General features: G+C 44.5%; 1 protein-coding gene across 1 annotated transcript; it reads right to left on the minus strand.

Moving 5' to 3' along the window:
• Window positions 1-12,864: 12,864 nt before the first annotated feature.
• On the minus strand, window positions 12,865-45,284 carry RND3 (Rho family GTPase 3). Its single transcript, XM_088472252.1, has 5 exons — window positions 44,929-45,284; window positions 44,321-44,408; window positions 19,001-19,110; window positions 16,309-16,443; window positions 12,865-14,648 (listed from the first exon to the last, which is right to left on the minus strand). The coding sequence occupies exons 1-5, from the start codon at window positions 45,199-45,201 to the stop codon at window positions 14,397-14,399; spliced, it is 858 nt and encodes a 285-aa protein (XP_088328378.1). The 5' UTR covers window positions 45,202-45,284; the 3' UTR covers window positions 12,865-14,396.
• Between the last annotated feature and the right edge of the window lie 26,805 nt (window positions 45,285-72,089).

Raw genomic sequence — 72,089 nt, forward strand, 5'->3', positions numbered from 1 at the left:
TGAACTCGATTATCATCATAACACTGGGAAAGGACTGCACCCACGGCCTCTGATGATGCATCCACTTCCAGAAATGGCCTATCCAGATCTGGTTGTCGTAAGACTGGAGCTGAAATAAATGCCTGTTTTAAAAGTTGTAAGGCAGTCTCTGCCTCAGGTGACCATAGGGCAGGGTTAGCGTCTTTTTGGGTCAATAATGATGAAAATCCTTTAATAAAATGTCTATAGTAGTTGGCGAACCCAAGCAATCTCTGGATGGCTTTCAAAGTTTGAGGACGGAACCAATCCAAAATCGCCTGCACCTTCTTGGGGTCCATTTCTAGACTGGAGCCAGAGATGACATAACCAAGGAATGGCACACTGGGAACCCCAAAGACACATTTCTCCAGTTTGCAGTAAAGGTGGTTCTTTCTCAGATGGGACAATACTTCCTTCACATGTTCGTGATGCTTTGTTACAGAAGATGAAAACATCAATATATCGTCCAGGTAAACTACAACCGAGACGTACACAGGTCCCGGAAAATCTCATTAACAAAGCCATGATACATGGCAGGGGCATTGCATAACCCAAAGGGCATCACAAGTTATTCAAAGTGTCCATCTCTAGTATTAAAGGAGGTCTTCCATTCATTGCCAGCACGAATGCGGATGAGATTGTAAGCCCCTCTCAGATCCAGCTTTGAGAATATGATGGACCCTTTAACTCTGTCAAACAACTCTGTGATCAGGGGAAGAGGATATATCGATTCTTAATCGTTACATCATTGAGGCCCCGGTAATCTATACAAGGTCTTAGGCCTCCACCTTTCTTGCCAACAAAAATGAAGCCAGCTCCAGCGGGAGAGGTGGAAGGATGAATAAACCCCTTCGCTAGGTTGTCCTGGATGTACTCAGACATGGCCTGAGTCTCAGGCACGGAGAGAGGATAGGTGCGACCACGGGGTGGCATCTTGTCAGACAGCAGCTCGATAGGACAGTCCCATTCTCTGTGGGGAGGTAAGACGTTCGACCTGTTGCTCGGAAAAAACATCAGAGAACATCTGGTACTCCTTGGGAATAGCTGGAGATGTTAACGAAGCTGTCTTTCTTACAGGTCATATTTTGGGAAGACAGGATTTCTGACAGTCAGTTCCCCATGAAAGAATTTGCATTGAACACCAGTCTATCTTGGGATTATGCTGGCGTAACCAGGGTAGTCCTGACATGATTTCTTGAGAAGCCTCTGGTATCACTAAGAACTTTAAAGACTCGGAGTGGAGTGCCCCAACATGAACTAATACTGGTTGTGTTTCCTTGGTGACCACTCCTTTAGCTAGAGGACGTCCATCTACAGTAGTCAGGGAAATTGCGTGCTTGAGAGATGAACAAGGAATCTGTAGTTTATCAACTAGGTTGGAAGTCATGAAGTTTCCGGCTGCTCCAGAGTCTAGTAAAGCAGAGACGAAGACAGGGTTGGGCTTGCAATCCAAAGCTAAGGAAATCTTGAAATCTTTAGTATTTGGGGACAGGCACATAACTCCTAACTTGATGTCCCCTTGATTGCTTCCCGACTTGTGGGAGCAGGAGGACACCAGGAGACCCGAATCTCCGCAGTACAGACAGAGGTTTTTTAGCATCCTTCTCTGATGTTCCTCTTTGGAGAGATGGGTTTGGTTCACCTGCATAGGCTCCTCATCTATAGGAGAATGGGGTGGACAGGTAGGCAAGGGAGGCATAAATGACCTTTGCCGTTCAGTTCTGTGCTTTTCAGCCTGATGTTCTCTGAAGTGTAGGTCAATTTTGTTGCAGAGTGAGATCATATCATATAAATTAGTGGGAAGCTCACGGGTAATCAGATCATCTTTTAATCGGTCGGAAAGGCCATGCCAAAAGGCTGAGGTGAGGGCTTCCTCATTCCAATTAAGCTCTCATGCCAAGATTTGAAACTGTACAGCATATTGGCTGACAGGACGGGTTCCTTGTCTCAGGGTCATGATGCTGGATGATGCTGACACTGTGCATCCAGGTTCATTGAAAATCCTCCAGAATGAAGATACAAAGTCTGTATAGTTGTCCAGCAGCGAGTCTGAACGTTCCCAGAGTGGGGAGGCCCAATCCAAAGCCGAGCTGGACAACAAAGACACGATGTATGCCACTTTAGTTCTAGCGGTGGGGAAGTTATCAGGCTGTAATGTAAAGTGTATATCACACTGATTTAAAAAACCACAACAGAGCTTAGGATTGCCGTCAAATTTGTTTGGCATGGGGAGATGTAGACGAGGGGATACCCTGGTCCCTGTATTACCAGGCACAGGAGCAGGTGTAGTTGCTGATACCAAAGGGGTGATTAACGAGGTTTGCATATTATCTTGGCGATTATACATCTCCTGTAGGAACTGAGCCATTTGATGTTGCAGAACTTCCAGGTTTTCTAAACGCCCAGCAATACAGCAAAATAAATCCACTAGAGACTCCTGTCCGTGGCCGGATCCATGGGGCCAGTGCAAACTGTGAGGTTCTGATTTTGTTGTGGACCCAGGGTGGTGATAGGAGCAGACACAGAAGCAGACTTAAATGAAAAAGTGGAGTTTTTAATAAGTGGCTTAGAAGACATGGGGATGGCAAATGAAAAAGTCCAGGTATAGCACTAAAGTGCACTTGATAACTGTAGTGGGGGTTAATGGGAGAATGTCCAGATAGTGACAGGCAGAGGCACAGTTACTCTCTCTCAGCCGCAGCTGAGAAACACTTTGCACTGGCAAAGGAAGGAAGGCTCTGGACCTTCCTAAATACTCAGTGCCGCTCTGTGACTGGCTGGAATGAGCACATGACCTACCAGGATTAGATAGGTGGAATCACATGGCCGCAGGCTAGATGGTGGCACCCATGCCAACAGAACGGAAACACCGCCAGACCTCACCAGGCCTAGTGACAATGTGCCCGCATAGAACCACGTGCAGCCAATGCCCCTCGCCAAACACCAGCACCGCTGCCAGAAACCCCCCGCCATAACGATCTCACAGGTAATACCGGGTGACTACCATGCCGAGAAACCCTGGCCGTGACACCTACACAGAGATTACACCTGATCTGTGTCTCTCCCCCAATACTACACTGGAGTCCCTAAACAAGGATTACACCTGATCTGTGTCCCTGCTCCATTACTACACTGGAATCCCTACACAGAGATTACACCTGATCTGTGTCTCTGCTCCATTACTACACTGGAGTCCCTACACAGAGATTACACCTGATCTGTGTCTCTCCTCCATTACTACACTGGAGTCCCTAAACAAGGATTACACCTGATCTGTGTCTCTGCTCCATTACTACACTGGAGTCCCTACACAGAGATTACACCTGATCTGTGTCTCTGCTCCATTACTACACTGGAGTCCCTACACAGAGATTACACCTGATCTGTGTCTCACCTCCATTACTACACTGGAGTCCCTACACAGAGATTACACCTGATCTGTGTCTCACCTCCATTACTACACTGGAGTCCCTACACAGAGATTACACCTGATCTGAGTCTCTTCTCCATTACTACACTGGAATCCCTACACAGAGATTACACTTGATCTGTGTCTCTGGTCCATTACTACACTGGAGTCCCTAAACAAGGATTACACCTGATCTGTGTCTCTCCTCCATTACTACACTGGAGTCCCTACATAGAGATTACACCTGAGCTGTGTCTCTGCTCCAATACTACACTGGAGTCCCTATACAGAGATTACACCTGATCTGTGTCTCTGCTACATTACTACACTGGAGTCCCTACACAGAGATTACACCTGATCTGTGTCTCTGCTCCATTACTACACTGGAGTCCTTACACAGAGATTACGCCTGATATGTGTCCCTGCTCCATTACTACACTGGAGTCTTACACAGAGATTACACCTGATCTGTGTCCCTGCTCCATTACTACACTGGAGTCCCAAACAAGGATTACACCTGATCTGTGTCTCTGCTCGATTACTACACTGGAGTCCCTACACAGAGATTACGCCTGATCTGTGTCCCTGCTCCATTACTACACTGGAGTCCCTACACAGAGATTACACCTGATCTGTGTCCCTGCTCCATTGCTACACTGGAGTCCCTACACAGAGATTACACCTGATCTGTGTCCCTGCTCCATTGCTACACTGGAGTCCCTACACAGAGATTACACTTGATCTGTGTCTCTCCTCCATTATACACTGGAGTCCCTACACAGAGATTACACTTGATCTGAGTCTCTTCTCCATTACTACACTGGAATCCCTACACAGAGATTACACCTGATCTGAGTCTCTCCTCCATTACTACACTGGAGTCCTTACACAGAGATTACACCTGATCTGAGTCTCTCCTCCATTACTACACTGGAGTCCCTACACATAGATTACACCTGATCTGTGTGAGCCTCCCTCTCTCCTCTGTTAAGCTGTCAAGAACAAAATGAAAGGGAGAGATAATGAAATGGCTCCTGTGTATATAGGCTGCAAAGTAGAAACCTGTAAAATATTAGAACATTTTGTTCATTTAAAAAAGCAAATAATAATGATTGATTTTATTGAAATACCACATGGCAGCCATTATAATGGGTAGGTAGATCCTCCCATCTAGTTTATGTTGAGACAGGATAGATAAAAATGCCTCCAGAAGACATATAATGCGACTCCTCCTCTTCCCGTTATTCATATTCCAAGCCATCTCTGAAAAATATATTTCACCTTAAAACAAAATCGGTGGGATGCAGCTCCATATACGGAGTTTTAGTAAACTGCACATGCGCACGAGGGACATTACGCATTATTGTGTGCCATCCTAAATCGGATAGATGTTGGTCAGATTTCTCCTTGCAAGAAACAGACATTTCTGGATGGACACATTGCGGTCGCAAGCCAGTAAATTGTGTCATGGGAGTGTCGTGGGCATGTAGCTAGAGTCAGGCTAATCTGAAGTGTGCACTCAGTGAAAGGAAGCCTGTGTCTGATGGAACTCTTGCACCCAGCATAGGGCAGATGCAAGCGCCGATAATAATGAAGACGGTTGCAGCTGTGGAAGAAATACTGTGGGCAGTGCAGCTTCCCGCTTGAAGCAATTCAGATATTCGCATTAAAACAAGGTAGTAAAATCTGCATCCAAATCAGAATCAGGACCAATATAGCCATATAATAATGAACAGAGAGGGTATGGAGTGCTATTGGAGAAAGAGCACTATGTACTGAAAACACAATTATTATTATATATCTATCCTGCTGCCTTGCAGACATAGGCGTCTTTATAATGGGTGCAAGGTAATAGGTAATTATACTTACCTCTCCGCCGATTCTCAAAGTGCTGCTCCGCAGCGCCGGACCGGCACTGTAGAGCAGCAAACACTCACTGGGAAAATGGCGGCGGCCATTTTCCCAGTGATCTGCGCATGCGCAGAAAAGATGTCACCCTGGAAGTAGGCGCGGGCGCCATTTTCCAGGAGACCCGCGCATGAGCTGAAGATTCTGGCATGAAGCCAGAATCTACAGCGCTCAGTGCCACTGAGCCCCCGTCAGAGAGGAGGGGGCCCAAACGGAGGCTGCACACGGGACCCCTCCTCTCTTAAAACGCCCCTGCTTGCAGCCCTACAGTATTACAGAACCCTGAGCTCTTCTTACTCAAGATGTTGTCACTACCTGTGTTTTGTGGGCTTTATTTCTGGCATCTTACATCTTTCTTGTATACGGTACCTGTACGATTCCTTCTCTAATCCATCTGGTAATAGCTTTATTGGAAGGGGTATGACCTGCCGTACGTCCTACTGGAATAACGAAAAAACTGTTCTGTATTCCTAAAACCTTCTGTCATGGATAAATATACTGTATAGTGATTGCTGTCTCTTGATCTAGCGAATGCAGGTTTCTTTCCTTTTCATCCATCAGTTGTAGGCAAAAGGAAGGTAACACAGCTTTCTGGTTAATATGAAATATTACGATATACAGTGTCTCACTGCGCTATGTATAGCGGCTCAATCTAAGAAAACACCTATGGGGAATAAATGAGCGCTAGATAAAAATAGTGGCACCTGAAAAGAAGAAATTAGTTAATTAATGCTTATAGCTCCTTTCGGACAATTTTAGGTGGAGTCCGCTCTATAAGACTACTGATGCCCGTGATGTACATTGTCCCTATCTTCCCCTAAATCACCCTTTCTTGTTCCTTCGGTAACATTGGTAGATTGAATTTCCAATGCGGATGGTATCCGGTTGGAGAAATAGGTCCGGACTGTGGTGGAAGCAGGTGATCGAGAGTCTGGCAGTGACTCTCGCTCCACATGTCTTGCTGGCACCTGGCTGGAACCAGCAGTGAGTGATGACATCAGTTGGGCAGCAGCGGGCCGTCTGAGTGGTCATGCGGCCGGGTTTCCAGATGTACGGGTTCTTCCACCTTTAAGCCTCCAATGCGTTTCATACAGGTACGCAATTTTTCAAGGATAACAACTCTTTATGTAGCGCTCATTTATTCCCCATAATATGAAATATTGATACTGTTGGCAAGAAATATTGATTGGCTCTTAGAACCAATTTTTCCTCATAGATTTAAAAAGGGTTCCTTCCACTCAAGTGCTTGTAATAGTGCAGCCATTAACACTTCCGTGTCATCCACCTCAGAGAGACTTCCTGTATTGGTACAAATGGTGCAGCCATCAGAGCATTAAGCACTAGACTAGAGGTCACACAGAGGCCCTTATAGAGGGGTGAATTCTCCTCACCACTTGCAAGATGCGAATGATCAATTTTTACCAGCACTAATACTTATACCTTGAGAATGGATAAGGCAAGACCTTTGCTGAATCATCATGCAGAAAGACAAGGATGCGTTTAGCGGCTGCTTTGCTTAGGTTGGTCTTAGATTCACACCATGTGATAAATATATCCAAACTCTGAAATACATAAGATTTTTTATTTCTTGCCTTCAGTGTATTATTGATCACTGACTAGGATATATCTTTATTTCTGAGCAGTTCCCATTTGTCTTACAAGACATTGAATGTAGTTGCTCTACACTTGAGTGAAAATCTAGACCCTGAAGCAATAAGTCTGGTGAAGACGTAGAGAACGTGGTTTATCTTCAAGCATCTCTCAGCCTTCTGGGACCTACAGAGGTCATTGCCCAAATGTAAGAATTTGCTATCACCTATACTTTATCTTTTTCCATATTTCCTAGCATGCTATGGCAAGCCGCAGGTTAGATGACACATCCATGTCACTGTATACATTCCATCTGACCCTGGAAATTTGTGTCGGGAGAAGAATGTATTTGTCTGTCAACAACAGGAAGGCTTCCTGATGTCTAGAGACCATTCATCTGTAACAATTGCCTTCATCTTACACCCATTGCATTCTCCTTGCTGCTACACTGAATGGTGAAAGTGACTTTAGGTTTCTTTTGCCAAGGATATTCGCTTTGCGTCTGGTGCCTCAATGGTGATTCTCTGTATGAAAGCCATCACTGTCCTGTTGTCTGAGTATAATCGGTGATGCTTTCCCAGTAATGATGAAAACATTGAATAACTGTCCATACTGTTCTTAATTCCATTACTGTACATGTGTGATGTTTCTTCTCTTCCTGTGAGCATGTACCTTTACCTGCTTTTGTCAGTGGACAAGAACCCAAGTCTGTAGAACTGGATTTATAATCAATAGAAGTTGACTCTTCACAAGCCAGTCATGTTTCTATAATAAAGTTATTACTTATATCGTCGTGGCAGTGACAAGAAGTAATGACCTTCCTATCATCAAAATATGGCCATATATTGACCCCCATTTTCTTAATTCAGCCTCTAACATCACCAGCACTTTTGTAAGAGTTTATGGAGATGTTGTCGGGTCAAAAGTCAGTCCAGAGCCTGAGAAACTTCCTTTGGTGAACTGCCAATGGGACATGAAACTAAGGGGTCTATGTACTAAGCAGTGTTAGGAGACAGAGTGAAAAGTGATAAGAAAGTGATAAGGTGCCAGCCAATCAGCTCCAAACTGTCATTTTTCAAACACAGCCTGTGAGATGACAGTTGGGGGCTGATTGGCTGGCACCTTATCACTCATCACTTTTCACTCTGTCTCCTAACAGAGAGATTCCATGCGAAACGGACTAGCATGGACACATTTGTTGAGTAACCTCAGGTCAGAATACAGCAAAATACTCCTGAGGATTTGTTGACAAGAACAGTGTGCAATAAAAGCCTGTGCACTCCTGATCTGAAGTAGCTGGGGCAATTGCTAGGACAAAGCATCAAACTCTGCAGAGTTTGATGGAGTAATGGACTGTACAAAAACATTTCCCTTTGGATACAGATTGAACTATATCCTGTATTAGTTATGTTATTCAAAACCCACTGATCATTGATATCTTGCACATTCTGCCTTTTCTATGGTCTTCCTAGCTTATCGCTTCTTGAATTTGAATTTCTGACCGATGAAGATGGTGAACATACTTAAACCTTTGCTCATGTGGTAAAATATTTTACTTTACTCCAGAAAACTATAGTATTGTGGAGTCTAATTTACCTTCAAATGGAAGATTATTTAAGATATTTTTAAGACTGAGCATCTGCTGCACAGGGGTGTAACTAGAGAGCCTTCCCAGCCACTGCTGCAGATGCCAGACAGACTTTGCTGAAGAAGCCATGTTGTACCTTCTCCTGGACATTCATATGGAGTCTCTCCTCATAATCTGAGTGCTCTGAGAAATGAGGCCATGGCAATACCGGACTTCAATGTGGTTTCTGGGCATATAAGAAGCTTTTGAAGTAATTTTCCATCTTTCAATTCATGGGGTCCCTGAGAAGACCCCCCATCTTCAAAAAATAATTATATTTCTGGCTGACAAGCTAGCCATGACTGCATCAATTTTTGGTACCTAATTCAAATTCTTCTTCAAAAGGAAATGGATACAGGTGTTCTACTAGCGCTGTTTAGCATTAGACTGATGCTTTTCAACCTCTGCCCGTTCCTTAAGGATTACATACTATAGTACACCAGATTAAATTCTGGAGCCCCAAAGAATCCCAATCTGTTTTTACATAACCATTTTCAATACCTTGACTTGTCTATGTTCTTCCTCTTTTAACTCTTTGATTAACATAGACCCTCATGGGGCTACATTACTGACAAGTTTGAGCACTGTTTAAATTCATTACAGGTGTTAGAGGAATCTGATATTTATTAATGATATTTAGCGCTGGTTTGCAGCTTCCAGGTTTTCTTTTTTTCATACCCCCGTCCAAAATGTGTGCAGACCTGTATTTAACAACTAGCGGTATTTTGAACTTACCACTCATTGCCTTCCTTTGATTTCTACCTCCTGTTATCTAGCGCTGACAAGCGCTAGAGCCCCGGCCATCAATTCACTTTGCACCTCCATTTCTGCCCCTTCCCTCCCTCTCTACTTCCTAGTCTCCGCCCCATCCCCGATTTTCATGTTTTATTTATTTTGAATAACTGTTTAGTGTTGTTTATGGGTCCGTGGTACAGACCGTAGGGCAACACCACCTCCTCCCTTCCACTCTCCTGCATCAGCTTGCAGACCCCCCCACCCTTTTTCCTTCGTGTAGCATCAAAAGACGGCGTCCCCCTCGCCCCCAGATCAGAAGAGGCAGCAGACTGTGCCGTGCGGCACCCCCTTCTTCCCTCCCTCTTTCCCACGGTAGCAGCAGCCGGCAGCTCCCCCCTCACCCAGAGGAGGCAGCTGCTGGCACCCCCTTCCTCCCTCCCTCCCGCAGCAGAAGCTGGTGGCCCCTCCTCGTCCCCAGGGCACAGCAAACTGCACTTCCCTCCCACAGCAGCAGAAGGCAGCGTCTCCCCCAGTGCACAGCAGATGGTGGCACCCCCTTCCTCCTGCAGCAGCACCCGTGGCTCCTACCTCTCCCCCAGGTCATAGCAGGAGACAGCCGGTGCCCGGTGGCAGCCCCTTCCTCCCTCACTCCTGCAATAGCAGCAGCCGGTGCCCCCCCATGGAGCCAATTCGTTCGTCAGCGCTGCTGATCTAAGAAAAAAACAGTGCTGCCAGGTTCACTAACATTACCACTGGCCGATCAACAAGAACATTAATAAATTCAAGATAATTGAAGGTAAAAAAAAAGCTGCAAGCAGTAAACTAAAATATCTCTACACCCTAGACTGGTTTGTAAATGAAGCCCCTAATTAGCAACAAAAAAACTTTATTCCTCCATGTTATAAGTTTTTAAACTGTTCTGGAAGAGGACTAATTCCTCTAGTCAGATAACAGCGCTATGTATAAAAGATACCTTCTCATTTGCAGTAAAGGGGTTATTACAAGCTGCACAGGTTTTAAGCTGCTCTGACTTTACAGAGGCTCTACAACAGCACTGAAAAAAAAAAAAAAAAATCTTATACACATATATATATTTTCCCTCTAAAGCTGGGCATATATTTCTATGTTCCTCCCCTGTGAAGGAACAGGGGAAAATATCAGGCGGTCAGCATACACTGCCAGATGCGGCAGGCCAATTATCGGATCTATCAAACATGCTGGATGATTTTGCATGTCCAAACAACTACTGATAATTGAACAGTGTATTGCCGCGATTTATCAGCCTGATCAGATGATTATCGGCTGATCAGTGTATGCCCAGCATAAGACGAACTAGTATAACAGTGCAGATTAAAAGTACTAACGTAGGGTCTCGCTCCAAGAGAGGGCTTTTCAGCTGTTTAGGGATGTACTCATACTCCATATTGATGCTACTTTGTTTGCAACTCCTAGCAGTGTGTCTTTAGGTACAGAAGCAGTTAGAGCGTATCCTTTTTTTCTGCCACGTTCCTTATCTAGCATTTTTTTTATGAATTAATGTATGCACAGAACACTGGCATCTATCCAAATGCATGCTATTGGATATTTTACCGTCAGATGTGAACCGGGAGGTAGCACACTGGTGCACGCCCAAGTAGCCAGCCCAGTCCACAGCTCATTCCTGGGGACTAGCAGAATATGGTAAATCCCTGCACTACAGAAAAGAAATGCTACCTGACCTACCTAACTAGAAGCTGGAAAAGACCCAGGGCAGAGGGACAGCTTATTATATGCCATCCAGGGGAGCTTTTAATAAGCCTCTCCCTACCTAAACCATTGTAATATTAGGTTGTCATGGAGGATTGAAGAAGAAATAAAATGGTAGTAGTGAGAAAGCAGCAGGACAACGCACCAATTTCATTTACCATACCCCCATATAGCACATAGGTAATATCCCGATCACCTGAAACCAGCCAGCCCACTCTGCTGCAGGTCTTAGTCCACCTATAGCATTTCAGGAATATTCTTCAACAGAGGTCAACTGACAAGATACAGAGCTTCACCTAGACATTAAGGGGTCTATTTACAAAGCTGTGTTAGGGGGATCAAGTGAATGGTGATAAGGTACCAGCCAATCAGCTCCTAACTGACATTTTTCAAACACAGCCTGTGACATGGCAGTTAGGAGCAGATTGGCTGGTACATTATCACCGTTCACTTTATCTCCTAATAGCTTAGTAAATAGACCCCAAAAGGAGTAAACTGCCTATATTATGAGGAACATGTAAGATTAAGAGGGTATGTAAAAGAGGATAACCCCCTTTAAAGCTATTAACCTGGATCTGTCCTTTACACACAGCAGAGGTAGCAATTGGTGTAAGCCAGGAATGGGGAACCTCAGGCCCAGGGCCGTATAAGGCCCGCGGAATCATTTGGTCTGGCCCTCTGAGCTTTTCTCAGCTAGCCTCATCTGGATAGCAGGGTGCATAGAATGGCACACTGCACCCAGAATCTATGCAGCAGTCCCGCCTGGAGCGTCCTTAGGACGCTTCAGATGGTCACACCACTGCCCTTACAGCTCCCCAGAGCATCCTGACGTCACACGGAGGGGGCGTGGCCTGCACCCGGCCCGCAAATATCTCTATCTCAAAATGGCCCTTGACAAAAAAAAAAAAAAAGGAAGGATTCCCCACCCCTGGTGTAAGCAAACAATGGTAAATTTACTAAAGTGAGAGTTTTTAGAAGTGAGTTTTAGAAGAGATGGTGCCCATGGCAACCAATCAGATTCTGCTTATCATTTAACTAGCACCTTCTAGAAGATAATAGCTAGAATCTGGTTGCTATTGGCAACATCTCTTCTAAAACTCACTTCTAAAACCTCTAACTTTAGTAAATTTACCCCGAAAACTTTTTCTAGCTTGGTAAACTGTAAATTAACATTTTCTTAAATAATTAACAAAAAAAAAAAAAAACACATCTACTTATATTTTACACATTAATACAAAATATTTCAAGATGCAAGAAAAGTAACTAATACTCCACGAGCAATAGATCATGTGCTGGGATTCTCCAGAATGTGTGTGTGGCTAATAAAGCTGTAACAATATAGAGGTTTCCAATAATATGTTAGCATGAACTTAAAATGACTGTCAAGTAAAAATACTAGTGTAAATGTTGTCCAGATACAAATACTATTCCAAAAGTGCACATATTTAGATAACAAATTTGTTGGCAACACCGACATTCATGAGAATGTAGTCTATCAATCCACTAAAATTCGGTAACAGTGTTGGTTCATAGTAAACCAGCTGCATCCTTGGTTCTTAACACCAGTCCTCAAGTTCCATGACCTCAAGGTCATGTTATTTGGATTGCTTTAATATGCACAGGTGAGTTAATCTATTTTGTTCTCCCACCTGCTGCCTCAGATGGAAATCCTCAAAACATGACCTGTTGGGAAAACTGGATATTGAGGTTGAGAACCCCTGTCTTGGTTTATTGGTAAGCGACCTGCTAAGGCCACAAAATGACTGCCTCAATTGACATGTAGTCTAGCTCATTATATATTTCACAAATAAATTAAAGACAGGAGACTGAATAACTTTAATGAAGCCTTTATTATTTAAAAAGGAAAAGTGTAATAAATACAGCAGAAACATTTACAAATCAAACATACAAGATGACAGACATTGAAAAAACTAACACTGTCCAGCTGTTAGACAGTTATATTTTATCTGGTTGGTACAATATTTAAATACAGAGAAAGCATTGGCTAACTATTTTGTTGTAATACTGCCCAAAGCACATAGCCGAGTTACTGGAAGCGTACTGCTGTGGTTATAATATTGGAACTTGTGGCATATTACAGGAATGGAATTCGTTCTTGGACATTCCAGCCGAGGTGGAGGGCCTTTCCTCTCCGAAATGTTAGAAGACGAATGTAATTGTGCCAAAAGGTTGCTTAGTGCTGTTGTACAGATGTGGCAGAGTGGTTGTCTACACATGAAACAAAGTGTTTAAATTGTCACAACACAGACACATGCTTCAAATAACGAAGCCGTTAATGGAGAGAATGCTTGCATTCAACAAGCAAGAGGCGGTAAGATATGTACTAGCTGAAATTTTGCTTATATGACCAGACCTTCCAGTTGAATGCTCCAAAAAATTGTCATCTACATCCGGTGCAAAAAAAAAAAAAGGACTTGAATTCAACCCCTTCTTAGTAGAATGCTCAGAAGGTCATAGCTGGCAGAGGTTAGATGAAAGGTTCCGGCACATTTGCAGTTAACAACTATGTAAAGAATAATAAGAAGAAAAAAAACTAAAAATAAAAAAGTATTCACAAGGCAGACCATGAGATTGGACACTCACTGCTGATAAACTGACGAATAAATGTCTGGCGCCTTCAAAACTTAATATTTTTCATTTTTAGGATGGAGTTAACTGAATGTCTAATGAGTTTCATAGCCTGGATTATTCCCAGTTTAAAATACCAGCTAAACATATCTTCAAAAACAAAACAAAACCTAAACAAACAAACAAAAAAAAACTATCACATTAAAAAGCTAGGTCATTGAAAAAACGTACCATGGACAACCTGGCCTATGTATCTGTGCAATATTGTTATACAAAGAGGAAAGCCAGGAAGATCTTTCCAAAAGACTTTTTGCTGTAGAACATTACAATCGATCATTGTGGTCCTCTTGTATAGAACGCGCAGGGTTATTTGATCAAAGGGTCATTTTCTCCAGAGTGCAAACTAACCATAGCCAAAGTGAGTACTTAAGATTGCTTTGAACTTTTTGGCTAAAGAATGTGGATAAAGACAAGGAACGGAAATTTGGGACTGATTTTTTTTTTTTTTTGAGAAACGAAGACACATTTTCCCCCATCTGTCTACACATTGCAATCGCTTCTTATTTTTCAACATAGCTTTCTCCAAAAAGAGCTTCCGCTGAAATATCCAACTTTCTTTCTTCTGTGCGGTCAGCATGCTGCATCCATATCTACCAAATCGATTGTGAAGAAAATCCTTAACAGCTCTGGTTTCCCAACAGTATTTACCATTTTTGGCAGTGCCCTTCATGGAGTATTCACCAGATCTTCATATGATTCTGCCATTAAAATCCCTCACATTATACTGCAGCTCTTGGCTTTGTCCTTTCTCAAGTCTGTGGCTACTGTGGTCAGTTCTGGTCTGCTAGGCATGTGTGAAATTCTTTTTGTGGTTCTCTGCGTTTTATTCCGTTTGAGATTTTTGTTAGATTTATTGACGCATGCCAGAGTGGCCACGTGGAAAATGTCCCTTACGCTGTTCTCGGATTGTAAGGCTGAGCATTCTATGTATGTGGCTGCTCCTATCTGCTTGGCCATATTTGCACCCTGTGAAATAAAATAAATGATAATGAGAAACAGAAATATTTGCGAGGCAATAAAAGAGCAATATCTCAGTCTCAATCAATCCATTTACAATAATCAGTTTTCATATCTCAGATCAATCTTAAGTATAAAAATTATTTTTATTTTCGTAAACCTTATTTCGATCAAAATAGACATACATGATGGAGGTATAGCAAGGCCAAGCTGTGGCACAATATACATGTTGCCCTTATGTAATATGAATCTGTTTCAAAAATAAAATTATTGTCTCTATTCAAACATTCTGAACTGTGCTAATGGAGAAAGGTTTAAAAACAAAATAATAAAAACATATGACAAACGGAAGAATGTATTATCTGCAGAAGTGATGTGCAATCCTGTAACAAGGCTCTGGAGCGCCCTGTGCCAGCCTCAGCCCTTATGCACATGATGTTACACAGAGGGCGGAGCCTGCTAGCACTAGGAAGTGCAGCACTGCCTCGGAGGATGTTCCAAGCCGCTGTACAGACGGCAAGGTGCATGCCTGGATCACTACAACACTGGCTGCAGGGTGTCATTGCAGGCACCCTGATAGCCAGAGGCAAAGGCCATGGGGCAGCGACTGTGCTCCCCAGAGCCCTGCACTCTGTGCAGCAGCACCGCTCACACACCCTAGTTACGGCCCTGGTGGATATCTGGATATCTATCAAGGGTCCTAGCAGGAGTAAAGGAATGAACTGTAGTTGACAGGGTGTAAAACAGGGCTGAGCTAGTGGGCCAAAGGCTGCCTGTTGTCCATGACCACTCTACAGAGAAATTAGAAAACAGCAAGGAATTATGTGACCATATAGAAGCACTAGGCCACAGAAAACTCCTTCATGGACTTATACATTTCTTATTTTGCAGATCCGCACAACCAGACGTGTTTTTATTTCATTGACAATAAGACGTTCCATCGTGGAACACACCTTTTTCCTTCTCTGACAATAAGACGTTCCATCGTGGAACACACCAGGCGCGTTTCTCCTTATTAACAATAAGGCGTTCCATCTGTGAACTTTTTTTAAAATTATTTTTAAAGAGTCATGTGACATGACTTCTCTACAAATAAAAGTTGTATTCTGCAACAGTGACATCACTACTCACCGAACAGAACATATTATACAGGACATTATTCATACATTCACGCAGCTTGTGTAATAGATGGCTACTTCCTATTATAGCCTTAGACCTACTTTTTGTTTCGGTTTAAACAATATAATGCTAAGTAAACAACTAGAATTAAAGAACATGTATATAGTGTCAGTCATTTTACTTATATAACTCGTCCGTTACATAACATGGACACAGAACATTCCGAGCTCCTTGGTCATGTTCCAGAACTCTTCTGATTCACTCATAGCTGAACACTTGAGTACATACAAATGATAATTACTCAGTGCATGCTTCTAAAAGGCCTTCATCAGGCTTTGATTGTAATTCTGACTTATGTGAAGCCCTGATGGATTTAGATAACACATTGTGATACATCTTAAGTACTACATACAGACAGAGCCCTGTAATTAGTTCAGATTGTATTATCTATAATTAGCTATCTGGTGGGAACATTTCGCCCCAATGAATTCAAATGGGATTAAATCAGCAATAGATTTTATTACAATTTCATAAGGCTTTGTCTATATACCTGATCATATGATACTGGTGTTTGCCTGTGATTGGACAATTCCACTAGCGTTGTGAGGTCTGTACGTAAATCCGACTTGCAGCCAACCAATAGCATTTTAGTATTGGGGCAAAACTCCTGAATTTCGCCTTTCCACTGCAAAAAAAGATTAAAATATTAGTGTAATACAATTTATACAGGATGGACATTCTTATTAAAATACGCAGGGATTTACTTCCTTAAAACTATGAAACATACAATATATACAATAAACCATCTGTACAGATGTGTCCACATACATCTATCCACCGCACGCTACAAGTCGCGCCACACAACACGGGAGCTCTGTATGAAGTGGTAGTGCCGAGCGTCTTTTGACCTTCACACGCATCTTATTCGTACATCAATGCGAATAGATATAATTTTAATCAGAAGCTGCCTGTGCTATGCAGCATGCCTATGTTGTGTGTGTGACTGCGGGTGCATACTAAACGCTACGTTACAGTGTTACAGCCTGTAACGCTACGTTACAGTGTTACAGCCTGTAACGCTACGTTACAGTGTTACAGCGTGTAACGCTACGTTACAGTGTTACACTGTAACGTAGCGTTTCGCATGCAGATACACCCGCACTCGCTCACAGAACATAGGCATGCTGCATATCATTTTAATCAGCAGCAGCTGCTTGTGCTATCTATTAAATCGCTGTGCGAATAATGTGCATTGAAGGTAAAAAGGTCGCACAAAAGAAGTTCGGCAATACAAAATCACGCTACGGCATGGCACGACTAGAAGGGCTGTTTAACGCGCAAGGAGGCTAGATGTATGAAGACACATCTGTACATCATAGAGCCATATGTACTGTACACGGAGACACTGCCTGAAAATCCTCGTGTCCCAAATAACAAACTATTTTGTTAACTCCACTCAGAGCCAGCAAGAGGGAGGATACTAATTACCAGGCCCATGGCTTGTTTAAGGGCCCAGGGCCAGCTGTGCAGGGGCGAAAAAGTCCCACTCCTTGGTGTACAACACCAATATTTATAATATATCTATTAACAGTTTCGTATATAGCGCAGTAAATTCCTTCATGCTTTACAATTTGAATCAACATTAACATTAAAAGACATACATAAAAGACATACATAAGGGTAAGAGGGCCCTGATCGCTAGCTTACAATCTATAGGGAAATAGGTGTTGATACACAAGGAGAGGTGCTACATATTGCAAATTGGTCCAGCCTGATTGGATTATACAGCCCACCAAGAATATCTGCAATCACATATCCAATCCAATAGTTTTCATTCATTTTTTGGGGGCGGGCATAGCCACATCACAATGATTTGGCCATGCCTCTCCAGCATTACAATCTATGGCCCTGACTGATAGAATAAAGTCATAGCTGAACCAACTCTATTTATTTATTAGTTGTTTATGCAGTGCTTTATAGAGAATATTTAAATCACAATCAATCATTCACATCAGTCCCTGCACCAGTGAAGTGTACAACCTATATTCCCTACTAATGGCCTGATCCAGAGATGTACGCAATGGTAGCGTTCCCGCTAGGCTGTTTTAGCAGGACTCCCTGCCCTCCTTCTAGAGGGCAAAAAGCACCCTGCCCTCCAGAAGGAGGGCAAAAAGTGCCCTGCCCTCACAGCCTGCGGGTGCCATATTCACCCGCAAGTCGCAGTGTCCTGCGGGTGGGGAAATGTGCAGTGACCCGGTCACCGCCGGCATCTATTCTCCCTGTCTGTAGCGCTTGGGGGCTGCCTGGAAGTGCCGGGCATGCCCCCAAGAGTGACGAAAAGGGGACGCGTCTTATAGACACATCCCCTTTTTGGAAGCGCGTGCACGGAAGTGCCCTCTCTAGCTCCGGCGCCCTGCTTGCCGCCGGAGCTAGATTGAACACTACAATGGTGAATTTTGTTTTTACACTATTGCGCATATGTCACAGTCACACTGCACATGCACAGCATTATCTTGTGATTCCGCACGCACAGAGAACCCATTCGCATAGTGAGTGCCAGGTAGTCAGCGTTTGGGGGAGCTAGCAGGGAGGCGGTTAGAAAAACGTAGGTGTGTCAGACGGTTTAAACACTGTTACATGGGTGTGCACATATTAGCTATTGGCGATCACATACATGTCAGGAGACCCGCTGTATTTGAGAGAGGTCAGACCTGCCACAAGGGCTGCACGGCTGGTCATTGTGCGTCGATGTTACTGATATTTACGCTTGTACACGATGTCGGCCGCAGATAAGAAGGCAGCAGTGGGCGTCTCTATGCTCGGATAAGCTTGAGAACTATTAGTATATTTTCGCAGCTGTGGTCTGTGCGAAATTACCGCTACGATCGTATTAGCGGCTATCTCTGAATAAGGCCCTAAACACACACAAAACACACACAGAACCCGGTTAATCATTATCTCAATGCAGAAGGAAAAAGGAAAGAGTCCCACTACAAATATGCACTTAAAAAAAGCAAGAAGTATTTTACCCTCCAGCCTCATTAAACACATTACAACAACAACAAAAAAAAGAAAAAGGTTTCTTTATCTTAAAATTGAATTACACCATTTGGTGAATTCCATGTGCAACTGAATGGAAACGAGCAATTAATGTGTTGGACATTTGGAATTGCAAATAAAGGATCTTGGTTTCAGCTCAGCAAATCACTGACAGCTCATATGCATAGAAAAGGCAAAGTTACCTTCTTAAGAACGCTATCAAGTGTCTCAGGACGGCTGATGTCAAAACATATTAGGACGGCATCGGAATCTGGGTAGGAGAGTGGACGGACATTGTCATAATAAGGAGAACCTGCAAAGGTAAAGATCATCCATGTTAAAATTACATTGTAAGAGACATTAAATACATATGAATAATGATTATCCATCCCTATGATTCCAAGCAAACCAAAATTCAAATATAATATTCTTCAAAATAAAGCCAGAATAGTGGGTGAAAAAAAATAAAAATAAATAAAAACTTGCAGCTAAACTGAACAGTTTAAATTTACCACTCAGATAAAGAATTGAATTGCAAGCCATAAGCATATCAAGAAAAGAACACCAGTGAGTATAACAGTGAGTACAGCTGTATCTCATGTAACATCAATAAACCAATCCACTGGTTAAGAAACAGGGCTGTTCATAGACTCAGGACATCCACTGGTGTGCAGGGACGCTGAAAGGGGGGAGGGGGAGCGGGTACTCTTTACCCAGGCCTGTTGGAGGGGCCCGCGTCCTGCAGCACGACCCCCCCCCCCCCCCCCCCCCCGATGCGGTACTTCGAGCAGGGAGAGAGAGAGGACTGACTTCTGCTGCAGCAGCCGCCTATCTTCTCAGCCCTGCATACACACTGCTGTCATGAGCTGGGATAGGGAGAGAGGCTGCCAGGAACTTGGGCATGGGGGGGGCGGGGAGTTCTAGGGAGTGATCCTGGACAGCCGGGGGGGGGGGGGGGTTTGGTAAGTGTTAGCTTTAGGGTTCCGGGGGGGGGGGGTAGACTGGGAGACCGGGGAGTTGGCACCCCCCCTGGGATTTTAGGGTTAGGGTTAGGCACCCCCCAGGGGGACTTAGGTTTAGGCGGCGGGGAAGGGGGCGATTAGGGTTAGGCATACTGAGTCCATCTAGCCACACCCCCTCCCAGTACCAGGGCCCGGCAGAGCTGTCGGTGGCCCTGCTGGTGTGTACAGTAACTCTGCTACATCATGCATTCTGTACACACATTTTCAAAAATATCCACATAAAAGCTTCATTCTCTAACCAGAAGGCTTACAATCACCTTTAAGGCTGATGCTTTCTTTAGCTTTTTAGCTTACTGCTCTGATTTAGCTATGCAGAATATTGTGTATAGAGCAATAAAAAGTGTATATTTCAGATTAAACTCGACCATCAAATTATGAGGCTTGTGTTTAGGGTAAATGAAAGCACACAAAGCTACACTCTCTCGGCATGCATGGAAATAAGTTATAAAAGTGAATAAACAGTACCAACCACATCACGAATGACTGTAGACTGTCACTATTGCCAGTCATCCCCAAAAAACATAATGCTGACCTTTTAGGGGGGGGTTTGGGGGTGAGGGTACGTGGCACCGTGAATCACGCCATGAAACCTATGAACCTCTTTCTTTGTGGAAGTGAGGGGATTTAATAGCCTGGCTTACACCCAAGGGAATACGTGAGAGCTTCCTGAAATTCGTGGGGACACATACATTCTGGGGAGAGTAGGCAAGTATGCTATATGGTAGGGTTGGGCAACAAGCGGCCTCCCAGCTTTTGTAGAACTACACATCCCAGCATGCCCTGCCACAGTTTTGCCATTTGGCCATGCTAAACGGTTGTAAGGCATGCTGGGATTTGTAGTGCAACAACAGCTGGAGGGTCACTTATTGCCACCCCTGCTATATGGGGTAGTAAAAGAGATTTTACTAAAGAAAGAGGCAATTTCAGTATAATGATTCTTTAAGAGCATTCCTCTTCAAATAAGTATCCCAAATATCAGAATCCTTACAACTATAATGCACTTTTTACTTTGCACAGGAAGGAAGCAGATTTTTAATATGTAAGATTGGAGTAGGCATTAAGTTATTTGAAGGTGCATGGAAATAAGACGTCTGCTCATACAAAAGAGCTGTAAGTGATGTGTCCTTGAAATGTGATTTTATGGAGACACAGAACATGAATCGGCTTCAGGAAAGTGTAAATAGAAGACTAATGATCTCACCCTGGAACATTCCAGACATACTTGTTATGTATGTTTCAAATTACTTTAAACAAACGAGGCAGAAGATTATTTTTGGATTCAAAACTATTATTTTAAGACCACTATACGCAGGCAGCAATAGGGGTGCTGCAAACACTCAAGACTAGGATTCATTTTACTCTGTAGTGAAGGTTCTCCTGTACGTGCAGAAACTTGCTGTACAGGCGGAATGAAAGCAGCCTCGGCACGACGCACTTCTGCATATTTATATTAACATTTCTGTATACTTTATGAGAGGCTTGGACAAATGGTGACTATCTAGCTGCTGCAAATCTACAAGCCACAGTAGTATTCTGTAAAACAGTGCAATAATTGTTGTTAGTATGTACACACACCCCCCCCCAAAAATCCTAGCGCAACATTGTGTTATTTTTTATGGTTTGCAAGTGTTTAACAATTCAATCAGATTTTTTAAGTTGTATGTGCTGTGCAGGGTAGGAGAACAATATAGGTCTATAATACCTTTAATATAATGTAGGTCAGTTCCTGTAAAGTTCTACATGTAATACATGCATGTACTACCAGCTGCTTTGTTTTTTGTGCCGTTAGCAGTTTAGTTTACAACAAAAAAATATAACTCTATTCCCTTAGATTTGCATTACAACAATAGATTTCTTAAAACACAGTATTTGCCTAGGTTTTCTATAAAATAACATTGTCTCATAAAACTAAACAATGAGCAATTTAATACTTTATTTAAAGAAATGTGAGGGTGGAAAAGTGGATGTTTATGTAAAGCAACTGGTCATGCAGCCGCTGGTACTGCATAGTGCATAGCGTAGCACTAACAGCATAGATTATAATGATCATCATTTATTTACATAGAAGCCATCAAATACACTGAACATGGGGGAGAACTAACTCCATACACTGGGCCCTAGTTGGAAACCACACTCATAACTCCAGCGCTGTGAGGTGGCAATGTTAACCACTGTTACTGTGCTACCATATATAAAGTCATGTATCCAGTTAGCATACAGTGGTTTAACATTAATCAGCTTATAAGTCACAAAAGCCATATCTCTACTGCCCTTCTTAGAGTCAGTAGAGCAAAGATGAAGGTGACTGGGAGCGAGGCACTGGCATGGCTATGCCATCATGTAACCCTGCAGATAGATCTACAATATTGTAGGAAGTGGGCAATTTTATATAACTATAAATCTACTGTAAGCTTACTAGTATTTTAAGATATCATGATGGATACCTGCTGAGAAGCGTACCTGCATTTCCATAACTTCATGGAATCAATACAGACAATGGATAGCTTTCCATCTTTCAATATACAAATCAATGACTACAGACATACAGAAGCCCATTGACACCAAGGTAATAGCCAGATACTCAAATATTTAGAGGCAGTGCGATATTTAATCAAGTTTCACTGGTTCGAGAGACCACGCACAATCATAGATAGTCTTTCATTTAAGTTTGTAGCTCGAATTCAGCATTTTTAAACTTTCATGAAAACAGTATTTTTTTTTAAAGACGAAACAAAAACTACATCTTAAAACACTATTGCGTTAGACGTTTGTGATTAAAAACAAATTAAACTTTTAATCAATGTTAGTTTGAAGTGGCCAAATTTCATCATGAAGAGCAAATTCTAAGTTTACTAGTAAACGGTGAATCAGTATTTCTTTTGTATAGTTGTATGGCTGGCAGGATATGTGCATATATAATTGCCTCTATATTACCTATAAAGGGACAAGCAATTGTTGATTTTAATTATATTCTGATTCTACCTAGTAGACAATAGATGATATAGGTAGTTACAAGTAATTACATTGCATGTTGCAATTAAGTGGAAAGTTATTTTGAGAAATAAATTTTAATATATATTACAAATTAAATGTGTATATTTTTAAGATCGAGTTCTGACTGATTTTTTTCTGCCATCTCATAATAAATATTTAGTAAATAAGCGCAGAGTCAATTGTTGTCGTTTTACTAGTAAACAGGTTAGCCTTATATCTGGCTTCTACATGTGTGTGTAAATCTCCTTTACTGACTGTGCTAGTTATTTATGCAATTGCGCAATAAGCTCATTGAGTAGCATCACCTGACTCAGCCATGAGTGAAAATGAATGCCATGTGCAATTTTCACAAGCCTCACCCATATAGGCAGTAACCACTAGCTCACATACTTGCTAGCTGAAATCATTGTAGCCTCATTCAATATACCATATATGTACATTATACTGGGCTGCACCCAGGACACAACTGTGGTATAAACCAGAGCATTTGTCATGCTAATCACTAGGTAATCTATTGGCTCTTGATGACAGCAGCCGAAGACTTGAATATATATGTGCTTATAAGCATTTTATTGGAAAGGTGTGTGAGAGTTTTTCAGAGCATTATTTTATGAGAAAAGAGGTTTTAAGAGTTTCTAAAATACGTTTTTCTAGGGTGTATTTATTTTATAGAAAATATTAAATACATTCAGAAAACAATTCTTGCTTGATTTCTGGTATAAATATAAAAATTTCAAACGGTTTTTTCCCCCACATATTACATTAGCCGAGAACTAGTGATTTGGAGGTGCCACATACCCACAAAGGCAAATCCAGCACTTCCGAGAGGTTGGGCCTACCCCCAGACCCCTTCCAGCTGAGAACACCTGCGGCCTGCCACCCTCAAGTAGCATATATATATCCCAACTGTCCTGCAATTGAGACAAAAGTCCAAAACAGACACAGTCTGGAGGTATGGTTAAAAATCAGACAATAAATGCTAGATTACAAAGTAGTTCTGAGAGTCTTCAATCTCATTTTCCCATTCCATGATCTGAACAACCAGAATGCCAGTGCTAGGACCCTGAAGGACCCTGGGTGCAGACTGCAGCCATTACAGCCAAAGGGAAAAGAAGAGTTCCAGCACATTAATCATCCTGTCTACCTAACTATCTTGTGAGGCTTGGATTTTATTAGGAAGTCAGGCTGTTTAATTGATTGATAGACAGAAATAGGGTACATGCTTAAACAGATTTTTTTTTATTTGAAATGATGCAACAGGGCGCAAACCCCATTCTCAGCTCAAAAAGAATAATAAAAAAAACCAAGCACACACACACACACACACATTACATATCTCAGTGCTACATGAGAAGTATGCTTTAACATGCACCTGCCATCTACTTACATTAACACTTTTTTGCGACCTCAACTAACATTTCTGTGCCGGAGATGTATCCAGCCTTGGAGAGAGATGAAATGGATGAGTTGCCTAAAGCAACCAACCAGTTACTAACGGTCATTTCAAAGCCTGTGCTAGATAAAATGACAGAATCTTATTGTTTGCTTTGTGCAAGTCCACTCTAAAATGTTCCAAGATTTGATACAACTCCTCCTGTGTATGGTCCACTGTTGCCTGTTAAAGTTGCATTACCACTTAAGGTATTCCTTCCTGCTGCCATTTTTGTATTGGCGCAGTCTTAGCGGGATGTACAATCCCAACAGCCGACTAGGGATGGCGACTATGGATTTATGATAGGTGTCGAAATACCGACACCCATCATAATCCCGACACCGGAACGCCGAGGACTCCATCCCGAACGAAGGCAAGTCCGGGTCGCCCTTAGCGTTACCCTAGGGGGGGAGGGTTAGGATTAGGGAGTCTAGCGGGGTTAGGTTTGGGAGTGAGAGGGGTTAGGGACCCCCAAGGAGAGGTTAGGGTTCAGCATTAAGTGGAGAGGTTAGGCACCACTAAGGGAGGGTTAGGGTACTTACCTGCCCCTGTCGGGATCTTGATCCTGTAGGGCATCCGCTGTCGGGATTTGAACCGGCATTTCAATCCCATTCAGTCTTCGCTGTTTTGTATTGGGGAAAGGCACTTTTGGAGAAAGTCTTTTATTCAATAGTGCAGTTTTAAAAATGACACTCACATGAGAGAATGACAATCCAGCATCACTAAACTCATGCAGCGACTACCCGGCAGGAATTGTCCATGACGAGACAACTGCACAATGTTTCTGTCTCAGAAGCAATTGAACCTCATTACTCAATTTTGTTTTTAATAAAATTACTGAAGAGAAAAAGAATGAGACAAACATGTCTGCGGATAGTAACACACACACACACCACACACACAACCCCCCCCAAATTTAAAAAAATACTAAATAAATAACTCATGCACAGTTTAGAATAAAACTACATTTGAGGTCTGCCAGGGACCAACAAATGCCGATCATTTTCGAAATACACCTTTTTCAAAGAATTTCTGCTCTGAAAACATTGTATACATCCTGCAATAGCTCTGGGACACTCAATCACCGTGATGTAGCTAGCACAGGGAACAGATTCATTCCTAGCTGCCTGGCGAGGACTCTTTCACCTAACAATGGCTAAAATTCTGGCAGACCGCAATGAGCTTAGTGCTTCTACAGTACAACTGGAAAACTACTAAATGGCGTTCCCGCTAGGCTGTTTTAGTGGGGTGCCGCACCATGCCCAATTTCAAAAGGGCAGAACGCACCCTGCCATTATATCTGCGTCCGTCTAAGACAAGCTGCCGGGTAACATCCCAACCTGTGGGCGGGCTGCAGTGTCTCACGGGGACACACACACAAATTGCGTTGCAGTGCTCACTGCCAGTGAATAGATGCCATGCGCATGGCACGAGCTTGGGGCAGCCCAGCATGTCTGTAAGTGCTGACCACACCCTCTTTTCGAGTGTGAGAGCGTGCCCTTTCTATGGTCCGGCGCCCTGCCCCGTGCCAGACCTAAAGTAAACACTACTAAACATTCCTGCAGCTTATATTAAAGGGTTGTTGAAGGTTAGACACTACATTTGGGTGTCAAAGTGCCACACGAGTATTTCAGAAGATAGATAGTTACAGCAACTAAAAGTGAAACTATTGCAAACAAATAACGGCGGTATCAAAACAATATTATAATGTTTTTCAACAAATTTCCTGTTTTATATCTCAAGAGGGATATTGATCAGTTTGGTAAAAACTCCAATACTCACAGCAGAAATTGCTTTTAGAATTATGACTAGGCAGTTTGCTGTTGGCAGATTTCTAGACAGAGGGCCTGATTCAGCAAGGATCGCTATCGCAATAGCGCACTCATATGGCCGATTGTTGCGTACTGTGAATTGTTAATTTATTGCAGTTTAAGACGTAGACTTTATAGAAACAATACATTTACAAAAAGGTAAGAAAGTCTTACAACAATATTATTCAATATATACACACACACACACACACACACACACACTTCTAAAAAAAAAATATATATATATATATATATATACACATACATACACACACACACACACACACACACTGCTAAAATAATATACATATATATACATATACACATACATACACACACACACAGATAGATCTTTCTATCTATATAGCAAGTCACATGCTTTCCTCATAACATCTGTTAAATAGGCAACTTTGAGAAAGTTGCAAAATTCCCAAACTTTAAAATACCTACCATATAAATGCAATGCACATGTTCCATACAACATAACTGTACGGCTTTTGTGGGAATGGCCTCTTGGAACGGAGCCACTGTCTAATGGGAGTGGGACCATTAGAAGGGAAATTTTCTGGTAACAATCCTGTAATTTCTTTGATTTTACAATCATACAGCAACAGAGCACTTTGGTCGGAGTACGGATACTCCTGATTACCGCTAAGTGAAGCCCCTTGTCAGGACAGCTAATACATAGAGACACTGGACCTCATTCAGAGGTGGTCGCTCGGGAGCGATAGGTCGCACCCAAAGTGATCGAGAATATGCAAAACGAGTGCTCAGTCGCAACGCACATCGTAAGCGCGGAAACACCCACAACAATGAAAGCACACCTCCTATCTCTACGGCCTAATTCAGAGTCGGTCGCAGGCGGCAACCTACGTCAGCACGATTAACACCTGTTACATTGTTAATTGCCTACAAACATCGGTTAAGGCAGAAACCATCGCCAGCAATCGCAATGCTTAAGGTAGACCCTGGGCTACCCTTAGCTCTGCGAGCAGTAGTGTCGTTATTGCAACGAGATGACGTGTGTGATAACTCGCTCGTAATATATGCACGCCCTTAAAACGCCCTTTTTAAAAGGTCAACCACGCCTGCGTGCACACCACCACACCCCCGTTCACAAGCACCTTCCCCTGTAACCACCCACAAACGGCATGAAATGTCAATCACAGCTACGACCTCGTACTGCCATGTATACGCATGCACAGATGAAAAAAAATATCGCTTGATATGACAAATCGCTCCGTGCGACCGCCTCTGAATGAGGTACACAGTTTCCACAGAGTGATAAATGGATCCAGTTCGCAAAACTACATTTATCTTGCTTTTGTATCTTGATTCGGGACGTAGTCAATATACAGACGGCCAGTATGCCGGCCATCGGAATCCTGACTTGGGATTAAAGATAGGCGTCCAAATACCGACGCCTATTTTTAGCCCAACGCTGAAAGCTTGACAACCGCCATCCCGAACGAAGGTAAGCAGGGACAGGTTAGAGTTAGCCGGAGAGGGGAATGGGGTGTTAGGGCTAGGCACCCCCCAAGGAGGGTTAGCGTGCGGAGTGGGGGTAAGGTTTAGGCATCCCGGGGAGGGACTTGGGGGTTAGGCACCACCCCCGGGAGTTTTAGGGTGAGGCACCGACAGGGTTAGAGGTAGGTTTTACCTTCTCCTGTTGGGATCTCGGCTCATCGGGCTTCCGGCGTCGGTATTTCACCCGGCGGCTATTCAGCCCAATCTCTTGATTCAACATACTCTATAATCATCAATGCTTTGGAAAGAGGAGCCAACTGTGTGGCCCACAAAAAACCTGCATGTCTCATGCATACAGGACTTTTCACATGTACAGAATTGAGATGTTTTTCAAAGAAGGAATTCCACACTTCAGTGTTGACCCTTTATTTATATATAGTGGGACTCCTTTAGTGCAGACTAACCAAACCGTGCTCTTCAAAGTGCACCTAGATTTTTGACAAAGTGCATGGCCTTATCGGGCAAGACGGCAGCATTTGGGGATGGGTAGAACTTTGCACAGGATGAAGGGAGGAGTTGGTAGGAGTGAGAGTTTCTTATGAAATACAGGAGGTCAATCTGTGCAAAAAAAGAGGTTTAATGTTACACAAGATTTACACATGTAATAGATGTCCCATGTCCCCTCACTCATTATTCAAATCAAAAGGAATGTTAATTCAAGAATTATTTTATGAGAAATGCTGAAAGTCTCATGAAAGAGGCAGGTGTAAAGTAAAAGGAGTCTACAGTTTAGCACATTGGGCCTGATTCAGAGCCGCTCGTTCGCTCCGAGCGATGTTTGCCCAACTGCGCATGCGTACGGATCGTTATACGCATGCGCGAACCAGTCAGTGCAGTCGAAAATCATGTGCTCGCAAAATAGCGAATGCCTGAAAATTTGAGTGACAGAAAGAGGCGTATGTGGGTGGTAACAGGGGAAGGTGCTTGAAAACGGGGAGTGGAGATCCGAACGCAGGCGTGCTTAAAAGGTCAAAACGAGCGTTTTATGGGTGTGCATAATTAAAACAGCAGCGTCATTGACCACGTGACTGGGTTATTTTATAGTCAGAACTGCTCGCAAGATTGTGGTAGCAAAAACCAACCACAAGAATAGCGAGCAGTTCATACGCTGGTCGATGTACTCGATTAATCTAATAAATAGCGGGCATGACGTAGGATGTGAGCGGCCAGGGGGCGTATTTATCCAAACAATGACCGCAAGTTTTGTTCGCTCGTTCAGACCTAGAGGCGTGAACAGACCGCAAAGAGCGAACGGTTCATTTGAATAGCCACCCCTATTTTCTGGACGAGCGAGTGCTAATTGCGTCCGGCTCTGAATCAGGCCCATTGTCCCTTGCCTCTCTTTATACCTAGACTACAGATGGGATGGGTACAGGATACCGGAACTCAGGATCCCAGCCGGTATCCTACCCCTAACACTCCCTCCCCACTGCCTAAGCCTCCACCTAGTCACAGTGCCTAACCCTAACCCTCCCCCTAACTCAGCTACTTACCTTCGGGATTCCGGCGTTTAGGATGCCAGCATTGGGATTCTGACAGGTGACCCCGCAGTCGGGATACTGACCACATTCCTACAGATGTGTAGGAGGACAAATCTATAGCTTCTAGTCTGTGTAGACTTATCCAGAGAGAAATGTGAAGGCTGTGCTGACCATCCAGGTACGCGGCGTACAATTCCGTGTTTTATACAGCATGTACAGCATGCATTGTAGGAAAATGGAGATAGTCAGTTAGTGAGCTGAACTGGTATATATTTATGAGAACTAGGGGTAAGCGGGTGCGGATTTCTGAAATCCGAACCCCCCCGATCCGAGGCCGATCTGAGTCAGGCTCGACTTTTCCCGCCTGACTCGGATCTGAAATCGAGGCAAAACGTCATCATCCCGCCGTCCGGTCTCGCGGGTTTTGGATTCTATATAAAGGTACCCGCGTCGGCGCCATTTTCTCACTCGGCTGTGGACAGTGAAGAGGGAGGGTGGGAGTTAGGGCTGGCTGGGCTGTGTAATGTAGTGTAGTGCTGTGCTGTGCTGCTATTGTCCATAGGGGCTGTGTCCACTCCTCCAAAGTCCATAGGGGCTGGCTGGACTGTGTTGTGCAGTCAGTTGTCCATAGGGGCTGTGTCCACTCCAAAGTCCTGTGCAGTGTCCCAGTCCTAAAGGGGTGCTGTAGTGTTGTCCAGGGGGTGCTCTGTCCATCAGGGGTGCTCCCCCCAAGTGCAAAAAAAATAAATATTTTTTCTGTGTTTGTGAATTGTGTGCGCAGTAGCCGCGCGTGCATCAACAAAGTAGCGCCAAGCGTGCGCCTGTGTCATAAGTAAAGGGCCGGCTGGCTTGCCCGTTAAAGGGTGCTGTAACCCCCAAAGTGCACTCCAAAAAAAATGAAAAAATATATTCTGTGTTTGTGAATTGTGTGCACTGCGGCTGTACGTGCATCAACAAAGGAGCAGTGCCAAGCGTGCGCCTGTGTCCCATAAGTAAAGGGCCGGCTGGCTCATTTCTTAAAGGGTGGTGTAACCCACAAAGTGCACTAGTCTCCAACAAAAATAAAAAATTATTTTCTGTGTTTGTGTGCACCTTAGCCGCACGAATATATCAATATAAAATAAATGGAGGACCAAACTTTCTCCGATAAAAATAAAATAGGAAAAGATCAAGAACCACTTCCTCCTAGTGCTGTTGCTGCTGCTGGGAGTTGTTCATCATCCCAGAGAGGAAATAGGAACACCACTACTTTTACTAAACAATTGACCCTCCAACAGTCCTTAGCGAGGAGGATGAAGTACGACAGCAGTCATCCTGAAGCAAAACGTATAACTGAGGCCTTGACTGCTATGTTGGTGTTAGACGTGTGTCCGGTATCTGCCATTAGTGCAGTGGGATTTAGACAATTGATGGAGGTAGTGTGTCCCCAGTTCCAAATCCCGTCTAGATTCCACTTCACTAGGCAGGCGATACCGAGACTGTACAGAAACGTCAGAAAAAGTGTCCTCAGTGTCCTGAAAAATGCGGTTGTACCCAATGTCCACTTAACCACGGACATGTGGACAAGTGGAACAGGGCAGACTAAGGACTATATGACTGTGACAGCCCACTGGGTAGATGTATCACCTTATGCAGCAACAACAGCAGCGTCACCAGTAGCAGCATCTCAGAAACGCCAGCTCGTTCCAAGGCAGGCTACGCTGTGTATCACCGGTTTCAGTAAGAGGCACACCGCCGACAACCTCTTAGAGAAACTGAGGGAAATCATCGCCCAGTGGCTTAGCCCACTTAGACTCTCCTGGGGATTTGTGATATCTGACAACGCCACCAATATTGTGCGGGCATTACATCTGGGCAAATTCCAGCACGTCCCATGTTTTGCTCACACAAACTTGGTGGTGCAGAATTTTCTGAAAAGCGACAGGGGCGTGCAGGAGACGCTTTGGGTGGCCCCAAAAATTTCTGGACACTTTCGCCATTCAGCGACTGCGTGCGCCTGTGTCATAAGTAAAGGGCCGGCTGGCTTGTCCGTTAAAGGGTGCTGTAACCCCCAAAGTGCACTCCAAACAAAATAAAAAATTCTTTTTTTTCCTGTCTTTGTGAAATGTGTGGGCTGTAGCCGCACCTGCATCCTCAAAGCAGCAGCGACAAGCGTGCGTCTGTCTGTTAAAGGATTACATCGGTGACAGCATCCAAGTAGGCATGTCAGACAGTCCCATACCTGTACTGGCAGGAAAAAAGAGGCAATTTGGAGGCCCCTGTACAAACTGGCTCTATTTTACCTGAGGTGCCCCCCCTCCAGTGTGTACTCCGAAAGAGTGTTTAGTGCAGCCGGGAACCTTGTCAGCGAAAGGTGTAGGAGGTTGCGAAACGTGTGGAGAAGATGATGTTCATAAAAATGAATTATCAACTCTTCCAGGGAGACCAGCCTCCAGAACGTACAGAGGGACCTGTGGGGGTGGATTCCAGCGGGGACGAATTAATACTCTGTGAGGATGAAGATGTACACAACACTGAAGAGGGTGAGGAATCGGTGGATGAGGACGACATCTTGCCTCCGTAGAGCCAGTTTGTGCAGGGACAGATTAATTGCCAGCTTGTTTTGTGGGGGCCCAAACGAACCAATCATTTCAGCCACAGTGGTGTGGCAGACCCTGGCGCTGAAATGATTGGTTTGTTAAAGTGTGCCTGTCCTGTTTATACAACATAAGGGTAGGTGGGAGGGCCCAAGGACAATTCCATCTTGCACCTCTTTTTTTTCTTTGCATTATGTACTGTTTGCGGCCTAGTTTTTCAAACTGCCATCCTGTCTGCCACTGCAGTGTCACTCCTAGATGGGCCACATGATTGTGCCGCCCACTCGTGTCGCTTAGCATAGTCATCCATCTACCTCGGTGCAACCTTTTGGACATAAAAACACTATTGTGAGGTGTTCAGAATAGACTGGAAATGAGTGGAAATTAAGGTTTTTGAGGTTAATAATAGCATAGGAGCAGAAAAATCAACACATTCTGTGATTTTAGCTGTTTAAAAAAAAAAAAAAAAAAAAAAACACAACCCAGATCCAAAACACAAAACCCAAACCAATCCAGATCCAAAACACGAAGATCGATCCAGATCCAAAACACAAAACGTGGCCGGTGCACACCCATAATGAGAACACAACTTATCAGTTCATTATATATTAGGGTGGGATGTATCAATTTTTCAGATGAAAATCGCGATACTTCCCGCCCTCTTTTGTCTGCATACCGGCATCTGTGATCGCCGGAATGAAAGAATACTTACCTGTAGGGAGAAGTTCTTCCGATGAGACCTGTCCCTTGTGATGAGAAGACTTTGTGGTTTATGACACGGGAGTCCTACTGCGCGTCGACGCGTGCGAGGCCATCCACAGGATCCTTCGCATCCCTGCAGAAGAAGCCCCATCGTGCAGTAGTGATAGTGCCATACATTCCAGAGCTTGCTGCATACCGGCACATTGCAGCCCCATAGAATCCTATGGGACTTGCTATGCCGTGGGTCCGCAGAGGATTTCTCCGATATCTTTTTATATATAGTGAGCCATGTGTATTGTGGTAAGCCTCTGAAAAGTTTTACTGCATTTTAACTTTGATACATTCTGTCCTTAGTGACATCAGGCTTCCAAATCAATACATAAAACAGCTAGATGTATGCAGCAGAAATATAAACTAGTATTGTGTCATTGTAATAACCAGTGTAATGAAAAAACAAACAAACAACCATTTCACAATAAATATTGCTCCTCCCATTCACTAATTATGTAAAAATCCCTCTGGAGTAGCATGCAATAGAGGAACCATTGTTGGAGTGAGCGTGCAGCCAAGGTTGGCCAGATTGGAATGCTTTCCCCCTTGCAGTCTTTAGGGGGGGGCCCCCTCACAGGACACCTCTGATAGATCCCACGGTGATTAATGTCAGCCACATGCTAAACGTTGAGTGTTCGTGTGTTGCTGCCATTAAACACTGCAGGACGCCATCAGGAGGAGTCCACTGTTGTTAGAGTTAGCAATGTTATCTCTTGCTTAGGCAGTGCACAGTGTAATATCATCAGGAGCAGATTTATTCTGAACAGTTGATGACTTTATGGGTTGAATGAAGTCTCTAATAAGTAACTATTTACTTCATAAACTACATTTCTTACTTTGGTATATGCCCAGCAATTGCTACCCCAAACAATTAGCTGGCCGAACTGCCCAATATGGATGGATCGGCCAAATAATTGTACAGTGTATGCGGGCGACCACTCTGAAAATATCGATCAGTTGTGCATCCTGGATTGCCCAGCATGCCCGTTCCGTTCAATGTTTTCTAAGTGAAAGTCGGCCGCATCGGGCAGTGGATGCGCTACTGCGGCCGACTGACGGACATCTCCCCTCTACCTTCACAGGGAAAGATATCGGGACCAATACTCTGAGTTATTTCACCGTTAGATGTAGTAAGCCCTAGAGAGAGATAGACCCCTTAATTTCTCTTCACTCTATTTACTAAGCAGTGTTGGGAGACAGAGTGAAAAGTGATAAGGTGCCAGCCGATCAGCTCCTAACTGTCATTTTTCAAACACAGCCTGTGAGATGGCAGTTAGGAGCTGATTGGCTGGCACCTTATCACCTTTCACTCTGTCTCCTAACACTGCTTAGTAAATAGACCCCAAAGTACCAACCAATCAGCTACTAACACATATTTCAAATTCAGCCTGTAAACTGACAATTAGGAGCCGATTGGTTGGTACTCTCCAAGGCTTAGTACATCACCCCTATGGTCACGATATCATTTTATATCTCTACGTGCATGCCAAGCCAGGGCCGGCTCGAGGCACGTTCCATACGTGGCGCCGCACAAGGGCGCCAGTGCTGCCAAGTGGTCAGAGCAAAATCCACCAGGTTTACTGGCCACCGCAACCTGCCTGGCTCCAGAAGAACCCCACCCTCCAACAGGACGCACTGCTGCCCTGATACGGAGCTGGGTGCCAAGAACAATAACACCAGCCCTGAACTAACCGCACAAGTGAACCTGCGGCTCACTGGATTTGTCCCTTAGTGTTAGAAAGCAAACTGCAAATACAAAAAAAAAAAGGAAGTAGTATACGAATAGAAGAGATCAATCAAGTACAGATATGTACAAGTGAATGCAGTACTGTCAGATAACCTTTCTGAGAAGGGACTCAGAGTACTCATTAGGGCCACACAAACTGTATAGTTTATAAGAGAACCAGGAAATTCTTTGCCTGGAATGTCACACAAAACACTGCAGAATATACATTATATACAGCTGCTGATCATTTTTTTTTTTTCTCTTAATTTGAGGCCTCTTCCTCTGCTTTCCATGGAGGCCCACGACTTGTCCTAGCAGAGGCAGGTTGCGCAATGGAGTCCTGGAAGCCAGCCAGATACACTGGGAGCCTAACATTTTTTGGCAGATCTTTTTAATCATTTCCATGCTTTTCTAGAAACTTCCATCAAACACAAAAGAGCTCTAGCACAACCGGGAGATAGCAAACATTTTTAATTAAAACGCAATATCCTTCCACATAGAAACTACATCAGGTTTTTTTTTTTTACACACACAAAAAAAAAAAAAAAAATTGGAAAAGTACAAAGCTTCACTAACTCGCCACACATAAATTGGAAGGCGAATAATCAAATGTTTACTGAGCCTTTGAAGACAAATGGTTTTAAAAAATGGTTTCTCAAACAACCAGGAGAACACAAGTCTGGAATCTGCCATCAGAGAGAGATTTTGTCTTGTTGGGTCTGGATGACAGTAATTGCAAACAGTTCACACAAAACTGGAGACTCTAATAAGGCTCTGGCTGATAGGGCTTTTTCAATATAGTGTAGCATTATTAATTTTAGAAGAAAATATGCATCAACTATGCAAAGGGATTTACTGAGATTAAGGAAACATGTAGAGGCAGCCACTATGGGGGCTGAACGAAGATTAAGGAGAATGGTTCCTGGTGAATTGTTGGGTGGCAGTGACATGACAAAGGCTTTGAGGGCATTTGTGCCTCATCCCTCAAGGCTGAATTCTCCTGAATATTGGTTCAGATATATATTATATATCTACACACACATACACACTATATAGTATAAAAGTAATTGGACACAGAGCAGATAGATCAACATGATTTTATTGACGTCAGTACTTTGTAGGTCCACCACGTGCAGTGATTACTGCAGACACCCTACTTGGCAAACTGTCCACAAGTTCCTGGACAACAGCAGGTGGTATGTTTTGCCATTCCGCCTTAAGTACAGTGACCAACTATAACACTGAAGAAGTAGAGTTGGCCTAGAACGCACCAGTCGCTCCAAATCGTCCCAGTTTCTCAATGGGGTTAAGATCTGGACTCTGAGCTGGCCAGTCCATCCGGGTTACTGAATTTTTTGTATACTAGTCCAGCGTTGTCCTGGAAACATGACAGGTGGCATGGTCGTCCTGATAAAAACAGTTGTTTCTGTAGAGCTGCAAGTGCATGGGCCGTCCTAATGCTGGGCATACACGGCCAGATAAAATGTCTGTCAGACCGACAGACATTTTATCTGGCCGGCTGCCAGCCGCAGATGTCGTCGGCATACACTGTGAAATTTCTCTCACAGTGTATTTGCCGACATCTGCGTTCCGCCCCCGGGGATGGAGACATTTCCCTGTTCCTTCCGTAAGAAGGAACACAGGAAAGGTCTGTCTGTCGGCCGCAGCTGGGCATACACTGCCCGATGCGGTCGACAGTTTACCGGGAAATATCGCATCGAACGGGCATGCTGGACAATCCGGCATGCCCGACCGAGCAATATTTAACCCTCGATTGCCCTCCGACATACTACAATTATCGGGGCGATCCGCCGATATCAGGCGGATCGCCCCGGTAAATGTAGCGTGTATGGCCAGCATAAGATGTGTTCTTGTCGAAACCACCACATTAGTGTCGATTTGTAACTAGCGTGCAATGGTATGCATTTCACTTGTGCGGGGTATCCAATCATAGGTGTATGTAACAGAACATTTCAATACATTGATAAATATCAATATAATTCAGCAGGGGAATTACAGGTACCCCAAAACCACCTCTATTACAGACTAATTGAAATATCCCAAGGTTGTACATGTACCATTTTTAGATTTAAAAAAAAAGTATAACATTTTAGTATGTCAATATTTTGGTGAAAGTGGAATCCCTCCCTCTCCAAATCCTTTGCTCTTGTGAATAAAGAGAACTTAAATTCTGGGTTTCTGGAGTAACCATAGTCTGGATGCAGCAAGCTCCCATCTGACACCTCCCTAAGGCAACATTTACACAGGAGGTCAGAGGACAAATACGCACAAAACCAGCTCTCTTGCAAACGATGCACTAAATGCACCCTGACCTGCACATTGAAAACATTAAAGGGGACAGGGTCCATATTACAATATATCAGGCATAATCAACATGGGTATTTTAGATATTATGTTCCTTTTGCAGACAATGTGCAACATGGTGCATCCTCCCTATGGTGATGCTGCAGATTTGCAGTTTTCAATAGTCATCTTTGAATGTAGTTCTTTAGATTGCAAGCTCTTTATTATCATTGTGTCTCTACAGTATGATGTGGAGAAAAGAGAGAGATTTTATATATATATATATATACACATATACATACATACACACACTTGTGTAACAATGCCATGGATATTCTGTACAGCACTGTGGGGAGTTCTTAGGCTAGATTTACTAAAACCTCCAAAAAAGAAAAAAAGTGGAGGTGTTGCCCATAACAACCATAGTCTAACAGGAGTTTTTTATGGAATGTACTAGATAAAGGATAGCTACAATCCGATTGGTTACAATGCCTTCACTTTTTCATACAATGATAATGTACCAGATACTTTATTTCTTTTTCACTTTTATAAAGCTATGGATCTTGTATCCTCACCAGCAAGTAGGGACGGCCATCAACCAGCGATTGTTTACAACCATTGGTGGTCTATGACCGAGGGCAAATGTTTTTGCTATCGATGCCACAGCAGAGCCAGCCAGATGGCTGTGGTCTGCGCATGCGCAGCACTCAACCATCGATTGCTTAATTACTGATGTGTTTCTACCGATGGTTTAAAACCATGGACAGTACAGCCTTCAATAGCCATCACTACTGCTAACGCTGGGCATACAGATAAAATGTCTGTCAGTCAGACAGGCTTTTATCTGACAGCCTGATATTGGGGCCATAGACTGTGCGATAATGCACAGTTTATTGGCCCAGATATCTGCACTCCTCCCAGGGGTAGGAGACATTCTTCCGATCCTTCCCTGTCAAGGAAAAGGGGAAATGTCAGTCAGTCAAACGTGACAGTGCATGCTGTGCTCAATGCGGCCGACTTTCACTTAGAAAATATATCCGGCATGCCCGACTGATCATGGTTTTCAGACTGGTCACCCGCATGCACTGTATATCGGGCGGATACAGTAATTTTATAGTGTATGCCCAGCATAAGTGTGATAGAAGTAGAACCCCCAGATACTATTGCGCCGGTTTTATATGTACACTTTCTTACACAAAGGAAAGATGTATCAAACCTTCGAGAGAGATTAAGAGGGGTATTCAATATGAAACGTTAACTTCAATGTCGAAGTTAACGTTCCATATCGGAGTTTTTACCTGCGTTAAAGTATCGGGCGCGCTCCCGCTTATACCCGTATTCAATATAAAATTAACGAAAACGGGAAACTCCGAAGTTGGATTTGTGTAAAGTTACGAATTTTTCCTTAAAATAATTGTAAGACCCCCCTAAAGTAGTAAAAACATGGGGGAACACTATGGGTACCCCCGTTTTAGCCTTTAATTGAAAGTCGGGGATTTAAATTGCCGCAGCAGGTGTTTTTTTCCCGACATTGAAGAAGTGATGCAGAAGAGCACTTCGGTTATTTTTTTCGCTTTTTTAAGTGGTCCCATCAAATTTGGGGTACATGAAAATGGGTACCAGCATATTTTTATGTCCCTAAAGTAAGTTTTTAAAAATTCTGCATTTGTGCACCTGCCGCATACTTGCTGAATAGCCCTGAACCTATTTCCCTATTGTTAAAAAAATTTTTCCCATTTAATTATTTTTTTGGGGTGTCCCTATTTTTTTTTTTTTTTTACTTTTTTTTTGACAAAGTTCTTTTTTAAATGTCATTCCCAGGGGTGCAGGCTATTTTTTTTTAAGCCTGCACCCCTAAACCCCAATTCTGCACTTTTTTTCGACACCTATTCAATGGTGAAAAGTTATCCCCGTGTTTTATCAAAGACTTTTCAAAACTGCGATAAGTCTTTGAAATTGAATACGGTGTAAAAGTGAAACCTGCAATAATGACGTCAAAAGTGCGATATTAACGCAAAAACGATGTTATCGCTCCCATATTGAATGCCCCTGTAAGTGGAGAGTTGCTTCTAGTCACCATTTATCTAGCACTGTCTAAAAAAATGACAGTTAGAAGCCAATGTGATGCTATGGGCAACTTCTTCACTTTATCGCTCACGTAGGTTTGATACATCTCCCCCACAGTCTTTTGGCACTTGTGCTAGAAAAGAAGCTTAGGGTTAAGACAATAGGAAGCCTACTTGCTTATCACACTACCATGACATACAGTAAATTCAGAGACACACTGCTACCGAGAAGAGAATTTTTGCATGTCACATTCAAATCAAGAGGGCAATTCAATTCAGCGTGATGCCGAATATCCTTGGGAAGGAGTTCCCAGAGCTAATCAATTGACCGCACTGTTAAGTCTGAATACAGGACATCTCCTCGCCCCCCCTCTTGAGGTGTGAGGAGAAATCAGACTTAAGTACCGGCCGCAATACTGATTTCCGGCTTAGCGTGGTGCCAACAGCCTCGCAGCCGGCACTTTAGTCAGAGAATGCCGGTTACTGCGACTGAACACCTCAGCTTAAGGTGCAGTAACCGGTATCCTCAGACTTAAGTGGTTCTAGTCGGACTAAACAACGCCTTCCTGGGGCTATTCAGCATCATGCAGAATTGAATCGCCCCCTCCAAGAGCACTATAACTAATGACATAACCACTTGATAGGATTCTGTAATTGTGGCATTTTGAACCATTCATCAATTAAGCATGTATTTGAATACAAGTGGGCAAGAATAGAAACATAGAATTTGTCGGCAGATAAGAACCACTTGACCCATCTAGTCTGCCCCTTTTCATGTATCCTTTAGGCAACTTCAACCCTATTTGCTCCTTACATCTCTCTTAAGGATATTCTTATGCCTATCCCAAGCATGTTTAAAATGTTCCACCGTTTTAGCTTCAACCACATCTGATGGGAGGATATTCCGCTTATCCACTACCCTTTCTGTGAAGTAATGTTTCCTAAAATTTCCTCTGAGCCTACCTCCCTCCAGTCTCAGTGCATGTCCTCGTGTTCTTGTACATCTCTTCCTTTGAAGAATGCTTACCTCCTGTCCCTTATTAAAACCCTTCATGTATTTGAAAGTTTCTATCATGTCCTCACTTTCCCTTCTCTGTTCCAGACTATACGTATTAAGATCTTTTAGCCTTTCTGGGTAAGTTCTGTGCTGTATGTCATGCACCATTTTAGTTGCCCTTCTTTGTACCATCTCTAATGTGTCTATATCCTTCTGGAGATATGGCCTCCAGAACTGAACACAGTATTAGAATCATACATATAAATGCAGAAAAAATAAATGCCAATGCGAATAAGAACAGACAGTGAGCACTGCACAAACCATACAGTATTTGTCTATGCACAGAAGGGACAATGCAATTTTGTGATATCCATGAATCAGAACACCGCAGGGATGATAGGAATGTGTGCAATGCGCCCACACACTAACCTTGACAATTTTACCTTGCACACCTCGGAGGTGTATAAGAAAATGTGCGATGTTGCTGTACCACAATGCTCTGGGATGTGTGCAGCTGGCATATGAGAAAAGTTGTACTGTATGAGCAAGGAGAGGTATTACTCTGCATTCCTGGTGAGTTTACAATCACACAGTTGCCTCTTCTTCCAGAATGTAATGGGAACTCCGGAATTAAGAGCATGCTCTCTTAGGAGACCTTCTGGAGTCCTAAGAGAGCAGGCTATTCTCCATGAGGGCAGGATGTTCTGTAATGATGTAAATAGAGTCATTAAGTCCAGTCACCAGCACATTTAGGGACTGATGCAGAATTGAAAGTACACCTGGAGTATATCATGCACGTTTTCCCACTGTGCGTGCTCCAGAACCGAGTGTACGCAAATATGGGCGATGCAGAGTACATTGCATCATGTCCACTAGCGACTGAAGAAGAGTAACTGGGCTGTAATTGGACAGTCTCATGCAAAAGTTCAATGAGGGCGTGCCAGCAGAATTCCAGGTTATGCACAGATGGAGGGAAGCAGAAATATAATTGGCACCAAATATAGAGCTGGTGCAATGACATCCTAATGATGACAAGTGGACAGATAGGGGGCACATGCACATTTGCATATGGACAAATATATATACACACGCATTTATCTCTGCATGAATCCCTTGACTGATGATACATAACAGCAAGTTTACGCAGTAGGTATTGTGATATAGAATGCAGCTCGGTTCAGTATTTGGAAAACTTCAGAAAAAAAAAAAAAAAAAATTGTGGGTGCAGCTATTACAATAAATAAGGTCATGTTTTTAAGTTTTCCTTAATGATTAATACCTGTGGTACAAAAACTGGATTAAAAAGCATAAAAGAGCAGTAAACATGAAAAGTAGAGTAACAACAGGAAGCAGATCTACTTCAAATTATGTATAGGACTATACAAACAAGACTCTGCGGGAAGAATAACTACAATAAGATCAGAAGGAGTCCTGCCCTAAAATGCAAGAAAGAAAGAGTGCAATCTACAATGGAAGATAATATAGAAAAAAAAAAGCTATCACAAAAATGTGGCACTATACAAATATATCAGAACCAGCTGGTGTGAGATAAAACAGGTCTGGATATGAGGTGGTTAAATCGCTGTTTCCTATTGCTCTTCCTCCCCTAGGTTCCATTGCCTGAGATCAGCTTTCAATGGCCTGGACAGGGAAGCTAGATTTTCCCCACACCCTCTGTCCCCAGAGATCAGCTTACAGGGCTTGTACAGGCAATCAGGATGTCCTTGAATCTGTAGGACGCAGGTTCCCTCCCACTCCTCTACAATGTGCCTAACAGGTCAGCAAAGGTCATCCCCCATTTGTCATAATCCATCTTGTACCTTTGGAAATCACAGTGCATTCTGCTGGGAAGAAAGTCCTCAAGGATTATTGAAACCATGTGAACAGTATGTCTCTGTTGGATTGATGAGTTTTCAGCTCATAGGAACAGCTATACAACAGCCGAGCACTTCAGCACAACAATAGTTAATAGGGGGTGCATACAGCCGGATGTAGGTACTCCACATGAACACTGAATAGCCCCATATCAGGTCCCACTCCCCCAGTAATTCACTAGTCCCACAGTCAGCAGACCAGCTGCCAGAAACCTAAGGAATGTCAAATATTTCCATAGGAGCCGCCCCATTCATTTCACATTCAGCAGACGGTGTGGAACAAATCTGTGGACGCTCAGGGGTTAATCAGTTGCAGAGCATCATGGCCAAATGTGTAAGCAACAAAGAAGAAGATAGGACATAGGAGTCACTGGCTTTTACACTGGTAGACCACTTTAAGGGGCCTATGTATCAAGCAGTTTTCTTTACATAAAATTACGCAGAAACTGCAGTTTCTGCATAATTTTATGTAGTGTACCAAAGTACTAAAAGCACAACGCAGGAGATTTCACAGAAATCTCTGGCAAAGTGCTAATTAGCGATGCAGATCGCAGTCCCCATTATTATCAATGGGGACTAAGATCTGACCCCTATGTACTAAACTCCAAAAAGCTAAGCTTTTCAAAGTTCAGCCACGGTAGTTTACGCCATCCTCAGATGGACGTAAACTACTGTAAACCAATGGGAGCTCCAGGGGCAGGATTGAGATCTTTCGATATCTCCCTTGCAGCCCTGACCAGCTCCGGAAGCCGACGCTGTGGGCATGCGCAGTGTCAGCTTCCCCCAGGGAAGTCTTACTTCTGTGAAAGACTTCTAAATGCTGTGGATATAACTCTCAGGGACAGCGGTTACCGCAACCACTGTCCCTGCGAGTTCCCCTTGGTACATAGTGGGGATATTTTCATTAAAAATGAAAATATCCCCTGCGAATTGGACTAATAATAATCGCGGCACTACCGTGATTGTTAGGACATAGACCCCTAAGAGGTGTGTGTATAAAGTCACATGTTCTGGTACCAATTTGGACACAACAGGTTTCCACAGCAATAATATTCCAGTGGATATAAAATTTCAGCAATACATGCAAAGATACACTGAAATACATATTATATAAATCATTAAATTACTATATGTTACTGTTGATATGGTTAGGCTTGGTTTATAGGAAGCAAACTTTTTCCAAATTGCTGTACTGTACAATCAGGGAGACAAACTGAACACACAACCAATGGAGGCATTAAATTAGCGGCGATGGCCGTGAGGTAACGACGTTCCGACCATTTCTCTGGAACCTGAGACAATCAACATCCCATAAGTTTCTGTAGGATAGGGGGACACACTGCTCGTAGAAGCAAGTCATGATGGGTCGCACGGTGGGAGTAAGGAACAGACTGCACTCAAGGAGCCTGTACCAACTAAACAGACGGATAGATAGGATTTGGAATTATCAAACTGAATTGGGCTGTATGAAACAAAAAAGGTATGTGGGTCCCCTTTAAGAGGAGCTTCCAGACCAAAGGAGCCCATACATGGCCTGATCCAGATTATAGACCTGACCACCTAGCGGAGATCTTTATCAGATTTGACGATAGGTGTGTGGCAAATCTGATAGATCCGGTTGTCCAGCACACAAGACAGATTTGGCAGGACCACCTTAATTTACCTGAAAAAAAATACACGTTATTTGCGTTTGACTCCTGATTATGTATGTCAATGATTTCTTTTGCATAAATAATACTTTGGTATTCTAATAAAATAAATGTTTACATTTCTGAAACAGATACATGATATTAAAAGTACAAAGAAAAAAACAGTAGCAATAGGAGAATCACATACTGCATCTTATTTACAAGCACATTCTGCTGTACTATACAGCTGTAGAATAAAGTAAGCGTACGTACAGGATAACTTTATGATAATGTTGCAGCCTAATGCAGACATGATATTTTACTAGGACAATGTTCATTAGTGTGAGGTGTCCACTAGCAACCCAGAGAATGCCAGGCTGTGATTTAAGACAATTACAAGGACCTGTTCAGACACTTCTATAATGAAATGACAGACCCATTGTATGGTCAATGTCACTGATAAGGACTGGCTGCTTTTGTCTTGGGAAGTTTAATTATACAATGTGAAACAGTAGCAGTATGACATGCATGTTCAGAATTTCACAGGAAAGCTGATCCCTGGGAAATATTTTAGCCAGTACATCACAGCATGCCACATGCCATCTTCCTGTTACTCCCTGGCAACGTGCATGTCATATGTGTAATGGAATAGGCCAGATATTACATCATAGTAAATAATATTCTGTAAAACACCCTTCCTCTCCATAGAACTGTGTGGTATTTAAAAAACGCTTCTGATCTCCAGGGCTGATTAAAATAGAGATTTTTATATTATAATCTACAGTGAATCAGATAAATTGTCATTGAAGAGATTGCATAGGCACGATTCTTACTGCGTCAATTTGTTAAAATGTCTGCTTGACACTAAAGAAATTTAGAACTGGATGAAGATCGAGTGATCCGGATCATAGAACCAATTGTCCCCAGTGGAATTGTGACATTAATGATATGACCGTACTAGAGGAGGACACTCATCACAAAAGCCGGGTGGGGGTGGGAGACTGGTGCATAGCTAGAAGTGACAATCGACCACTGTCACGCTGCATAAAAGGTTCTGTAGGTCTGGGACTCCAGGTGGAGCTCAGTGTTTGGGTTTCCCCCGGTTGCACATATACAATATTTTGTACTGTAAACTACCTTTTTGGGGATCCCAAGAAAATGTTACTCTGAAACAAGTCCCCAAACAGCATCGCTATATGATATCTCTGTCTAAATACTCAACAGTTCAACAGCTACACCTTACAAATCAGGTCAATATTGCGCAATATCACATTTAATAGTCAGCAAATGCAGAATCATGTATATTTAAGATTAAAATGTCATCTTTCTTACCAGATGTATCCCACAGACTCAGTTCTATCCTCTGGGTGTCAATTTCAAAACTGGCCGTGTAATTTTCAAATACAGTGGGGACATAATTCTGAACAGAAAGACAAAAAAAATAAAAAAAGCGATCACTTACCACAATATTACATCTGTCGTGCTGATTAGCGCATTTCAAAGTTATCACAAAATGTTTAATATACATAAATGTTGTGTCTCTATAGCTATATTAAACATACAATACCTTTTATAGGCACACTGAATTTATAACCATCATATACATAGGAAAGTTAAAACATATTACTGGATAAGCCAGGACATAGAGACAGACAATAGAGGTACTGCCCCCTGTGAACCACACAGCTTGCAATCTATGCTTAACAGTCACATCTAATCAAGCCTGTAGAACTTATATTTCTGTATTGCTGAAGTTAGTTGATTACAGCAGGAGACTCTGGAGTAACAATATACTCCTGAGAACAGAGAGGGTGGGGGAGTGAGAGATTAGGGGATGGAGAGGATTTAGTAACCCTATAGGAGCCAGACCAGGCACATAGGTTGCGCAACGTTGGGGGGCTCTGTCAGCCAGAAGGGGGCACCTTGGTGTAAGGACTTACCTCTGGGAAGGAGTCCTTGGCAAAGACATGCAATAAAGCGGTTTTTCCACACTGGCTGTCTCCCACTACCACAATTTTACATTTAACATTCTGGTTTGGATCCATGATAGATTTGCTGGATAGTTTCTGGCTGGTTCGTCTCTCCTTCATTGAGGTGAACTTATTCCTCCCTCCGAGCCGAATACAATAGAAGTTGTGCAGAGAGAATAGCTGCAGCTGGCTCCCTGCGATTCCCCTGTGATATCCTCCTACAGCAGAGCTGTGATAACACATCCAATTGAGAAGTGACTGAGCTTTGTTTCACTATTCCTGACTGGTTTTATGCGTCCACCCCCTGCACTATTCTCCTGCCAGAGACCCACCCTGTTCCCTTGTAGGGAACCTGCCTGCTGCTGAGAATGCTGAGCTGCAGCCTCCTATTATTCGCTGTATTGTAGGCAGGGCGCCACCTAGCGGGCACTAGCGGAATACATTAAAAGAATGCTGTAGCTGCTGGTGGATTCCTTGTAGCATAAGTATAGCTGCTGAACTGTATTGAACTCTACAGCAAACAAACGGGATTTCAGTTTACTAAAAAGAGGTAAACGATGAAAAATACTCCTATAGTTGTTATGGTAACGATTATTTCCCTGCAAAGCAGAATTGTGCATCACTACATACTACCCAATTTTGTTCTAGCAATGACAGGTTGATGATCACTCACATCTCAAATATCACATCATGACCCATTAGGGCGGGGTGTGTACTACATACTGATAATTGCCATGTAATTTAATTGGTTAGTGCAGAGCCGGCCCTAGCCAAATTAGTGTTCTAGGCAAGATTTTGGGTGGTGCCCCCCTCCACGTGGGATCCTGAAAAGGGCTGTGGCCTCATGGAAGGGACCCTCACCCAGCACAGCACCCCTCTATCCCAGCACAGTATCAGCACCCATCACCCCTATCCCAGCAGAGCACCCCTCTCCCAGCAGTGAGCACCACAGCGCCCCGGCCCTCTCCCAGTTCCAAACTTACTTTATTTGAGCTCAGTCTGAAGAGCTGTCCGACTCAAGGTAACACAAGCCGCAGGCGGCAGACTGGCTTTACCTGTCTCAGACTGGCAGGCCACAGCTGTGTGTAATGATTGCTGGAGGTGGAGCCCAGAGCCCTGAGGTGTGATTCACTACTCTGAGCTCCGCAAAGGCCCATGGTGCAGCAGCCCTACAGTGACCATTACTTAAAGTCCTGAATGAGCCTCTACCCATGTGTAGAAGCTCATTCTGATTGTGTGACGCCTCAGAGCCGGCCCAGCATAACCACTAGCCATTGTCCAGGTGCCCCGCCCCTGCAAACTGCCGCCGTCTGTTTTGCAGCTGCCCGCTCACTGTTTGCTGCTGCCAGGCCCGATAGGAGCTGTCAGCTGAGCTGTGCAGTGGCAGTAGTAGCTGCCAGAGTCTCTGCCCAGGCGGCAGCAGGTGGCCCGGCCATGCCTGCACCAAACCTCCACTGGCCATAGGTGGGCTTGGATGCCCCTAGGTATTCCAAATGCCCTAGGCATTTGCTTAGTTTGTCTATGCCTAGGGCCGGCTCTGGGTTAGCGAATTTGTTGCTTTCACATGGTGCTATAATTATGGCTTTGCCAGAATATGGTAAACAAACTTAGGCTAGTTCTAAAGTTACAAAGGCATTTACCAAGCTTCAAACCTCTTTAAAACTGCCAGTGACGGCCAGTCTGTGCATGCACATTACGTTTTCACCCAGCAGGGACTCAGCAATGCCTGGAAGCAGGGTCGGCTCCAGGGGTCGGAGCACCCTGTGCCGGCCCTCTCCAGTGCGCCCTATCTTCGCCCATAGGCCACGCCCCCTACATGACATTATTAGGAGGGGTACCCGCCTCCAAATAGCGTCAGGCTGGGGAGAGCCCACGAGCTGGGCATCCCCCAGCCCCTCTCCCGTCACTGAATGGATGTCGCGCACATGCGCGCAGCATCCATTCAGAGTCTCCGGGGTCCGGCACAGCTGCGGCGGTGGGGGTCTCCAACCTCCCAATTTGACCACCCGCGGGCCACTTCGGCCCACGGGTGGAACAGTCCCATCTGAAATCGGGATGTTGTGGAGGGGTGCACCCTCTATGAGTGGCGCCCCTGTGCGTCCGCACAGGTGGAACACATCTGTGTAATTAATATCTGTCTGTAAAATTAAAGGGATGATATGACAGGCCTATGTAAGTGGTGTAGTGACAAACAGCAGTAAGTTATGATTATTGCTGTTTGTTAAATACTGAAAGGAGGACATAACCCCTTTAGCGAGTGCTAAAGGGGTAATGTCTCCTTGTTAAACGGGGGCCCAAAGATTTTAGTTTAGAATTATTAGGCAATACCTTTTAACTGGGGGTATAGAGATAAAGTATCAACTAATCAGCTTCTCACTTACAATTTACAGGCTGTGTTTAAAAAATGACAGTTAAGAGCTGATTGGTTGGTACTTTATCTCTCACAATTTTTTCTCTCTTCAAGCTTTGATAAATATCTTTTAAAAAATGACAGGTGCTGTTTGGTTGGTACTTTAGCTCTCACAATTTTATCTCTCTCCAATCTTCTATGAAAACTCCCCCATAGTTTGACACAAAGGGCTACATTTCCTAAGTACTAATTTTGCTGTCTTTTGCAGACTGAAGGACACTCCCAGCAGTTTAGTGTCTAAAACAGGGGTAGAACTATGGGAGGCAATGGAGGCGCCTGCTGCAGGGCTCCAGCACTGAAGGGGCACCTCCTCCATTCCCCACAATATATTCACCCCACTTAGGGCTGTGACTATGTACGCAGAGTGTCCCGTCACATCCGCCCAATACATGACACCTCTTCCCGGCACCTGAAAAACCACCATACACTAGTGGAGAGCTCCGTGTCAGACCATCAGCTGCTGCCTCCACCTACCTATACCCTACTACCCTACTCATTGGTGTCGCTGCTCCTCAGCAGCTTCTTATGTCAGTGTGACACATCCACCCCCCCCCCCCCCACCCACAACTCTCTGTCTCACTCCTCCCTAGCTGCTCGGACCCATGCAGCAGTCCCAGTGCATCCCCTCACCAACTCCCCGTCCCACCCTTCCATGTGGTCAGCCCTAGCAGTGGACTCATGCAGCAGTCCCAGCGCATCCCCTCACCAACTCCCCATGCCACCCCTCCATGTGGTCAGCCCTAGCAGTGGACTCGTGCAGCAGTGCCGGTGCCCTCCCCACACCCACAACTCTCCATCCCACTCCTCTCTGTCGGCAGCCCTAGCCACGGTCCCATGCAGCAGAGTCCTAATTGGCTAGCCTGAGGATAAGCGCGGCTGCAGATCTTCCAGGAGCTGGATGTCAACAAGGATGCATCGAACAGAGCTGCGAGTAAGAGGGCATGGGGGGCGGGAGCCTGGGGCATCAGCGACTGAGTCTGGGGGGCAAATCTTTGGTGGAGCAACTTCCCGGCATGTGATGCAGTCGGCAGTAGACTGGGCATTTTGTGATTTATAGTCCCACCACAGTGGCAGTCTTACAGTATCTTGACTTAAACTCAGCCACTACATCAGGTGGCTTTCGCCAGGAGGACTCTGATAATTGCGCCATACAGGTCACTATCTTATCTGTGACTAATGCATACAGATGTGTCCACATACATCTATGCTCTGTGCGACACATATCGCATGAGCGCAGAGTGACTCGGTACCGCTGAGCATCTTTTCATGCAAATTTTTCCATTCAAATGCGTCTTATTCGCACAGCGATGCGAAGAGGATGTACAAGCAGCGTCTGCTGATTAAAATGATCTATGCATGCCTATATTCTGTGTGCGACTGCATGTGTATCTGTATGCGAAATGCTACATTACAGTGTCAATGGCTGTGACGGGTTGGGGGGGGGGCACAAAATTAAAGCTTGCCACCGGGCGTCTGGGATGAATTTACGCCACTGGTCTAAAAATACAGTATTTACTAAGTATTGGTTTTAACTGTCATTTTAAAACTACTGTTGATACCAATTGGTTTTTATCCTATATCCGCCGTACAGCCAGTGCAGTTTTCAAGAATTGCACAGATCAATAGGATCAACAAAATTTTATGCAACAAAATCCCAAAAAATCAGCATAGGGCTCCCCCCTCAAATTGATAGTCTGCCCTAGGCCTCTAAGCCTAGGCTGGTAGTGAAAAATAGGGGGGATAAATCGGCATAATGTCCATAATGTCCCAGGGACGAGATGCATCCTGCCAGTCATCGCATGCATGTCGGTGTTGATGACGCTGGTTTGCATGATGAAAGTCGCAAAGGACATCTCTCCCAATAATAGCTGTCCTTTATGATAGAAGGATTTCTTAGTTTATGACCAAGCAGTCCCTCTGCGTATGCGTCATATGACGCGCGCCCCACAGGGGGTGCAGGGAGGGAAGCCTATAGGCTCATACTGAGCAATGCCATCTGAAGATGGGGTTCCCTACTGGGTCCAAGCCATACATGCCTACCCTCCCGGTTTTTGCGGGAGGCTCACGATTTTTTGGGTAACCCCCCCACACCCCCGGAAAGGTAGGCACTTCTCCCGCATTCTGCCCACTTCCTAGTGAAGTGGGGAGAATTTCCGCGGTGATCGCGGGTCCCCGTGTAGGGGGCGGGACTTAATGTCGCGATTCTCAGTGAATCGCATCATTTAGCCCCACCCCCTATTTAAATTTAAGCCAACCGATGCAATTTACCACAAAAAGGGTGGGGCTTAATGTGAACCGTCAGGCCCCGCTCCCATGACAGCCCACCTGCTTCTCCCACCAAGGCTTCTCCCGGGGAGCAGAAGCCAAAGGTAGGTAACTATGGTCCAAGCTGTGGAAAGCTTTGCTTTTAAACTGCATTTTCGGGGGTTTGACCGCATTTTTAGCTTTGATGCATCCCGTCCTAGGGCTGGAATCTGAGTGGTCAGAGCTTGGGAACTGCCATGTTTTGACCAGTCAATGCAGCCCCTACTTTATCATAATGGCAATTGCATCAGGTTCTGCACTATAATCTTGGTAAATGTGTGTCTATGATAAGCACAGTGAGAGCCAGAAGAAGGCCCCGCTCTCCCATCACAGCTCTCATTGACTACCTGATGTCAAAACACATCTTCTCTTCTACTCCCCCATGTAAAAAATTCTTAAAACAAAGGCAGGACACACACCATAAAAAAAATAAAAATATATATATATATATATATATATATATATATATATTGAGTGAATATGGCACTAGGAGAATCACAAGTGCCACCATGCCCAGGCAGCAGGGGCCCACTGGCACCTGTTTTAAACCTGTAAAAAAAATATTAAAATAAAGGCAGGAGTCGGACACTATAGAAAAATGACTTTATTAAATAAGCACTCCCCCACACATAAATTATTTACCCATTTATTACTCACTTAGGGCCTGATTCAGACCCGCTCGCAAGCGCTGATCGCTCGCAAGCGGGTCGATGTTGCCCAAGTGCACATGCGCACAAGGGAGCCGGCTCCGTCGTGCGCATGCGCGAGACCCGAATAACGACGGCCAAACCGTCGTTAAGGGTCTCGCACCACAGGGGGCGTGCTGTCGATGGTGATTGACAGCACGCCTCCTTTGGTGGGCGTGCCAGGGGCGTGGCTGCCCAGATGGAGGCATTCCCATAGGAACGCCTACCGTCTGGGTCCGGCCCCACTGACATCACTAGTGATGTCAGTGGGAGTGCTTTTGGCTCTGATAGAGCCAAAAGTACTCCAGGGCTTGCGGCAGCGAGACCCTACCGCAGGGTCTCGTCGCAAGCCCAATGGTCGCGATGGTCTTGACCATCGCGACCATCATTTTGGCCGCTCGCTATAGCTGGAGGCCGCTCCAAATAGTAAGAGGGCCAGCCCTGATTCAGAGCAAGCGCTCTTTCAGAGCATCCGGCTCTGAATCAGGGCCTTAATCCAATTTTCATTTTCAATCCATGTATCAGATACTTGACCAAATAAAAAAGCCTTAAAGACGTCATGTCTTGTTCCTTTGTGGATCCTGCGGCTTAACGAGAGGTCACTTGCGAACATTAGAATGAATGAGGCCGCGCTGATTGGTCAGAGGGTGGGAACTGCACACACTCACCAATCAGTGCTGCCCCATTAATTCTTATGGATAGTGGGTCTGATTCAGAGTTGTACGTCAATCCGATAATTAACGTACATCTCCGATGTTGAAGGGTCTGCGTCTTCTTCTGCATTTGCATCTCTGATGGACAGAATTGCACAGCCGCTTGTGTGCGGCTCTGGAAATCCGCCCATCTTTGAATCAGGCCCAGTGTCCGCTAGCTGTTCAACCAGTAAACTTTACAGAAGTATAATTGTCACATCAAAAGTCCAACATTTTCAGTGACATCACTATAGGGAAGATGTATCAACCAGGAAAAGAATGGAGAAGTGGACCAGAGGAGAAGTTGCCCATAGCAACCAATCAGATTTTACCTCTAATTTTATAAAATTCACTTGATCGATGATCCCTCAAAACTGATTGGTTGCTATGGGCAACTTCTCCAAAAGTCATGGCATAGCTGGATGTATTGTAATTGTAATGGTAGGTGATGCCACTGTACTGCGACATCTTGGTAATGTCCAGACCTGCATCAGTTCTTACCTGACATTTTGTGAGTCAGTTTGAACACGGCATAATAGTGGGTGCCTGGAGGACTGGCAACATGTGTGGTCCAGTGAGTCACACTTCCAGTTGTTGCAGGCTGATGGTAGGGTTTGGGTGTGGTGCAGACCCCATGAGGCCATGGACCCCAGTTGCAGCTAAGCCTGTAAAAGAAGTGGGACATCCAACAACCATCGGGCATACGGAAACCATCTGGTTCTCCACCATCAATGATAAAAGTAATCAATATCGGCCATAAACCATTGATGATTTCAACTCATCGATGGTCGATGGCCATCCCTAGCCAGGGGTTACTGCCCAGTATGTATATCTGCCCTCCCAGCCGGTCATCAGACTGACCTAGGGCAGTTCAATCTGTGACGATAGCAGTGTGTTCTGTGAGAGGGGGGGAGGGGCAGTATGATAGTATGATCTGTGAGAGGGAGGCTGTGAGGTCGGGGAGTGCAATCTGTGAGAGAGGAGGCTGTGTGATCTATAAGGGGCAGTGTGATCTGTGATGGGGTGCAGTATGACCTCTAAGGGGGGGCTGTGTGCGGGAGATGTGTGATCTGTTAGGTGGGGCTGTGGGGACAGTGTGATCTCAGAGGGGGCTGTGTGTGGAGACAGTTTGATCTGTGAGGGGGGCTGTGGGAACAGTGTGATCTCTGAGGGGGGCTGTGTGTGGGGGCAGTGTGATCTCTGAAGGCTGGCCTGTGTGTGGGGGCAGTGTGATCTCTGAGGGGGACTGTCTGTGGTGGCAATGTGATCCATACTTGCCTACACTCCCGGAAGTCGCGGGAGGCTCACGATTTTTCGGGTAGCCCCCCGCACCCTTAAAAGTGTAGGCACATGTCCCGCATCCTGCCCACTTTCCAGTGAAGCGTGCAGGATGGGGAGATCTAATGGGGAATTTGCGGGTCTGCAAGGAGGGGACGCGAATAAGCATCACGAATTGCATCATTTAGTCCTCCCTCCACGCAGACCTGCAAATTAAGGACTTTTCTGGGAGAAGGGACGGGTCCTAATTACGGCAACAGTCCGGCCCCACCCCCCGAGAAGCTGCTCTCGGAAAAGATTTATAGAAAGTAGGTAAGTATGGTGTTATCTCTGAGGGGGGACTATGGGGACAGTGTGAACTCTTAGGGGGGGCTGTGTGTGCGGGCAGTGTGATCTCTTAGGGGGGGCTGTGTATGTGGGCAGTGTGATCTCTGAGGGGGGGCCTGTGTGTGGGGGCAGTGTGATCTCTGAGGGGGGTCCTATGTGGGGGCAGTGTGATCTCTGAGGGGGGGTCAGTGTGATCTGTGAGTGGGTCCTGTGTGTGGGAACAGTGTACTCTCTGAGGGGAGGCTGTGTGTGGCGGCAGTGTGATCTCTGAGGGGGGGGCCTGTGTGTGGGGGCAGTGTGTTCTCTTAGGGGGGGCTGTGTATGTGGGCAGTGTGATCTCTGAGGGGGGTCTGTGTGTGGGGGCAGTGTGATCTCTGAGGGGGTCCTATGTGGGGGCAGTGTGATCTCTGAGGGGGGGTCAGTGTGATCTGTGAGTGGGGCCTGTGTGTGGGAACAGTGTACTCTCTGAGGGGAGGCTGTGTGTGGCGGCAGTGTGATCTCTGAGGGGGGGCCTGTGTGTGGGGGCAGTGTGATCTCTGAGGGGGGGCCTGTGTGTGGGGGCAGTGTAATCTATGAAGGGTGCTGTGTGTGGTGGCAGTGTGATCTGTGAAGGGGGCATGTGTGTGGTTATAGAGTGAACTCTGATGGGTAGCTATGTGTGGGGACAGTGTGAGAGGGGCTGTGGGGACACTGTGAACTCTGAGGGGGCCTGTGTATGGGGGAAGTGTGATCTCTGAGGGGGGGCTGTGTGTGGGGGCAGTGTGATCTCTGAGGGGGGCCTGGGTGTGAGGGCAGTGTGATCTCTGAGGGTGGGCTGTGGTGGGGGCAGTGTGATCTCTGAGGGGGGCCTGTGTGTGGGGGCAGTGTGATCTCTGAGGGGGAGCTGTGTGTGTGGCTATGGGGGCAGTGAATGTGTGGACTCCACTTGCTCTAGAACCGCTCCTGCTATTCAACAACTAGTGTGTAAGAATTTAAAAACTGTATAAACAGTGGTTTATTCAGGACCCCTTGCTGTCATGCGGGAAGCAACAGCTGGGGGGTTCGACCTTTTGGTGCTGCAGGGAGCAAGAGGAGTCCAGAATGCAGGGCAGGAGCCAACCAGCAGCGCTGTGGCAGTCATTTAGGGCTTCAACACAGATGGAATAGGTGGAAGCCTCTGGAGTGTGATCTGCTTTTTCACCTGCAGCCCTCCCTCCCCTCTGCTTCACAGGGATCCATCCAGCTGCCAGCTGTACAGTGACCATTTTAGCAGCACAGCAAATGTAAGTGCTAAGTGGGCAGATGTTTGATGACTGTCCTGTCTGTGTTCCATACCCAGTGTCTGCCAGTTGTTTGTGTTCTATATCCTATGTTTGCCTGTCCTGTCTGTGGTCCATATCCTGCCTGTGCCTGTGCTGTCTGTGTTCCATATCCTTAGTGCCTGCCTGTCTTGTATGTGTTCCATAGCCCTATATCTGCCTGTCCGGTCTGTGTTCCATATCCTATGTGTCTGTCTGTCCAGTCTATGTTCCATATATTGTGTCTACCTGTCCTGTCTGTGGCCCTGATTCAGAGCCGGACGCTCTGACCACAGCGCTCCCTCTGAATCAGGGCCATCCTAGTTAAATTTGGAAAGGCCTTTTGGACGCTCGCATAGCTGTGGGTTACCACCCACAGCTTATGCGAGCGTCCATGATGATGGTCGCGATGGTCAAGACCATTGCGACCATCGGGCTTGCGACGAGACCCTGCAGTAGGGTCTCGCTGCCGCAAGCCCTGGAGTGATTTTGGCTCTATCAGAGCCAAAATCACTCCCACTGACATCACTAGTGATGTCAGTGGGGCCGGACCCAGACGGTAGGCGTTCCCATGGGAACGCCTTCCGTCTGGCAGCCACGCCCCTGGAACGCCCACCAAAGGGGGCGTGCTGTCACTCACCATCGACAGCACGCCCCCTTTGGTGCGAGACCCATAGCGACAGCTTGGCCGTCGTTATCCGAGTCTCGCGCATGCGCACAACGGAGTTCCCTCCGTCGTGCGCATGCGCATTTGGGTACCATCGACCCGCTTGCAAGCGTCCTGCGCTCGCGAGCGGGTTCTGAATGAGACCCAGTGTTCCATAACCTTTGTTTGCCTGTCCTATCTGTGTTCCATACTGTGTCTATACTAACTGCATTAACTGGGTCCCTGGTTATTTTAGCTGGTACTAGAGGTCTTTTTGAGGGGACAATAAATGTGCTCTGTGGCAGGTTGGCAGTTTTGCAGTGGGCCCCTAACATTGCATTCCCCTGGTGCGACACTGTACCTTGGATGGGAGTTATGATGAAGTCTATTTGAGAACTTGTTCACAAGATTAAAATACAATTACCTTCTATAGGTGAGAAACCCTATTGTTTTTCCTGTAATGTTGATGTACTGCATCATGAGGATCTCTTATATTCATTGAGGTTGATGTGATGATTTCATTTGGACTTTTTTTTTAGAGAACCATATTTGCCTTTCTACAGCCATGGCCAAAAGTTTTGAGAATGACATAAGTGTTGGTTTTCACAAAGTTTGCTGCTTCAGTGTTTTAGACCTTTTTGTCAGATGTTACTATGGTATACTGAAGTAAAATTACAAGCATTTCATAAGTGTTAAAGGCTGTTATTGACAATTACATTAAGTTTATGCAAAGAGTCAATATTTGCAGTGTTGACCTTTCTTTTTCAAGACCTCTGTAATTCGCCCTGGCAAGCTGTCAATCAAATTCTGGGCCACATACTGACTGATGGCCGCCCATTGTTGAATAATCAATGCTTGGAGTTTGTCAGAATTTGAGGATTGACCACAAATTTTCAATAGGATTAAGGTCTGGGGAGTTTCCTGGCCATGGACTGAAAATTTCAATGTGTTGCTCCCTGAGCCACTTAGTTATCACTTTTGCCTTATGCCATCACGCTAGAAAAGGCATTTGTTCGTCACCAAACTGTTCTTGGATGGTTGGGAGAAGTTGCTCTTGGAGGATGTATGGTACCATTCTTTATTCATGGCTGTGTTCTTAGGCAAAATTGTGAGTGATCCCACTCCCTTCGCTGAGAAACAACCCCACACGTTTAAACCATCATGCAGGGGAAGAAAATCAATTTTCCAAATGAATCATTGGTAGATGGTTAACCTCAAGATAGTAAAATAAAATGCAGTGTAATTCTATAAGACAATTAAACTCCTACAATCAATGAGCATAAAGACTAGTACTGAATCTCAGAGCATAAAGACTAGTACCAAATCTCAGAGCATAAGACTAGTACCAAATCTCAGAACATAAAGACTAGTACCAAATCTCACAGCATAAAGACTGGTACCAAATCTCAGAGCATAAAGACTAGTACCAAATCTCAGAGCATAAAGACTAGTACCAAATCTCAGAGCATAAGACTAGTACCAAATCTCAGAGCATAAAGACTAGTACCAAATCTCAGAGCATAAGACTAGTACCAAATCTCAGAGCATAAAGACTAGTACCAACTCTCAGAGCAGAAGACTGGTACCAAATCTCAGAGCATAAAGACTAGTACCAAATCTCAGAGCATAAAGAATAGTACCAAATCTCTGAGTATAAAGACTGGTACCAAATCTCAGAGCATAAAGACTAGTACCAAATCTCAGAGCATAAAGACTAGTACCAAATCTCTGAGTATAAAGACTAGTACCAAATCTCAGAGCATAAAGACTGGTACCAAATCTCAGAGCATAAAGACTAGTACCAAATCTCTGAGTATAAAGACTAGTACCAAATCTCAGAGCATAAAGACTAGTACCAAATCTCTGAGTATAAAGACTGGTAGCAAATCTCAGAGCATAAAGACTAGTACCAAATCTATGAGTATAAAGACTAGTACCAAAACTCAGAGCATAAAGACTAGTACCAAATCTCTGAGTATAAAGACTAGTACCAAATCTCAGAGCATAAAGACTAGTACCAAATCTCTGAGCATAAAGACTAGTACCAAATCTCTGAGTATAAAGACGGGTAGCAAATCTCAGAGCATATAGACTAGTACCAAATCTCTGAGTATAAAGACTAGTACCAAATCTCAGAGCATAAAGACTGGTACCAAATCTCTGAGTATAAAGACTAGTACCAAATCTCTGAGTATAAAGACTGGTACCAAATCTCTGAGTATAAAGACTGGTACCAAATCTCAGAGCATAAAGACTAGTACCAAATCTCTGAGTATAAGGACTGGTAGCAAATCTCAGAGCATAAAGACTAGTACCAAATCTCTGAGTATAAGGACTGGTAGCAAATCTCAGAGCATAAAGACTGGTACCAAATCTCAGAGCATAAAGACTAGTACCAAATCTCTGAGTATAAGGACTGGTAGCAAATCTCAGAGCATAAAGACTAGTACCAAATCTCTGAGTATAAGGACTGGTAGCAAATCTCAGAGCATAAAGACTAGTACCAAATCTCAGAGCATAAAGACTAGTACCAAATCTCTGAGCATAAAGACTGTTAGCAAATCTCAGAGCATAAAGACTAGTACCAAATCTCTGAGTATAAAGACTAGTACCAAATCTCAGAGCATAAAGACTAGTACCAAATCTCTGAGTATAAAGACTGGTAGCAAATCTCAGAGCATAAAGACTAGTACCAAATCTCTGAGTATAAAGACTAGTACTAAATCTCTGAGTATAAAGACTAGTACCAAATCTCAGAGCATAAAGACTAGTACCAAATCTCTGAGTATAAAGACTAGTACCAAATCTCAGAGCATAAAGAATAGTACCAAATCTCTGAGTATAAGGACTGATAGCAAATCTCAGAGCATAAAGACTAGTACCAAATCTCTGAGTATAAAGACTAGTACCAAATCTCAGAGCATAAAGACTAGTACCAAATCTCTGAGTATAAAGACTGGTAGCAAATTTCAGAGCATAAAGACTAGTACCAAATCTCTGAGTATAAAGACTGGTACCAAATCTCAGAGCATAAAGACTAGTACTAAATCTCTGAGTATAAAGACTAGTACCAAATCTCAGAGCATAAAGACTGGTACCAAATCTCTGAGTGTAAAGACTAGTACCAAATCTCAGAGCATAAAGACTAGTACCAAATCTCAGAGCATAAAGACTAGTACCAAATCTCTGAGCATGAAGACTAGTACCAAATCTCAGAGCATAAAGACTAGTACCAAATCTCTGAGTATAAAGACTAGTACCAAACCTCAGAGCATAAAGACTAGTACCAAATCTCTGAGTATAAAGACTAGTACCAAATCTCTGAGTATAAAGACTAGTACCAAATCTCAGAGCATAAAGACTGGTACCAAATCTCTGAGTATAAAGACTAGTACCAAATCTCTGAGTATAAAGACTGGTACCAAATCTCAGAGTGAAAGACTAGTACTAAATCTCTGAGTATAAAGACTAGTACCAAATCTCAGAGCATAAAGACTAGTACCAAATCTCAGAGTATAAAGGGCCTGATTCAGAGCCGTTCGCTATTTGCGGTCGTTCGTTCAAAAACAAGGGGTGGCTATTCAAATGATCCGTTCGCAAATTGCAGTCTGTTCACACCTCTAAGTCTGAACGAGCGAGCAAAGCATACGCTCGTTTATTTGTTAAAAACGCCCCCTGGCCGCTCGCACCATTCGTCATGTCCGCTATTTATTAGATTAATCGAGTACATCGACCAGCGTATGAACTGTTCGCTATTCTTGTGGTTGGTTTTTGCTACCACAATCTTGCGAGCAGTTCTGGCTATAAAATAACCCAGTGACGTGGTCAATGACGCTGCTGTATTAATTATGCACACCCATAAAACGCCCGTTTTGACCTTTAAGCACGCCTGCGTTCTGATCTCCACTCCCCGTTTTCAAGCACCTTCCCCTGTTACCACCCACATACGCCTCATTCTGTCACTCAAAATAGCAGGCATTCGCTATATTGCGAGCACATGAATTTCGGCCGCACTGACTGGTTCGCGCATGCGTATAACGATCCGTACGCATGCGCAGATGTGTGAACATCGCTCGGAACGAGCGTACTGCCGCTAGCGAGTGGCTCTGAATGAGGGCCAAAGACTGGTAGCAAATCTCAGAGCATAAAGACTAGTACCAAATCTCTGAGTATAAAGACTAGTACCAAATCTCAGAGCATAAAGACTAGTACCAAATCTCTGAGCATAAAGACTGGTAGCAAATCTCAGAGCATAAAGACTAGTACCAAATCTCTGAGTATAAAGACTAGTACCAAATCTCAGAGCATAAAGACTAGTACCAAATCTCTGAGTATAAAGACTGGTAGCAAATCTCAGAGCATAAAGACTAGTACCAAATCTCAGAGCATAAAGACTGGTACCAAATCTCTGAGTATAAAGACTAGTACCAAATCTCAGAGCATAAAGACTGGTACCAAATCTCTGAGTATAAAGACTAGTACCAAATCTCTGAGTATAAAGACTGGTACCAAATCTCAGAGTGAAAGACTAGTACTAAATCTCTGAGTATAAAGACTAGTACCAAATCTCAGAGCATAAAGACTAGTACCAAATCTCTGAGTATAAAGACTAGTACCAAATCTCAGAGCATAAAGACTAGTACCAAATCTCTGAGTATAAGGACTGGTAGCAAATCTTAGAGCATAAAGACTAGTACCAAATCTCTGAGTATAAAGACTAGTACCAAATCAGAGCATAAAGACTAGTACCAAATCTCTGAGTATAAAGACTGGTAGCAAATTTCAGAGCATAAAGACTAGTACCAAATCTCTGAGTAAAAAGACTAGTACCAAATCTCAGAGTATAAAGACTGGTACCAAATCTCTGAGTATAAAGACTAGTACCAAATCTCTTAGAATAAAGACTGGTACCAAATCTCAGAGCATAAAGACAAGTACTAAATCTCTGAGCATAAAGACTAGTACCAAATCTCAGAGCATAAAGACTGGTACCAAATCTCTGAGTATAAAGACTAGTACCAAATCTCAGAGCATAAAGACTAGTACCAAATCTCAGAGTATAAAGACTAGTACCAAATCTCAGAGCATAAAGACTGGTACCAAATCTCTGAGTATAAAGACTGGTACCAAATCTCAGAGCATAAAGACTGGTACCAAATCTCAGAGCATAAAGACTAGTACCAAATCTCAGAGCATAAAGACTAGTACCAAATCTCAGAGCATAAAGACTAGTACCAAATCTCTGAGCATGAAGACTAGTACCAAATTTCAGAGCATAAAGACTAGTACCAAATCTCTGAGTATAAAGACTAGTACCAAATCTCTGAGTATAAAGACTGGTACCAAATCTCAGAGCATAAAGACTAGTACTAAATCTCTGAGTATAAAGACTAGTACCAAATCTCAGAGCATAAAGACTGGTACCAAATCTCTGAGCATAAAGACTAGTACCAAATCTCAGAGCATAAAGACTAGTACCAAATCTCAGAGCATAAAGACTAGTACCAAATCTCAGAGCATAAAGACTAGTACCAAATCTCTGAGCATGAAGACTAGTACCAAATCTCAGAGCATAAAGACTAGTACCAAATCTCTGAGTATAAAGACTAGTACCAAACCTCAGAGCATAAAGACTAGTACCAAATCTCTGAGTATAAAGACTTGTACCAAATCTCTGAGTATAAAGACTAGTACCAAATCTCAGAGCATAAAGACTGGTACCAAATCTCTGAGTATAAAGACTAGTACCAAATCTCTGAGTATAAAGACTGGTACCAACTCTCAGAGTGAAAGACTAGTACTAAATCTCTGAGTATAAAGACTAGTACCAAATCTCAGAGCATAAAGACTAGTACCAAATCTCTGAGCATAAGGACTGGTAGCAAATCTCAGAGCATAAAGACTAGTACCAAATCTCTGAGTATAAAGACTAGTACCAAATCTCAGAGCATAAAGACTAGTACCAAATCTCTGAGTATAAAGACTGGTAGCAAATCTCAGAGCATAAAGACTAGTACCAAATCTCTGAGTATAAAGACTAGTACCAAATCTCAGAGCATAAAGACTAGTACCAAATCTCTGAGCATAAAGACTGGTAGCAAATCTCAGAGCATAAAGACTAGTACCAAATCTCTGAGTATAAAGACTAGTACCAAATCTCAGAGCATAAAGACTAGTACCAAATCTCTGAGTATAAAGACTGGTAGCAAATCTCAGAGCATAAAGACTAGTACCAAATCTCTGAGTATAAAGACTAGTACCAAATCTCAGAGCATAAAGACTGGTACCAAATCTCTGAGTATAAAGACTAGTACCAAATCTCAGAGTGAAAGACTAGTACTAAATCTCAGAGCATAAAGACTAGTACCAAATCTCTGAGTATAAAGACTAGTACCAAATCTCAAAGCATAAAGACTAGTACCAAATCTCTGAGTATAAAGACTGGTAGCAAATTTCAGAGCATAAAGACTAGTACCAAATCTCTGAGTATAAAGACTAGTACCAAATCTCAGAGCATAAAGACTGGTACCAAATCTCTGAGTATAAAGACTAGTACCAAATCTCTGAGTATAAAGACTGGTACCAAATCTCAGAGCATAAAGACTATTACTAAATCTCTGAGTATAAAGACTAGTACCAAATCTCAGAGCATAAAGACTGGTATCAAATCTCTGAGTATAAAGACTAGTACCAAATCTCAGAGCATAAAGACTAGTACCAAATCTCAGAGCATAAAGACTAGTACCAAATCTCAGAGCATAAAGACTAGTACCAAATCTCTGAGTATAAAGACTAGTACCAAATCTCTGAGTATAAAGACTAGTACCAAACCTCAGAGCATAAAGACTAGTACCAAATCTCTGAGTATAAAGACTTGTACCAAATCTCTGAGTATAAAGACTAGTACCAAATCTCAGAGCATAAAGACTGGTACCAAATCTCTGAGTATAAAGACTAGTACCAAATCTCTGAGTATAAAGACTGGTACCAACTCTCAGAGTGAAAGACTAGTACTAAATCTCTGAGTATAAAGACTAGTACCAAATCTCAGAGCATAAAGACTAGTACCAAATCTCAGAGCATAAAGACTAGTACCAAATCTCTGAGTATAAAGACTAGTACCAAATCTCAGAGCATAAAGACTAGTACCAAATCTCTGAGTGTAAAGACTAGTACCAAACCTCAGAGCATAAAGACTAGTACCAAATCTCTGAATATAAAGACTAGTACCAAATCTCTCAGTATAAAGACTAGTACCAAATCTCAGAAGTCTTCAAACATATCAAGTGAATTTGTCGTAATTAACGCCGGCATGCATGCGAAGAGTGGCAAGATGCATCGCATCCCGAATAAGGCTGGGAAGGGGGGCTTCCTTAGCGGCTCCTCAAAGTTGACCCTATTTATTTAAAAAAAATAATAATAATTTACATATAGGAATAAAGGAAAAATAAAAAAACAAATTGCTGAGTTTTGAACAATTTCTAAAATTGTGACATTCCTTGTCACAGTTGTGCTAACAGAGTTTGTGGTACCTTGCTACTCATACTTACCTACTCTCCCGGAAGTTGTAGGAGCCCCTGAAGTTTCGGGAAGCCCCCCCGCACCCCATGTAGATTATCCGGATCTCCCGCATCCCACCCACCTCCTAGTGAAGTGGGCAGGTTTGGGAGACAATTTCCCGGAATAGCATCATAACTGCCGTGAATCGTAGCTCTGTATGGAGGTGCCAGGGCTCAAAGATGAGAAAACAAATTTGAAAAGTTTGTGGCAGTTTGACGTGATGGGGTCGGGGCCTAATGACATAAGAAGCTGGCCCCGCCCCTTCTCACATTCACGCAATTTGTGGCAGTTTGACGTGAGGGGGTTGGGGACTAATGACATAAGATCCCGGCCCCACCCCCCAAAATGGCCAGCTGTGTCTGCTCTCCGGGCATCTCCCGGGAGCAGATTACAAAAGTCGGGATGTATGTTGCTACTGACACATCTCAGGCATACACTCTGGGTCATTTTTAAGAATGTGTTTATGTACTATTATTTAATTCTTTTGTAGTAACTTAATTAATCAGTGGCCTAACTACTGGGTTTATCAGGGACAGCAGCTTTCACAGACCTGGCAATTGAGATGGCACAGACTAAGAGGAAGTGGATGTTATTGTGAGTTAGGGGAGGGGAATACCACTAAACTAGAGAGTTTCACAGACCCCCTTGTTTTGGTTGTGGATCCGGATTCACCTTCGTGTTTTATTATGGTGTTCCAAAACCACCCTCACGTGTTTTGGTTTTGGATCTGTATTTTTTTTTTTTAACCTTCTAAAATCATTTAATTTGGACATGTTTCCATGCAATCTAAAACAAGAGTTCAGTTTTTAAATCCGAGTTTCAAAGTTTTGTTTTTTAAATCTGAGTTTGCAGAACTGATCTGGGACTCGGTTTAACTCGGAACCCCCAAATGGTTCCGAACTTGGACTTGGTTCGACTCCCTACATTTGATTGTTGTCGGTCCTCTGGGAACCGGGCCAGCACAGCTTTACTCTAAATCAAGAAATATTGGAGGTCCCATCAATATTTTTATCCCTGAAGTTCTAGTTACGACATTGTCAAGAAAAGTCCTGTCTTTCATGATGGAGGGACAGTCCTAGAGGATTGGAAATTCCTCATCTAAATCTACATAGTTGGGAGGTATGCTACAGGACAACTAGTGGTAAGGTGTATAGATAAGGCAGTGTCTTTTGTGTCACAAGGGGAGTATAGAAAAATACTTATCTCCAGGAGTAGTATGTAGTATTTCTCCTTGTACTGTAGATGTTCTTGTAGGACCTTTTTTCTATGTTTGTCCAGCCAGGATTTGTTCATGCATTAGAATAAATTGTAGCCCTTTATGTCTTCCTGACGGTTTAGTCGCTCAAGTAGCACATAGGACATGGTTTTTTCTTCTCATCAGATTATTAAAGCCGTCAGAAATCTTGGCCCGAAGCAGCCAATCTCGGCCCGAAGCAGTGAGTGGCTGAGTTTTTTTCTATACTCCCCTTGTGACACAATAGACACCACCTTATCTCCACACCTTACCGCTAGTTGTCCATTACTTGTTAGACTTTGAGGGATAGGTCTCCCGGGTGTGGATGGGCTGAAGTCCTTTGTAGTGCAGCGTCATTCTTTCTCCCCACACTTCTTTATCTCAGGTATGCTACAGGAGCCTGATGCTGGGTACACACTGCAAAGATATATCTGCAGATGGTAGTCATTCATACATCATCTGCTTTTGGCCGTGGGTTCTGGCGGCTGGGGTGCGAGTCAGGGACGTGTCTGCTCCCCTCCCCGCGGCCTCTGCTGCATGTGGCAGACTGCCCGTACACACTGACCGATGGCTAGATATATCTGGAGATATATCTGTCATCAGCTCTGCAGCACAGCATACGCGATATGTCTGTGAACTACATCGCTCACAGACATATCGATGGTACACACTGGTCTTCCGTGACATTATACAAACACATTACTTGTACACATTAACAGAACTGATTTTTCCGTTCAGTTTCCAATTAAGTTATTGTCAACGGCAACACTTGGTAGCTGGCAAACATACCAGTCATGGGGTAATATTGCTGGGAGATACAATTATTAAAGGTTATTAAACCATGGCTAGATATAACTGACTAGCTGGATGGAATTTGAATTTGACACACGAATATCAAGTCATTAAAGCAGATGATTGTTATACAATAATTCTGGAATGATTTATTTCTGAAGAACAGAAATTGTTTGTTTTTGAATTGTATGCATTTTATAGTATCCTCATATGCAATACAACCCAAAAATATCTCTTTACATAAAAATGAATGTAAATATATGTAAAATTTTCAGAACAATTGATGCTAAATATCCCTTAATATATGTATCCCTAGTGACACCTCTTACAATCCATCAGCAGAGATGAGCAGTAATGATTTTGCTTCCATTGCTCGGCCTTCGGAGCTTAGAGCGTTGTAGTTGCCATAGTAATGACTGTAACAGAGACGGTGAGGAGAGATGACATTTTCCGTCCTGGCTACAATCCCATGTCATCAATTTCTACTCAAGAAGGGGGAGCGTTGGTGGCAGAACAAATGTGCAATTTGTATGTCACCCTTTATTTTACCCTCCTCGGGGCTGACCAATTATTTAGCTAATTAAGTGCAAACCACAGGAATTCATAATGTTCACACATTAGGCTTTAGAATTATGGCAAAACCTCATACACTGATTGGTAATGAATGCTCCTATGCTGGGAGCCAGCACACAGACACAGAATGTCATTTTTTATCAATAAGCGGCCACACAGTTACAACAAATCGCTGGTAATGAGAAATAATACAACTGGATGATTATTCCCACTTAGATGTGCATGTATAACAGCCTGTATTCTGCTGCTTTGTGACATGGACCTTCCCCTGGCATAAGTGTTATTTGTTCCTTAACGTCTCCCGAAAGTCATTGCAAAGTAATATTTTATGATAGGAGGTGATGTCTTATTAAGTATCCTATTATTAGGCATTGATGCAGAAATCACAGTGGTGATGTATAAATGACACTGTTCACTAAATAAAAAATCTTACTCTGGTCTTTGATACTGTATAGCAGTCCAGAGATGGGGTTACATGACTCTACTTGTGGGCACATAATTGTTGGCCCTCTAAAGGTGCCCATGCACACATTACAATTTGATGACTAATTAGAGCAAATTGGACCAGAGAGGCTGCTGATCCTGATTTACTAGCCATTGAGCAGGTCGGACAGTTAATATGTTCTTATAAAATACTTCATCTGACTGTGTTTCCCCATACTAATAATGGTGCCCTACTAGATCTAGAACCTAGGTGATGGGGAAGGTATAACAAAACAAACAAAACAAAATCCTGAGGGTGTGACCCCACCCTTCCCTCCTAAAGAGTTAATAAAAACTACTAATCAGGCCAAGGAGGTGGGCGTTTTTCCCCTCTACAGCTGGCCCAAGCCCCTTAAACAAGCCTGGGCCTGGGTAATTTGTACAACCCCTCACTTGGCGCCACTGCAAACCACACAGGAGATGCACCCAATTTGCCAACTCTTACAATAACGTTAGCGCTCCTGTAGACACCACCATCTTGGTTTGCAGCGCCACACACTGTATAGAAATGGGGGTATTTGTGTAAATGTGGGTACATGACATCACAAAAAACATGTACACTGTACTGTACTTATGCACTTTCTTTAGGTTATTAGCTTTCCTTTGTGAACTCATTCAATAGACTTGCAGCCGCCTATTCCATCTTTGCTTCAAACCATATTTACCAACATTTATATTTTCCTCTCCGGGAATTGCTCGGAGAGGAGTTGCAGGTGGGCGTCCATCATGGGGGGGGTCGGGGCCAGACTATTTGCGAAACAAAATGCCGGGAATCCCGCATATTTAACTAGGGGGCGAGGCGCATACTTTTCCAGGGGTGCTGGGGGTTACCCGGAAAATCTGGACCCTCCCGCAGGTCCTGGGAGAGTAGGCAAGTATGCTTCCAACCTGTTTCTCTTTGCGATTAAATACTGTACACAAGGTATTAGGACTCATTATCTTGAGTCACTGTCTAATTGTATAGAGGTAAGGTATGCATTTACCATAGGAATATAAAGAAAACCTGTATTTAATCTATGCAGATTCAGATAGATGAGAGACATTGTGATTGGGCTTAACGGCCTCCAGCCCAATTTATATTTATCTCACCTGCTTAGTCCAAATACCAGAGCTCTATGCACCTCCCTACAGCTGTGAGTGTAGCTCACCATCTCCAGGGAGAGTTTCAAGATAATTAGCAAATAACTAATAATAAAAAATTTATAACAACTAACACAACTTGGTTTCATCTATTTATGTAGCACATACTAACTATAGACATGATGACACACTAAACAAAGGTGTGCTCACCATGTAATTGTCACTATTATTATCGCAAATATATTCCTTATTGTAATAGAAGGGAAACAAGCTTTAGACTTATGGGAGGTAGTTTACAGTTAATGTCGACCGCAGAATGCCAGTGCGGTAGTAATGTTATTTAAAGCTTGTCAACCATGACAGCAATATAATTATAACTTTCAACCTGATGCTTTACCATCATGTTTAAAGTTACAATGCTGACACAGATAACATGCTTTATTATTACCACTTCGCATTGAGTGGTTAACATTACTGTGCCGACATTTTCACTGTCGACAGCATATTCGTCCACAGTTCATACCAAACCCCTTAAGGTCTTCTTTGAAGACCCACAGATTAGCTATTTAATTATCAATGGCTGCATGACTGATACAGGCGATCCAACAAGTTGGCTTAAAATTACTTAGGGGTCTATTTACTAAGTCTTGGATGGAGATAAAGTGAACAGAGATAAAGCTAATAAGCTCCTAAACTGCCATGTCACAGACTGTGTTTGAAAAATGAGAGGAGCAGATTGGCTGGTACTTTATCTCCGTCAGACATTTTATCTGGCAGCCTGACACCCTGCAGATATCGCGGGCATACATTGGGGTCTATTCATGAAGCAGATAAATGCCCTGTTTTGCAGTAAACAGGGCATTTCTCTGCTTTCGCCTATTCATAGAGATGGTAACGCACGGCTAAACTAGTTGTTTCTCCAGCGCTGCCCCTACTTCATTCATGTATCCCATCACCATACTGTAGTATGGTGACTGCGATTCATGTAGCAGGTGAAAAGTAAATTTATTGGATCACTAATGTGGTAATGATTCACCGTATCTGAACGACGTAATCATTTACCTAGTAACGAAGGCTAAGAAAAAGCACACACCCAACGCTGCCTTGAAGTCCCGAGAGATGGCTCCGCCCCCTCAATATCGCAACAAACTGTTGCGATCTGTAGTGGAAAAAAAAAAGTTAACCCAGATTTTCAGATTGTGAGATGTCTCACAGTCTATTGGCCTCGATATCTGCACTCCGCCCCCGGGGAGGAGACATTTCCCTGTTCCTTCCCTGTCTGTCTGTCGGCCGCGGCTGGGAATACACTGCCCGATGCAGGCGACATTTACTTACAGAATATCGCATCGGACAGGCATACTGGACGATCCGACATATTGGTTGTATTTGTTATGGACAACTTCTCCACTTTATCTCTCTAGTAGGTTTGATACATCTCCCCCTTAATACGATGTGTTTACCGAGTGACAGTGCAATGCAATGTCACGATACATTGTGCACGCCATACACACTGCATGTTCCAGAGTACAATATATTATTACATGCTGCATGCAGTGCCCCCCCCCCCCCCCGCCCATTCCTGGCACCCAAAAATATTTTCACCATCCCTCACTCCCCCCCCCAGTCATTAAATCCAATCTGACCTGACTCCTGCTGCCCATCTTTGTTTTTTCACCACCTTTTCACACCGCATCATGCCCGCCTGCTGCCAGCCTTTTTTTCACACTTTACACCGCAACCCCCCCCATCCCTGCCAGGGGCAGATTGGAATGGAAAACCAGCCAGGGAAAATTCTAGAAGCAGCCCTTATGGGGGCGGGTCTGTTGAGGGGTGGGTCTGGTGAGGGAGGCAGTATACTCCCTTCTTTTAGGGCCTGGAAGTGCTTTTGCAAGCCGCTGAGTGGAGCAGGGTCGGCAACAGAAATCTTGGTGAATGATACACCGTCCATCCCACTGCACTAGGTACATGCTAGTCAGTTTGGAAGTCTTTTCTTACCTATATGGTGGTTTCTCTGCCATGGAGAATGTAAGCCTGACTGCGCAGCGTCTTCAGCTTGTATACACTATTCATGTAGTAGATGCCTATTTGTGTAGAAAATATAACCAATGTCATCATCATAACCAGATAATTTATAGTAACAGAAGTTTTTGTGCAGGGCAAAATGTAAATTTCCCTGATCAAATAATTTGTGTGCCTCTCCAGGCCCCTGTGTTACTCCAGACCCTCTTACATCTCTCCATCCTCATGCCCCCCTGTGGTTCTCCATGCTCCCTGTGTCTCTCTCCCGGGCTCCATGTCTCTCCATCTCCAGGCCCCCTGGTCTGTCTCCAGGACTCCATATATCTCTCCAGGCCCCCCTGCATCTCTACATCCCCAGGCCCACCTGTAGCTCTCCTCCTCATTCTCCCAGCTCCAGTATGTCTCAGCCCCATTCCCCCAGACATCGTGAGTGTCTCAGCCCCATTGCCCCAGACCCAGTGTGTGTCTCAGCCCCATTCCCTTAGACCCAGTGTGTCTCTCGGCACCATTCCCCCACTGTGTCAGTCTCATTCTCCCCCCAGCCCCAGGGTGTGTCAGCATCATTCTCCCCTCCAGCATGTTTCCCAGCCCCAGTGTATCAGCCTCTTTCCCCCCACCCTCAGCGTGTCCGCCTCTTTCTCCCCCCAAGCCCCAGTGTTTCTCAGCCTTGCCCCCCCAGCCCAAGTGCGTGTCTCAGCCTTGCCCCCCCAGCCCCACTGTGTGCCTCAGCCTTGTCTTCCCCCCCAGCCCCAAAGTGTGTTTTAGCCTTGCCTCCCCCTTCAGCCCCAGTGTGTGTATCAGCCTTGCCTTCGCCCCCAGCCCCAGAGTGTGTCTCAGCCTTGCCTTCGCCCCCCAGCCCCAGAATGTGTCTCAGCCTTGCCTTCCCCCCCAGCCCCAGTGTGTGTCTCTGCCTTGTCCCCCCCAGTGCGTGTCTCAGCCTTGCCCCCCCAGTGCATGTCTCAGAGGTATACAATCGGGAAACCGGCTGCCTTAATACCGACAGCCGGCTTCCCGACTGCAATATCCCGGCGAGGGTGAAATGCCGGGTGTTTATATCTAGAAGCCTGTCAGTTCCCTGACACCGGGAGACAGGCGCCCGGCATCCCGATCGAAGGGATGCCGGTCTCCGCGAGCGGACAGCTGCAGGGAGGAGGGTTAGGTTTAGGGCACCCGGGGGGGACTTAGGAACAGGCACCCCCCCGGGAGGGTTAGGGTTAGGCTAGGGGGAGGGAGGGTTAGGCACCCCCAGGGGGTACTTAAGGTTAGGCGCCGGTTTAGGCATCGGGGAAGGGGGCGTTTGGGTTAGGCACTTAGAGGGAGGATTAGGGTTAGGCACTTGTGGGGGAGGTTAGGGTTAGGCACCCCTAAGGAGGGTTAGGGGGTTAGGTTAGGTTAGGTTAGTTTATACTTACCTTAGCAACGATCGTGATTTTCAGTGCTGTCGGGCTTCCGCTGCCGGGAACTCTGCTTTTGTCGGCCAGGTGCTGACGGGAATCGAACCACCGGCCATGTGGCCGGCAGTATTTCATACCGTTTCCGTCTCAGACTTGCCTTTCCCCCCAGCCCAGTGCTTGTATCAGCCTTGTCCCCCCCAGAGTGTGTCTCAGCCTTGCCTTTCCCCCCCAGCCATGTGTCTCAGCCTTGCCTCCCCCCCAGCCCCAGAGTGTGTCTCACCCTTGCTTTCCCCCCCAGCCGTGTGTCGTCTCAGCCTTGCCCCCCCAGTGCATGCCTCAGACTTGCCTTTGCCCCCCAGCTCAGTGCGTGTCTCAGCCTTGCCCCCCCCAGAGTGTGTCTCAGCCTTGCCTTTCCCCCCCAGCCATGTGTATCAGCCTTGCCTTTCCCACCCAGCCCCAGAGTGTGTCTCAGCCTTGCCTTCCCCCCCAACCCCAGTGTCTCAGCCTTGCCCCCCCAGCCCCAGTGCATGTCTCAGCCTTGTCCCCCCCAGCCCCAGTGTGTGTCTCAGCCTTGCCTTCCCCCCCAGCCCCAGTGTGTGTCTCAGCCTTGCATTTCCCCCCAGCCCCAGTGCGTGTCTCAGCCTTGCCCCCCCAGCCCCAGTGTGTCTCAGCCTTGCCTTCCCCCCCAGCCCCAGAGTGTGTCTCAGCCTTGCCCCCCCAGCCCCAGTGCATGTCTCAGCCTTGCCCCCCCCAGCCCCAGTCAGTGTCTCAGCCTTCCCCCCCCACAGAGTGTGTCTCAGCCTTGCCTCCTGCCCATCCCATACCAGCGCAGCCGCCGGTTACCTTGGCTGCTTCTTCTCCGCGGCTCCTTTCGATCCTCTCCTTCTGGCAGCCCGGCCCCTTGTTATGACATGGCGCGCATGACGTCACGCGCGCCGTGTCATAACAAGGAGCCGGGCCACGGCGGGTGGCTGTTATGTTGGTGGAGCCGGATCAACCGAAGCTCCGGCTCCAACCATTTAAGTAATGGAGACCGGGTCAGCGGGCAGCGGCGCTGTCGGATGCAGGCGGCCATGGGCCCCTGCATCACAGTGGGCCCCGGTGCAAGGCATCGGCTGCACCGCCGCTAGTTCCGTCCCTGGCTGCATGTAACAGTACTGAGTCAATAATTACATTGTCTCATCTGCTGTGCAGAACAGCAGATGGGACGATGCGATGAACAGTAGCCAGGAACAACGGATGGGGTCCATAGCAACCAATCAGATTCTATATAACAGTTATCTAGCACCATTTAGAAGACAATAGCTATAATCTGTTTGGTTGCTATGGGCAACATCTCCATTTCTAAAAACACATTTTAGTAAATATTCCCCTTTTGGGTCTGTTTATAAAGCAGTGAAAAGTGTGGAGAAGTGGGCCAGTGCAGAAGTTGAATAGGGACAGAGATGTTGGGGCCGAGCTAGCTTGGGGCAGCGGGGAGCAGCAACGGATTGGTGATCGGGAGGGGGCTGACAAAGTTGAGGGCAGCGGGGAGTAGTGTGAAGTGACCCAGCACTTCGCAATGCATATGACACCGCGGCGGCGTCACTTCATTAATCTTACACAGGGCAAAGAGGCGGCATCGGAAGTGGGTGCAGCGGGCAGTAAGTAGTATGAAGTGACCCGGCATATGCCAGGCCACTTCATTAGTACAATCACAGAGCTGGGGTGGGGGCAGAGCGAGCGGGCATCAGGCCGGGGCTTGGGCAGATACATTCTCTGGGAACCATTCATGCGTGTACCGGTCACCAACACACACAGCACAGGGAGCAGGGGCACCGCTGATTGGCCAGAGACAAAGAAGGGGGCGGAGCCATCACTCAGACCGGGGGGTGGAGCCATCACTGGGGATTACTAACAGCCATGGGTGAGTGTTTTTTCTGCTCCTTCGCATTTTAGGGATATTATTACGCTGTTCTGAAACGGCAAATCAATACCGCATCTGTGACCCTTTACTTTTACTTTTCTTCTGCTTCATGAATCGCGGTCACAATACTACAGTATGATGATGCGATACAGGAATGAAGTAGGGGCAGCGCTGGAGAAACAACATGTTTCTACATGCGTTACCCTCTCTATGAATAGCCGAAAGCAGAGAAATGCTCCGTTTACCGCAATACAGGGCTTTTCTCTGCTTTATGAATAGACCTGTTATATTGTTATAACCTGTGTAGCATTTTCTCCCAGTGATTTTCTCAGTCGATCAGAATGGTGTTCTACATTCATCTGGGCTGCAAGATGACTAGAGGGGACAACCGTCTGCTGGAAGTGAGATTCACACAAGAAGAGACTACCATTAGTTCACAGATGTGTGCTGTTTATCCCTGTGGGGCCTAT

Source organism: Taudactylus pleione, unplaced genomic scaffold (assembly GCF_031769625.1).
Source record: "Taudactylus pleione unplaced genomic scaffold, aTauple2 ptg000122l, whole genome shotgun sequence".
Classification (NCBI taxonomy): domain Eukaryota; kingdom Metazoa; phylum Chordata; class Amphibia; order Anura; family Myobatrachidae; genus Taudactylus; species Taudactylus pleione.

Excerpts from the sequence above, each read along its gene's own strand:
- RND3 (XM_088472252.1), bottom strand. The coding sequence starts at position 45,201 with ATGTGTTATCACAGCTCTGCTGTAGGAGGATATCACAGGGGAATCGCA. Across the intron at positions 19,111-44,320 it reads GAGTCTGTGGGATACATCTG|GTTCTCCTTATTATGACAAT; the intron begins GTAAGAAAGATG and ends TTACCTTTGCAG. Across the intron at positions 16,444-19,000 it reads TTGATAGCGTTCTTAAGAAG|TGGAAAGGCGAAATTCAGGA; the intron begins GTAACTTTGCCT and ends CTTTTTTTGCAG.